Raw genomic sequence first — 72,089 nt, forward strand, 5'->3', positions numbered from 1 at the left:
AGTTTTAATTTGCAACCTGATGGAGGTCAGTATAGATGGACTAATAGAGAAAGTCCGACACACTACTAGAAGGCAAAATATTTTTTCAGAGCTAGATGCAGAAAAAAATTATATTCAGTTTGCAACCTGATGGAGGTCAGTATAGATGGATTAATAGAACAAGACCCACACACAGCTAGAAGCCCAATATTTTTTCAGAGGTAGATGCAGGAAAAAAATATATTCAGTTTGCAACTTGATGGAGGTCAGTATAGATGGACTAATACAACAAGTCCCACACACAGCTAGAAGCCCAAATATTTTTTCAGAGGTACTGTAGATGCAGATAAAAATTAGTTTTAATTTGCAACCTGATGGAGGTCGGTATAGATGGACTAATAGAGAAAGTCCGACACACTACTAGAAGGCCAAATATTTTTTCAGAGCTAGATGCAGAAAAAAATTATATTCAGTTTGCAACCTGATGGAGCTCAGTATAGATGGATTAATAGAACAAAACCCACACACAGCTAGAAGCCCAATATTTTTTCAGAGGTAGATGCAGGAAAAAAATATATTCAGTTTGCAACCTGATGGAGGTCAGTATAGATGGACTAATACAACAAGTCCCACACACAGCTAGAAGCCCAAATATTTTTTCAGAGGTACTGTAGATGCAGATAAAAATTAGTTTTAATTTGCAACCTGATGGAGGTCAATATAGATGGACTAATAGAGAAAGTCCGACACACTACTAGAAGGCCAAATATTTTTTCAGAGCTAGATGCAGAAAAAAATGATATTCAGTTTGCAACCTGATGGAGGTCAGTATAGATGGATTAATAGAACAAGACCCACACACAGCTAGAAGCCCAATATTTTTTCAGAGGTAGATGCAGGAAAAAAATATATTCAGTTTGCAACCTGATGGAGGTCAGTATAGATGGACTAATACAACAAGTCCCACACACAGCTAGAAGACCAAATATTTTTTCAGAGGTACTGTAGATGCAGATAAAAATTAGTTTTAATTTGCAACCTGATGGAGGTCAGTATAGATGGACTAATAGAGAAAGTCCGACACACTACTAGAAGGCCAAATATTTTTTCAGAGCTAGATGCAGAAAAAAATTATATTCAGTTTGCAACCTGATGGAGGTCAGTATAGATGGATTAATAGAACAAGACCCACACACAGCTAGAAGCCCAATATTTTTTCAGAGGTAGATGCAGAAAAAAATATATTCAGTTTGCAACCTGATGGAGGTCAGTATAGATGGACTAATACAACAAGTCCCACACACAGCTAGAAGCCCAATATTTTTTCAGAGGTAGATGCAGAAAAAAATATATTCAGTTTGCAACCTGATGGAGGTCAGTATAGATGGACTAATACAACAAGTCCCACACACAGCTAGAAGCCCAAATATTTTTTCAGAGGTACTGTAGATGCAGATAAAAATTAGTTTTAATTTGCAACCTGATGGAGGTCAGTATAGATGGACTAATAGAGAAAGTCCGACACACTACTAGAAGGCCAAATATTTTTTCAGAGCTAGATGCAGAAAAAAATTATATTCAGTTTGCAACCTGATGGAGGTCAGTATAGATGGATTAATAGAACAAGACCCACACACAGCTAGAAGCCCAATATTTTTTCAGAGGTAGATGCAGGAAAAAAATATATTCAGTTTGCAACCTGATGGAGGTCAGTATAGATGGACTAATACAACAAGTCCCACACACAGGTAGAAGCCCAAATATTTTTTCAGAGGTACTGTAGATGCAGATAAAAATTAGTTTTAATTTGCAACCTGATGGAGGTCAGTATAGATGGACTAATAGAATGATGCTATGCCCAAAAGATTTTACTTCACTAGGTGCAGTAAAAAAATTGGTATTCTATACACAGGTGGTATATCTTGCAACACAGATAGGCTACTCCACTGACTAAACCTACAAAAGACAAAAGACAAAAGACCGGTCCTATTTGTCTACCCTTTTATATGCATTACTTCAACTTTGATATACAGTAAGGTTTTTAATATAGGCAGTATAGGTACCGTCCCAATTTAGGGTCACCTTGCCGCTGGTGGGACGGCTTGTATACTTTTTTTGATCAAAAATAGTTCACTAAGTACCCTATATTTATTATGCAACTTTGCTTTACATTTATATATAATGATGGTAGGGTATGAGATATATTTTTGTCTTTTGTCTTTTGTAGGTTTTGTTTCTTTTTTGCTAGTGTGAACATGCTCCTATTTCTTGCATGTCTACCATCTTAGACCTCAGTTCACATTGCCTGGTTTTTTGTCTTGTTTGCATTCTGTGCAATTTAAGGGTGTGGCATCCCCTTTGTTGAGCTGACTGGTATATATGTAGCTTACCACGGGCCTGGGTGGTCTGGAGTTGGGACCCGGTCCTATTTGTCTACCCTTTTATATGCATTACTTCAACTTTGATATACAGTAAGGTTTTTAATATAGGCAGTATAGGTACCGTCCCAATTTAGGGTCACCTTGCCGCTGGTGGGACGGCTTGTATACTTTTTTTGATCAAAAATAGTTCACTAAGTACCCTATATTTATTATGCAACTTTGCTTTACACTTATATATAATGATGGTAGGGTATGAGATATATATTTTTGTCTTTTGTCTTTTGTAGGTTTTGTTTCTTTTTTGCTAGTGTGAACATGCTCCTATTTCTTGCATGTCTACCATCTTAGACCTCAGTTCACATTGCCTGGTTTTTTGTCTTGTTTGCATTCTGTGCAATTTAAGGGTGTGGCATCCCCTTTGTTGAGCTGACTGGTATATATGTAGCTTACCACGGGCCTGGGTGGTCTGGAGTTGGGACCCGGTCCTATTTGTCTACCCTTTTATATGCATTACTTCAACTTTGATATACAGTAAGGTTTTTAATATAGGCAGTATAGGTACCGTCCCAATTTAGGGTCACCTTGCCGCTGTTGGGACGGCTTGTATACTTTTTTTGATCAAAAATAGTTCACTAAGTACCCTATATTTATTATGCAACTTTGCTTTACATTTATATATAATGATGGTAGGGTATGAGATATATTTTTGTCTTTTGTCTTTTGTAGGTTTTGTTTCTTTTTTGCTAGTGTGAACATGCTCCTATTTCTTGCATGTCTACCATCTTAGACCTCAGTTCACATTGCCTGGTTTTTTTACTGCACTGACTAACACACTCTGCAATAGGCCAAAAATTATTAGCTTTGCTAGATTCAGCCAAATGCTGTGAAAAAAACTTGCACAGCACTGGCACAGACCTGCCTGGCAAAAACTGATAGGAACTGATGTAACCTAGTCCTGAAAAGGACTCCAATTACAATTAGTCTTTACTCCCACAACCTATCTATTTAAGAGCACAGACCTCCCTGATAAAAGTCGTAGGAAATGCTGTAACCTAGTCCTTAAAAGGACTGCAATCACAACTATTCCCTACTCCCAAGCTATCTGTATATTTGTGCGAAAATTGGCTTGAAATTAACAAGGTATAGCGCACACAGCAACAGCGGTGCCGTCTAACACGCAGCTGCAGCAGTGAGAAAATGGTGGCGACGGGGAAAATGGCTTGGTCTTATAGGGCAAGGACATGTGACATACACTGCCAATGACACATGCCCTTGCTTGTGTGAAAAAAAGCACTTCGCTCCGTGTGTGCGCTGCTGATAGGCTGACAGATTGCACCTCCCCACTGCAAATGCGGGAAAGTGAAAAAAAAATGGAGATCTTCATTGTTCCTGCAGAGATCCATCCCCTGCCCCTCCCCCCACCCCGCTGTACACTCAAACTGCGTATTAACATTAATTTTCATCATTACTGAGAAAAAATCCAGTTATGATTTTGGTGCACGAACAGTTATCGAACATAACCTCGAACAGCCGAATTTTTCTCAAATTGTTCGTGTTCGCCGAACGGCTCGAACACCGCCCAAAACAGCTCGAATTTGAGATTGGCGAACAGTTCGAGTAGAACAACGCTCATCTCTAGTAATAAACAGCTACAACACTGCTGCAACTGCCGAGATCGGAGAACATTCTGATCCAGGCAGACCCTCTTGTAGACATGTCCACCGGCCTCATCACCCTTACCTGGACTGGCATCAATATACAGGTAGCATGAGACCAAATAAAAAGCTCTGATCTGTTCCTTGAAAAAGCATTTTTAACATTATTTACTCCACAAAAGTGTTTGAAAATACAACAGAAATGTCAGCCAGTCCCTGACTGTAGGACATTTATTGTGGGGGTGGACGTAAGCTGAAAAATGTGCCAAATTCACTTGGAGGCACACGCTGGTTTACACACTGTATTTTGTGTTGTGCCTCATGTACATGTGCATGAGACTGGAGTATGAACCGGTAAAATGTCTACGTAGAGTAGCAGTAGGGTGGGCCCTGTGGAATCCTTGGGGCCAGTGGTGGACACAGACTGTAGTGGGCCCCTGTGCAAGAATTTTTTTGGGGCCCCCCCCCCGCCCTTCATAGGGGGCATGAAGGCCCCCCCCCCCGTGCATCTCTCATCCCCCCATGCATCTCTGATTCCCCCCACTCCTAGTTAATTAATTGTATTTAAAAAAAATAAAACTTGTTATACTTAACCCCAGGGTCGGCTCCAGGTTTTTGTGGGCCCTGGGCGACAGAGTTTCCGTGGGCCCCTTTAACACATACCATGATTCATGATGCACAGATACCACAGAGAAATATATATATATATATATATATATATATATATATATATATATATTAGTACAAGGCCAAGGATTTCACTTCTTACATTACATGAGTGATATCTATTGTAAAATCTACAATAGCTCAGAAACCGGCGAATCCTCACAGCGCACAGTGCAGACCGGACAGTATAGTCCTCTATACAGTATTATGGGCACCATATAATGCTCCATACAGGATACTGACCCCCTTATAATGCTCCATACAGGATACTGGTCCCCATATAATGCTCCATACAGGATACTGGTCCCCATATAACACTGCATACAGAATACTGTCCCCCATATAACGCTCCATACAGAATACTGTCCCCCATATAACGCTCCATACAGAATACTGACCCCCATATAACGCTCCATACAGAATATTGGCCCCCATATAACGCTCCATGCAGGCTGCTCACCCCTTATAATGCCCCATGCAGGATGACACCCCCCTTTTAATGCCCTATGCAGGATGTCACCTCTACCCCCCATAAAATTCCCCATGCAGGATGTCACCTCTCCCCCCATATAATGCCCCTTGCAGGATGTCACTTACCCCCTTTTCAATGCCCCATGCAGCATGTCAGACCACCCCCTTCCTTATAATGCCCCATGCAGGAGGTCACCCCCCCATCCTTATAATGCCCCATGTAGTATGTCACACAACCACCTTCCTTATAATGCCCCATGCAGGATGTCAATTCCCCCCGCCCCCTCTTATAATGCCCCATGCAGGATGTCACACCCCCTCCCTTATAATGCCCCATGCAGGATGTCACTTCCCCCCTTCCCCTCTTATAATGCCCCATGCAGAATGTCACTTCCCCCCTTCCCCTCTTATAATGCCCCATGCAGGATGTCAATTCCCCCCTCCCTCTCTTATAATGCCCCATGCAGGATGTCACACCCCCCTCCCTTATAATGCCCCATGCAGGATGTCACTTCCCCCTTCCCCTCTTATAATGCCCCATGCAGGATGTCACTTCCCTCCTTCCCCTCTTATAATGCGCCATGCAGGATGTCACCCCCCCACCCCCATATAATGCCCTCATGCAGGATGTCAATCCCCCCTCCCCCTCCCCATATAATGCCCCCATGCAGGATGTCAATTCCCCCCTCCCCCTCTTATAATGCCCCATGCAGGATGTCACACCCCCTCCCTTATAATGTCCCATGCAGGACATCACTTCCCCCCTTCCCCTCTTATAATGCCCCAAGCAGTATGTCACAGCCCCCCCCATATAATGCCCCATGCAGTATGTCACCCCCCCATATAATGCCCCATGCAGGATGTCACACCCCCCTCCCTTATGATGCCCCATGCAGGATGTCACCTCTCCCCCTATATAATGTCCCATGCAGGATGTCACCCCCCCATATAATGCCCCATGCAGGATGTCACACCACCCCCCACATATAATGCCCCATGCAGGATGTCACACCCACTCTCCCCCCACCATATAATGCCCCATGCCCCCATACATAAAAAAAAAAAAATCAAATACTCACCTCACTTCTCACCTGATGCTGATCCGGACTCCAGCATCGCCCGCGTCTTCCCGCTCTTTGCTGTGACAGCTCAGGAGAGATCGCGCGCGGTGTAAACATATCACCGCGCCCTCTGACCTGAGACGTCACAGTCAGAGGACGCGGAAGACGCTGTGGAGGCACGGGGAGGGGTAAGTATTGTGCCGGCGCCGTCACATGACCAGAGATGCCCATGTTGAGCGCAGGGACATCTCCGGTCATGTGATGGCGGGGGGTCATGTGACGGCGGGGGGTCCTGCGGGGGGGCCCCATGAGGAGACGCACAAGAGGGGGGTCCCAACGGGGCTACGAGGGGGCCCCGACCGGCCGGGCCCCATGCTGGAGTCAGGGCAGTCATGCCCTGATGGCGGCCCTGCTGGAGGCTAGAGGGGCCCCCTCTCCCTCGGGGGCCCATGTTCAATGAACCGGCTGCACGGGTGGTAGGTCCGCCCCTGCTTGGGGCGCTAGGCACTCCAGTCCAACCCTGCTGGTAGATAAGGTTATAAAAGGGCATATGCAAATATGGCTGGTTGCATACTTTATTAATGTAGTTAAAGTGTAACCATGGTTTTAATTTTCTTTGCAAATAAATCAATAATACTTATAATGAAAAGAAACTTTGTAATATTTCCTACTTCAGAAAAATTATTTTTCCTTAAGTTATCTGGTTCTTCGTGAACTGATCACCCTAAATCCAGTGTTAAACTTCGTCTTCAGAGAGGCAGATGAAGACAGATTGTAAACTCACTTAGTTACAGCTGTTGTCCATTGAAGTAATAAAGTAAATATATTCTGTCAGTATAAAAATTAGTTAGAAAGAGAAACAGCAAGAGAGAATAGGAAGTTTACAAGAGAATTGGATACACTGAATATTGAATGAAAGCCTTTGTATGTATTTTATTGTAGCAAAATGTCCTTTTTCTTTGGGAAAAGGGAAATAAGAAAAGTAATGTAAAATTATTGTACAGTGTATGTAGCGATATACAATATTCATACAATATATATACAGACACAGTGGGGAAAATAAGTATTTGACACACTGCCGATTTTACAAGTTTTCCCACCTACAAAGAATGGAGAGGTCTGTAATTTGTATCGTAGGTACACTTCAACTGTGAGAGACAGAATCTTGAAAAAAATCCAGAAAATCACATTGTATGATTTTTACATAATTTATTTTCATTTTATTGCAGGAAATAAGTATTTGATACAACAGAAAAACAGAACTTCTATTTGGTACAGAAACCTTTGTTTGCAATTAGAGGTCAGACGTCTCCTGTAGTTCTTGACCAAGTTTTCACACACTGTAGCAGGGATTTTGACTCACTCCTCCATACAGATCTTCTCCAGATCTTTCAGGTTTTGGAGCTGTCGCTGGGCAACATTGAGTCTTAGCTCCCTCCAAAGATTTTCTATTGGGTTAAGTTCTGGAGCCTGGCTTGGCCACTACACGACATTGAAATGCTTCTTATGGAGCCACTCCTTAGTAGTGTTGAGCCACCCCCGTAGTGTTCGAGTTCGGTTCGGTTCATCGAACACCCGTGTGTTCGCCGAACTGTTCGTCGAACTGTTCGTCGAACACCTTCGAACACCGTTAAAACCAATGGCAGGCAAACAAAAACACATAGAAACACATAGAAAACACCTTCAAAGGTGTCCAAAAGCTGACAAACTGCTCAGAAGACATAACTAACACATGGAAAAGTGACAAGTACATATAGTCATGCGAAAATAAAAGAGGTGGAGGAGTAAAAGGAGGGGGAGACACAGATATAGGCATGTCATGCCCTTCTAAAATCCAAAAAGTGAGAAGCCGACACGGCCAGTCCGCTCCTGCCCGTGCCACCTCCGTGTCGCTGGGTTTGTGCCAGAGCCGCGGTGAACCCTGATGGCCAGACCCCCTCTCCCAATACTGGTGCCTGTCCGCTGGTGGGTCGAGCGAGCCCCCCTGTGGTGGAGGCAGCTCTAAGCTTTTTAATTTAAATTGTCTCTCTAATTTGAATGAATACACTTTAAATCCATTTACAAGGATCTATTGGAGGGCAAGTCTCATGCCAGCAGCCGCGTAATTCCAGCTCCAGTAGCGTCCACTAAAGCTGCTGCAGTTAAAAAGCTTTTATAAGGATCGAGCTCGGCTGTCCACCGCAAGGCATCCTACTGCCAGTCCCAGCCCCTATGCCTTGGGGTGCCTCCTGATGCTCTTCACTGAGTATCCCATGGTCCCGAAGCATTTCCTTTGAAAAAATTAAGCGTCTAAACTACAGGTGGTGTAGCTTGCTTAACAGCCGGGATAATCCGCTGACTAGCAGACACTGCTACTAGGCACAAAGTATTTCCTGGGCTAGATGCAGTTAAAAATTTGTAATTAGATACTCTCGTTGGATGCTGAGAAAGCATTCCATAGAGTCTCCTGGCACGCCATATATGATTCTCTTAAAAAGCTTGGGGTAGGGGTCTAGGGGACCCTTTTATAGCCAAAATCACGGCCCTGTATCACAATACGTCACCTAGGCTGAAGATAAATGGAACTCTAGCAGCCTGAGGGCTCGGTTGCTACAGAGGTATTGCACCTCACCCAGAGGTGTGATATCTCACTCTCAGGTAAGGATGGAGTGTGGATCAGGACCCGACACCTGCATGCATTACACCACATTGCCGTGGGGCAGGGCGACCAATATGCCTCTGAGATGGGCACGACAGTCCCTGTCCCTGGCTGGAGTGGGGGGAGGGAACACTGAGGAAGGGGAACCCTGTAGTGCAGGAGCAGGGAGGAAGCAGTTCCTGGGTGCATTGAGAAGGGAGTATAAAAGGTGGGCACCATCTTAGTTCAGTGCAGAGAAGTCTGAGCAGAAGTGGCAGGGAGCAGGGGCTCTGCATGAGCTCTGCTCCGGAGGCGGGCCTAGTAACAGAGGCCCAGGCCTGGAAGAGGGAGAAGGAAGGAAGAGGAGCGGAGAAGGCTCCAGGAACGAGGAATGAAGGGATCCCAGGGGTGCGGACGGGCGAGTCGCCACCGCACGCCCGAATCCACCTGCGTGGAGGGGTCAGGCCAAAGGGGGAGACCGGTCCCCGAAACTAGTGGAGGCAGGAAACGACCCTCAGCTAGAAACCGGAGGCTGTGACATTTTATGTGGCGCAGCCCCTCGCTACACCCGCTAGGAAGGCACCACATAGGGTCAGGGAAACTGGCGCCAAGTTTACCAAGAGGAGGCCCGAGGCAGCCGGACAGAAGGGTTGGTAAGAAAGGCCAGACAAAGGACACACAAAGGGGGTCCTGTGAAGCGCTCCAAAGTTATCTGGGAGTTGTCTGAGCCCCTCACCTGGTGAGCACAGTACAACGTGGGCAGCCGTTACCTGCAGACGTGGTCTGGATAATAAGAACTGTGAGTAAAGGCCCTGGACTGCATCACTGACTCCGTGTCGTTACTGCTGCTGCCCTGCACCATCACCCCCATCCTCCGCATACACTGCCCTGAGGCTTTACTCCTCCCGTGGGGAGTTATGCTACGCTCTGCTGCACCCACAACACCAGCCTCAGCGGTCTGCCCTGCAGCTGCGGTTCACTCTGACCGCAATCCACGGGTGGCGTAGTCGGACATTTAAACATCAAAACCACATAAATAGTTCCGCCACTGGTTTGACCACCCTGAGCCACGGAACCGGGTCGCCGCCACGAAGACTACAACCACCAGCATTCACCAAAAAGGGTCCGGCTCCGGGTGTCCCAAGGCCCAGGGGGTGCATCAGAACATTTTCATCACCTTTCACAATCACCAATGGGACAAGGCAGGGATGTCCTCTGTCCCCTCTCTTATACATCCTAGTGACGGAGCACCTGCTCTCATCAATTCGCCATAACCCCAATATTAGGTGGATTGAGGTGGGAGGCACCGAGTACAAGTGCTCTCTATTTGCTGATGATGTCCTAGTATATATCACTCAATCACATATATCCATCCATGCTGTTATGGCTGAAATAGATCACTTTGTTACATGGTCAAATTTTAAAATCAATGCAGCGAAGTCTGAGGCCCTCGATGTCTCCCTCCCCAAATCCATATAGGATTCCATCCAGTCCAACTTTCCCTTTGCCTGGCCCTCACAGGGTATCAAATACTTAGGAATTCCTATTCATAGAGACCTCTCCCATCTATGTTATCTTAATTTTGGGCCCTTTATTGAACAACTCCATACAGACCACGGTTGGCAAGTTAGAACTGTAAGATTCACTACGTGAACCACTGGTGTTTTGTGGAAAAGCACATGTACACTGCGTTCCAAATTATTATGCAAAAAGTGTTTAGGAGTGATAAGGGAAGAATTTGTTTGTTTGTCAGTTAAACTCATTGATGGTGATGTGTGTCAGGGCTCTTTATATCACTGTAAGCAATTGCAGACACCTGTGCTAATTAGTTTGGCAGGTGTGTCCAATGAAAGGCAAGACTACTTAAGAAGGCTGTCTCACATTATTAAGCAGCCTACATTTTCTGCCAAAATGGGAAAGAAAAAGGATGTGTCGGCTGCTGAGAAGCAACAAATTGTGGAGTGTTTAGGTCAAGGCATGACTACAATCAACATTGTGCGATAATCAGGATGAAGTGTCTTGGCAATCAAGAAGTATGTAGCTGATTCACAGTACACACGTGTGCGTGCTGATAAGGGCAAATTGAGGACTCTTTCCTACAGGCAATTACGTCAGGTTGAAAGAGAAGCGGCAAAAAAGTCTTGTCATAGCAGCAGACAAGATTTTGAAGCTGCTTATGCCTCCAACGTCCCCCGAACAACAAGATGCAGGGTCCTTCAGAGGTTTGCAGCTGTGCATACGCCATCCTGTCGACCTCCTCTATCCACTTCACACAAGCAGAAACGGCTCCAGTGGGCCAAACATTACATGAAGACTGATTTCAAAACTGTTTTGTTCACGGATGAGTGCCGTGCAGCGCTCGATGGTCCAGATGGATGGAGTGGAGGATGGCTGGTTGATGGACACCCCACGCAAACACGGCTACAGCGCCAACAAGGAGGAGGTGGAGTAATGTTTTGGGCTGGAATCATGGGGAGAGAGATTGTCGGCCCCTTTAGGATCCCTGAAGGCGCTAAAGATGAACTCCATAATGTATGTGGATTTTCTCAAACAGCACTTCCTGCCATGGTTCAAGAAGAAGAACCGTGTATTTCACAGCAAGATCATTTTTCTGCATGATAATGCACCATCTCATGCTGCACATAAAACATCTGCATCTCTGGCTGATATGGGCATAAAAGGGGACAAACTTATGGTGTGACCCCCATGCTCCCCTGACCTGTACCCCATTCAGAACCTTTGGAGCATCATTAAAAGGAGTGTCTATGATGGCGGGAGGCAGTTCACATCTAAGCAACAGCTCTGGGAGGGTATTCTGTCCTCATGCAAAACAATTGAAGCAGAAACCATCCAAAACCTGACAAATTCAATGGACGAGAGAGTTCAGAAGCTCCTTTCGAACAAGGGGTCCTATGTGAAAATGTAACATCACCTAGAATAAAGTTTTGAGTTGAAAACTGTTTGATTTCAGTTTCTAACAACTTGCTAATGCTTATAATTTCAAAAATGACCATTTTTTTGGTCTTTATTAAAATGAAAAGGTTGATCGAAAAGTTTGGGGGATCTAAGAGTGTGGCAACCCAGTAGTCATGATTACTTCGAATTCTGACAATATGAGGGTCATGCTGCAGGTAGTGCAGCAAGAAGGCACTTATGTGTCTTGCGCATCTCGGAGCCCCAAAATTATTTTCCGGGCTAGATGCAGCTAAAAATTATTATTAATTTTAAATCTGGTGAAGCTTTAGTATAGATGGCCTAATAGGATCAGTGCTGCACACTGCTACAAAGCCCAAATTATTTTCCAGCCAAGATACAGATAAACATGATTAGTAATTTGAAAGCTTAAAACGGTTGGTAGGGTGATTTTAACCAATCATCAAGCTTTTACTCTCCCCAGGATGACACAGGGGTAGAAAAGTCGTTTCGGATCCATGATTTGTTCATCTTTATGAACGTGAGTCTGTCTACATTATCAGTGGAGAGCCGCGTGCGCTTATCTGTCAGCACACCACCAGCAGCGCTGAACACACGTTCAGACAGAACGCTGGCTGCGGGGCATGACAAGATCTCCAAGGCGTAAGTGGCTAGCTCCGGCCATTTATCCAGATTGGAAGCCCAAAAAGAGCAAGGGTCCAGTGACACAGTCGTGGCTTCAATGTTTACTTGGAGATACTCCTGTACCATCGTCTCTAGGCGTTGACTATGTGTCAGACTTCTTGTCTCCTGTGGCCTTGCAAAGGATGGGCTAAAAAAGTGGTGAAATGATTCCGCAAAATTGATGTTACCAGCAGATACTGTGGTTCTGTTACGGTTTGAGTGCTGAACACTTGACGGTCCCACGGTTGGCAAGTTGGAACTGTGAGATTCACTACGTGCACCACTGGTATTTTGTGGAAAAGCACATGTAAGATTCTGCAACAGTCTCTGCTGATACTCCTGCATGCGTGCATCCCTTTCTATGGCAGGAATAATTTCTGCAAATTTACTTTTGTACCGGGGATCTAACAGTGTGGCAACCCAGTAGTCAGGATTATTTCTAATTCTCACAATTCGAGGGTCATGTTGCAGGTAGTGCAGCAAGAAGGCACTCATGTGTGTTGCGCATCCAGGAGCACCAAGTCCCTGTTGTGTTGGTGGCGAGGTAACAATCATGCTTCCTTCCTCTGTCCTCTCCCCCCAACCTCGCACAACAGAAATGTGATCAAGGTCTCCCTCATCTGATGAGTCTTCCATCAGTTCGTCCTCCACTTCTTCCTGGGCTCCTGCACCTTCCTCACTAGTTTGGCTGCTACCATGCGCCCTGGTAAAACCATCTCCCCCACCCTCACATGCCTGCCGCCTTGGTGCTGCCGACCGTCTGGACCTTGCAGATGTTAGCCCTTCCGCATACAACTCCTCCTCCTCTACTTCCTCCACCTCCTCTTGTGCCACCACCTGACTCCGAATTCTGTTTAACATGTGCTCCAGCATGTAAATCACCGGAATAGTCATGCTGATAATGGCATCGTCAGCACTAAACATCTTCGTCGCCATTTCAAAACTGTGCAGAAGGGTGCATAGGTCCCTGATCTGAGACCACTCCTCCAGCGTGATTTGCCCCACCTCTGAATCTCGTTGGCCCAGGCTATACGTCAGAACGTATTGCACCAGGGCTTGTCGGTGCTGCCACAGTCGCTGCAACATGTGCAGAGTTGAATTCCACTGGGTAGGCACATCGCATTTTAGCCGGTGAAGTGGCAGGCCCAACGACTTCTGTAGAGATGTAAGTCGCTGAGCTGCGGGATGCGAATGGCGGAAGTGAGCACACAGCGACCGTGCCCTCTGCAGAAGGCCATCTAGTCTGGGATAGTGGGCTAAAAATTGCTGGACAACCAGGTTCAACACGTGAGCCATACAAGGCACATGTGTGACATTGCCCCGGCGAAGGGCCGCACCCAGGTTTGCAGCATTGTCGCACACGGCCTTCCCTGGTTTCAGGTCCAGTGGAGACAACCATTCATGAAATTGGTTCTCCAGAGCTGACCACAACTCCTCAGCTGTGTGACTCACATTTCCCAGACATTTCAATGTAAAAACCACCTGATGACGTTGAGCCCTACTGCCAGCATAGTAAGGAGGTGTGCAGGATCCCTTCTGCGCAGTTAGAAAGCTTGTGGCATGACCAGACAGGCTTTGGGTGCAGGTGGAAGACCGAGAGGAGGTTGAGGAGGCAGAAGCAGTGGAGGAACTTTGACATAAAGAGGATTGACGCACAACTCGTGGGGACGGCAAGACTTGGACAGCAGCCCCTTGTCCTGCTGTCACCATAGTTACCCAGTGCCCAGTCAGCGACATGTAACGCCCCTGTCCATGCCTACTCGTCCAAGTGTCTGTGGTGAAATGCACCCTGTCACACACAGAGTTTCTCAAAGAAGCGGTGATGTTGTGTGCGACATGCTGGTGGAGCGCAGGCACACCTTTCTTTGAGAAGTAGTGCCGACTGGGCATCTGGTACTGGGGCACTGCGACGGACATAAGGTCTCGAAAATCCTCTGTGTCCACCAGGCGGAAAGGCAGCATTTCTGTAGCCAAGAGCTTGCAGATGGTGAAATTCAACCTCTTAGCTTTCTCATGGCTAGGAGGAAATGGTCTTTTCCTTGTCCACATCTGAGGGACCGAGGGCTGGCTATTGTGCTTAGACGGGGTTGATAAGGGTGTCCCCGGCAAACTGCCGGTCTGTGAGGAAGATGCAGGCGGACATGTTAGGTTGCCTTGATCCAAATGTGGTGCTATCGATGTCGGACAGCGCTCAACACCAGCTGGTGTTACCACCTCCAAAGAAAATGATGACCTGCCAATCACGCTGGCTGTTGCGGGTAAAGAGGTGGCAGGTCTGCGTCCCAAAACAGGTGTGACTGCTGTCCCCCCAGTCACAGAGGATGAAGAGGCCGCGGATGCACAAGATATGGCAGACGGTGGTTGGCCCGGCCGGCTAGGCCGCATTGTAGCACACTGAGCTTCCCACTGCAACTTATGCTTCATGTCCATGTGCCGGTTCATGCATGAAGTACTCAAACTATGTATTTTTTGGCCTCTACTTAGCTTTTGCTGACAAATGTTACAGATAACACGAGTTGGGTCATCTTTATCGATCTGAAAAAATGTCCAGGCTATGCAAGGCTTAGCACCCATGCGACCTAAAGAGCCACCACGACTTGTGGTGAGAGGCAGAGTTGTGTTTGAGGATGCAGTTGTTGACGTGCTTCCAGTACTACGTCTCTGTCCAGGAAGGCGCAACCTGACCTCGTCGTCACTAGCATCTTCCTCCACCTCCTCTGCTGACCTCATCTCTTGGCTGACTGTGGGTTGACAGTAAGTGGGATCTCCAACCTCATCATCATCACCCTGTGTGTTATCACACCCGTCGTCCTCAGAGCCAACCTGTTCCTGCCCTGACAAAAAACTAAAGTTGTCGCTCCAATCAGGTATTTGAGTCTTATCATCGTCTTCCTCATTGTCTCCACCAACAGGAGTTACAGTTTGGGAATGAGGGTCTACATTATGGTCAGAACCTTCTGCGTCTGGTCCTGGATCCGACTCATAAAGATTCTGGGCATCAGTGCAGATCATTTCCTCGTCTGGATTCACAGAAGCGCTGGAGTCGACCTCTGATTCCCAGGCTATAGTATGAGTAAACAGCTCTGCAGACTCAACCATCTGTTCTACCTCATACTCAGACGGGCAGCTGGAGATTTGGGAGCTGTGAGGAAGCAAGTGCGATTTGGGTGACACCTTTGAGGACTGGAGTATTTGTGATGTTGAAGTTGATGTGGAGGAGAGCCCACTTAAAGGAGCACTTGATATCCGTTGAAGCACCTGCTGTTTTTGTGCCTCATCTGGAATTTGTAGCGATTGGCGTGGCCGTAAGAAAGGGATCTTATCACATTGTCCGCTAAAAGAAGTAGACATTTTAGTTTGGCTGGAAGATGGTCTTTCTTCTGCAGATGTTACTGTTGCTTTAACACCTACCCCACAGACACAACCTTTTTTCCCCTTCCCAACACGCCTATTCCCATTTCCACCAGCAGCAGGCCTTTTTCCACTCATTTTGGTGGTTAACTAATTCACAACTCTGGAGTTGTTTGCACAAAAAAACAATGGATGGTAACCGAGCAGAGCTGAGTGGCCAAACTGTGGTATTAGGCCAAAACTATTGGCTGGGTTAGATGCAGAAAAAAATTATATTCAATTTGCAACCTGATGGAGGTCAGTATAGATGGACTAATACAACAAGTCCCACACACAGCTAGAAGCCCAATATTTTTTCAGAGGTAGATGCAGAAAAAAATATATTCAGTTTGCAACCTGATGGAGGTCAGTATAGATGGACTAATACAACAAGTCCCACACACAGCTAGAAGCCCAATATTTTTTCAGAGGTAGATGCAGAAAAAATATATTCAGTTTGCAACCTGATGGAGGTCTGTATAGATGGATTAATAGAACAAGTCCCACACACAGCTAGAAGCCCAATATTTTTTCAGAGGTAGATGCAGAAAAAAATATATTCAGTTTGCAACCTGATGGAGGTCAGTATAGATGGACTAATACAACAAGTCCCACACACAGCTAGAAGCCCAATATTTTTTCAGAGGTAGATGCAGAAAAAAAATATATTCAGTTTGCAACCTGATGGAGGTCTGTATAGATGGATTAATAGAACAAGACCCACACACAGCTAGAAGCCCAAATATTTTTTCAGAGGTACTGTAGATGGAGATAAAAATTATTTTTAATTTGCAACCTGATGGAGGTCAGTATAGATGGACTAATAGAGAAAGTCCACAAAGAAAGCAGTAATGCTATTCATTTTCCATATTTCATATTTCCATGCGCTAAAAAATTTTTCAAAAATTTTTTTCATTTATTTCTATTTTTCTACAGCAGTTATGCTATTCATATTTCATATTTCATATCTATATACTCAGTGTTACAGTGTGCTACTTTATTTGTTCATTATATATGGAGGTAGCTGCTCTTAGTAAGCACCTGTTCACACCTAGTTTTTGTAGTGGAAGTGCCGTCATTTTCTTTGTTACTAGATTCAGCGTTGACTGAGCACTCCACCCCCACCCCCATGCCGCAGGTGGTTTTAAATGCATCAGGATCTGTCTTTCCCACACATAAGCAGACGGAGGTCTCTTAGAGAGGTATTCACATTGATAGGTCCTGACATCGAGAAACGCCTTACCGCGGCTGTCAGGTACACATGAATTGGCCAATTTATGCGCTAAGATTTCTCATTTATTTACAGCAGTAATGCTATTCATTTTCCATATTTCATATTTCCATGCGCTAAAAAATTTTTCAAAAATTTTTTTTCATTTATTTCTATTTTTCTACAGCAGTTATGCTATTCATATTTCATATTTCATATCTATATACTCAGTGTTACAGTGTGCTACTTTATTTGTTCATTATATATGGAGGTAGCTGCTCTTAGTAAGCACCTGTTCACACCTAGTTTTTGTAGTGGAAGTGCCGTCATTTTCTTTGTTACTAGATTCAGCGTTGACTGAGCACTCCACCCCCACCCCCATGCCGCAGGTGGTTTTAAATGCATCAGGATCTGTCTTTCCCACACATAAGCAGACGGAGGTCTCTTAGAGAGGTATTCACATTGATAGGTCCTGACATCGAGAAACGCCTTACCGCGGCTGTCAGGTACACATGAATTGGCCAATTTATGCGCTAAGATTTCTCATTTATTTACAGCAGTAATGCTATTCATTTTCCATATTTCATATTTCCATGCGCTAAAAAATTTTTCAAAAATTTTTTTCATTTATTTCTATTTTTCTACAGCAGTTATGCTATTCATATTTCATATTTCATATCTATATACTCAGTGTTACAGTGTGCTACTTTATTTGTTCATTATATATGGAGGTAGCTGCTCTTAGTAAGCACCTGTTCACACCTAGTTTTTGTAGTGGAAGTGCCGTCATTTTCTTTGTTACTAGATTCAGCGTTGACTGAGCACTCCACCCCCACCCCCATGCCGCAGGTGGTTTTAAATGCATCAGGATCTGTCTTTCCCACACATAAGCAGACGGAGGTCTCTTAGAGAGGTATTCACATTGATAGGTCCTGACATCGAGAAACGCCTTACCGCGGCTGTCAGGTACACATGAATTGGCCAATTTATGCGCTAAGATTTCTCATTTATTTACAGCAGTAATGCTATTCATTTTCCATATTTCATATTTCCATGCGCTAAAAAATTTTTCAAAAATTTTTTTCATTTATTTCTATTTTTCTACAGCAGTTATGCTATTCATATTTCATATTTCATATCTATATACTCAGTGTTACAGTGTGCTACTTTATTTGTTCATTAATAGAGAAAGTCCGACACACTACTAGAAGGCCAAATATTTTTTCAGAGCTAGATGCAGAAAAAAATTATATTCAGTTTGCAACCTGATGGAGGTCAGTATAGATGGATTAATAGAACAAGACCCACACACAGCTAGAAGCCCAATATTTTTTCAGAGGTAGATGCAGAAAAAAATATATTCAGTTTGCAACCTGATGGAGGTCAGTATAGATGGACTAACAGAGAAAGTCCCACACACTACTAGAAGGCCAAATATTTTTTCAGAGCTAGATGCAGAAAAAAATTATATTCAGTTTGCAACCTGATGGAGGTCAGTATAGATGGACTAATACAACAAGTCCCACACACAGCTAGAAGCCCAAATATTTTTTCAGAGGTACTGTAGATGCAGATAAAAATTATTTTTAATTTGCAACCTGATGGAGGTCAGTATAGATGGACTAATAGAGAAAGTCCGACACACTACTAGAAGGCCAAATATTTTTTCAGAGCTAGATGCAGAAAAAAATTATATTCAGTTTGCAACCTTATGGAGGTCAGTATAGATGGACTAATACAACAAGTCCCACACACAGCTAGAAGCCCAATATTTTTTCAGAGGTAGATGCAGAAAAAAATATATTCAGTTTGCAACCTGATGGAGGTCAGTATAGATGGACTAATACAACAAGTCCCACACACAGCTAGAAGCCCAATATTTTTTCAGAGGTAGATGCAGAAAAAAATATATTCAGTTTGCAACCTGATGGAGGTCAGTATAGGTGGACTAATAGAACAAGTCCCACACACTGCTAGAAGGCCAAATATTTTTTCAGAGCTAGATGCAGAAAAAAATTAGATTCAGTTTGCAACCTGATGGAGGTCAGTATAGATGGACTAATAGAATGATGCTATGCCCAAAAGATTTTACTTCACTAGGTGCAGTAAAAAAATTGGTATTCTATACACAGGTGGTATATCTTGCAACACAGATAGGCTACTCCACTGACTAACACACTCTGCAATAGGCCAAAAAGGATTAGCTTTGCTAGATTCAGCCAAATGCTGTGAAAAAAACTTGCACATCACTGGCACAGACCTGCCTGGCAAAAACTGATAGGAACTGATGTAACCTAGTCCTGAAAAGGACTCCAATTACAATTAGTCTTTACTCCCACAACCTATCTATTTAAGAGCACAGACCTGCCTGATAAAAGTCGTAGGAAATGCTGTAACCTAGTCCTTAAAAGGACTGCAATCACAACTATTCCCTACTCCCAAGCTATCTGTATATTTGTGCGAAAATTGGCTTGAAATTAACAAGGTGTAGCGCACACAGCAACAGCGGTGCCGTCTAACACGCAGCTGCAGCAGTGAGAAAATGGTGGCGACGGGGAAAATGGCTTGGTCTTATAGGGCAAGGACATGTGACATACACTGCCAATGACACATGCCCTTGCTTGTGTGAAAAAAAGCACTTCGCTCCGTGTGTGCGCTGCTGATAGGCTGACAGATTGCACCTCCCCACTGCAAATGCGGGAAAGAGAAAAAAAAATGGAGATCTTCATTGTTCCTGCAGAGATCCATCCCCTGCCCCTCCCCCCACCCCGCTGTACACTCAAACTGCGTATTAACATTAATTTTCATCATTACTGAGAAAAAATCCAGTTATGATTTTGGTGCACGAACAGTTATCGAACATAACCTCGAACAGCCGAATTTTTCTCAAATTGTTCGTGTTCGCCGAACGGCTCGAACACCGCCCAAAACAGCTCGAATTTGAGATTGGCGAACAGTTCGAGTAGAACAACGCTCATCTCTACTGTTGAACTGTGCCCACTCTGTTCATGAGATCTTAATGGGACCTTCGCTATTAGGTGTTTTTTTATTTTTTGCAGGGACAGCAAACATCGGGGACAAGGTGTAGGTGAGTGCAATGTGTTTTATTTTAACATTTTTTTTTTTACTTTCAGCAGAGCACAGGCGCCGGCGGATGGGAGACTACTGCTCCCATCCAGCGGTGCCTGCACTCGCTGTTCCCTATGGCAGGAGGCTCCGGCTGATGGTGGTAGTTGTACCATCAGCCGGCGCCTATGACCCGTGGTAAGCTTTTCACCACGGGTCACTGTCACAGCCGTGGCAGCATGCTGACACCTGTGTTTCCTGCGCTGTCACGCAAGTGACAGCATGGGAAACACCCGAACCTGAGCCCGAGCCCAAACATTAGGTTCGTGCCCAAACAGTATGTGTTTGGTACGGACCCCGAACTTTACTGTTCGGGTTCGCCCATCTCTATTCGCGGCTGATCCATTTTCTAATCAAATTTCATATATGGACACTTTCCTTGAAGTAGATTGCATTGCCGATCGTGTACATACATCTTTGTACAAGAAAAGTATATCAGGCAATACTATTCTCCAATAGACAAGCTGTCACCCTGAACATTCTACTAGGGCTATCCCCTATGGAGAAATGTTACATGCTATGTGCACTTATTCAGACGACAACCGCTTTCTTGCGGAGAGTAATATTGTACATTACAGATTGCGAGAAAGGGGATATGGAAGTCAGTTGATTCATGGTGCATTCACCACGTAAAAAAAAATAAAAAAAAAAATCAACTCCTATCTAATAAGAAAAATATTCCACCATATATGAATAATGACACATCTGTTAAAAAAAATTAATCATACTCTGGTGCTGTCAAACATTTTGTTGCTATGCATAATGGTGATTTAACGCACTTAAGATTCTTTGGTATCGAAAGAGTGCCCTATCCCCCTAGAGGAGGTAGTTGGCAAAAACTCCTTATGCTGCAATAAGTGTTCTGGATATTAAAGGGAATCTGTCACCCCATGGCACTTATCTGACCTCTAATATTGGCATACAGGTGATGGAAATGTGAATCTATACTTACCTGTATGCCTCATATTAGAGGTCTTGTTGCGGTGATATGGCTTTTTATTCTTTACAGTTTGACGCTTGCGGGCCAGGGGATGGGAAGAAACCCCCGCCTCCTGTTTGAATTATAAGTTTTCCCCCCTCCTCTGCATGTCACAGTGCCCTGTGATGTGCAGTTTCATAGGCCATATCCCGCGCCTGCACAATTTACCTTGCACTCAAGACGCACTTTATCCTCAGTCTATGTTCAGGTATGTTGTTCGCAAGCGCCGGCAAGTGTGTGCGCAACACTAAGGTTTGCTCCACACTTCCTCGTCATAGTTAGGAACCATATTGTATATATGTATACACATGTATTATATGTATGTGTGTATATATATATGTGTGTGTAATATATATATATATATATATATATATATATATTCATACACACATACATACACACAGGTGCTTCTCACAAAATTAGAATATCCTCAAAAATTTAACTTATTTCAGTTCTTCAATACAAAAAGTGAAACTCATATATTATATAGAGTTATTACAAACAGAGTGATCTATTTCAAGTGTTTATTTCTGTTAATGTTGATGATTATGGCTTACACCAATGAAAACACAAAAGTCATTATCTTAGTAAATTATAATACTTTAACACCAGCTTCAAAAATGTTTTTAAAATAAAAAATGTTGGCCCACTGAAATGTATGTTCAGTAGTGATGCTCGAGCATGCTCGTTGCTCGAGATTTACAAGCATGCTCGGGCGAGCACCAATTATCTTCAGCGTGCTTGGGGGTTAAGTTTTCGTCGCTCCGTGACCATGATTTGCGACTGTTTGACAGCTTATATACATGTGAGGAATGCCCGTTTTTCCAGCATTCCTCACATGTATTAAAGCTGTCGAACAGATGCAAATCATGTTTGTCAGAATCAACAGAATAAACCTTTCCCATTTTAGGTCAATTAGGATTACCATAATTTTAATATTTGCCAAATGCCATAATAATGAGAGAGACTGTTTTAAGGCATTTTTATTACTGACTACAAAGTCAAAAGTTTACATACACTAAGATTACTATGCTTTTAAACAATTCTGGACTGCCCATATGATGATGTCATGTGTTTGGAAGCTTCTGATAGATTTTTGGCAACATATGAGTTAATTCAAGACACACCTGTGAATGTATTTTAACGTACACCTGAAACACACTGCTTCTTTGTGTAGCATCATGGGAAAGTCTAAAGAAATCAGCCAAGATATCAGGAAGAGAATTGTGTACTTGCACAAGTCTGGCTCATCCTTGGGTACAATTTCAAGATACATGAAGGTGCCTCGTTCATCTGTACAAACAATTATATGCAAGTACAAACAAGATGGGAATGTCCAGCCATCCTACTGCTTAGAAAGCCTCTTATCCTGGCTAGGGCAGCACCCTGGTGCATATAAGCCCCCTCAGGTGGGAGAGGTGTAGTGTTGGATGGATGGCTGAGTCCTGAGAGGTGATCCTTCCTTACCTCAGAGAGGGGATACCACACCTCAGTCTGAGGTGCAGTACCCCTGTGGCGACTAAACCCTCAGGGGCGCCACACTTGGCACCCCTCCATCCTGGTATGCAAGGCACCCCCTGATCCCCATCACGCTGCACACAAAAAAATAAACAATTATACTCACCTCCTCTCTGCTCCAGCACTGCGTCCCGTTCTGCTGCTGACTCTGATCTCACTGTGTGAGCCGCGCATGGCGTCACTGCCATGCGCCCTCACACTGTGAGATGCTCCGCCAGAATAGTCACTGCTCCCCATGCCGGGACTGTGTGCGTGGGGAGCAGTGACCATTCACTCTCCTTAATAGCGAGCACACTGTACCTGCAGCGTGGCTCCTGCTGCACCGGCGGTCATGTGTGCCCGCTATTAAAGAGCATGAATATTCACTACAACACATGGGAGTCGGTTGTAGTGAATATTTATGGCCTTTAATAGCGGGCACATATGTACCTGCGCTGCAGGTACAGTGTGCGCGCTATTAAGGAAAATTTAATATTCACTGCTCTCCACGCCCATGGGCGTGAGGATGAGTGAATATTAATTTTTTTTAGTAGCGGGCACAGTGTAGGCTCCAGCAGGCGGCTGCTGCCTCCTGTGCCCCGCTCATCTCCCCCCCCCCGCTGCCTCTCCCCCCACACCCCCCTCCATTCACAGCCATAGTATACATATACACTGCTCAAAAAAATAAAAGGAACACTTAAACAGAATATAACTCCAAGTAAATCAAACTTCTGTGAAATCAAACTGTCCACTTAGGAAGCAACACTGATTGACAAACAATTTCACATGCAGTTGTGCAAATGGAATAGACAATAGATGGAAATTATTGGCAAATATCAAGACACACTCAATAAAGGAGTGGTTCTGCAGGTGGAGACCACAGACCACATCTCAGTACCAATGCTTTCTAGCTGATATTTTGGTCACTTTTCAATGTTGGTTGTGCTTTCACACTCGTGGTAGCATGAGACAGACTCTACAACCCACAGAAGCTGCTCAGGTAGTGCTGCTCATCCAGGATGGCACATCAGTGCAAGCTGTGGCAAGAAGGTTTGCTGTGTATGTCAGCATAGTGTCCAGAGGCTGGAGGCGCTACCAGGAGACGTGGAGGGGGCCGTAGGAGGGCAACAACCCAGCAGCAGGACCGCTACCTCCGCCTTTGTGCAAGGAGGAACAGGAGGAGCACTGCCAGAGCCCTGCAAAATGACCTCCAGCAGGCCACAAATGTGCATGTGTCTGCACAAACGGTTAGAAACAGACTCCATGTGGGTGGTATGAGGGACCGATGTCCACAGATCGGAGTTGTGCTCACAGCCCAACACCATGCTGGATGCTTTGCATTTGCCACAGAACACCAGGATTGGCAAAGTTGCCACTGGCGCACTGTGCTCTTCACAGATGAAAGCAGGTTCACACTGAGCACATGTGACAGACGTGACAGAGTCTGGAGATGCTGTGGAGATCTGCTGCCTGCACCATCCTTCAGCATGACCGGTTTGGCAGTGGGTCAGTAATGGTGTGGGGTGGCATTTCTTTGGAGGGCCGCACAGCCCTGCATGTTCTCGCCATAGGTAGCCTGACTGCCATTAGGTACCGAGATGATATCCCCAGACCCCTTGTGAGACCATATGCTGGAGCGGTTGGCCCAGGGTTCCTCCTAATGCAGGACAATGCCAGACCTCATGTGGCTGGAGTGTGTCAGCAGTTCCTGCAAGATGAAGGCATTGAAGCTATGGACTGGCCCGCCCGTGCCCCAGACCTGAATCCGATTGAGCACATCTGGGACATCATGTCTCGCTCCATCCACCAACGTCACGTTGCACCACAGACTGTCCAGGAGTCGGCGGATGCTTGTGTCCAGGTCTGGGAGGAGATCTCACAGGAGACCATCTGCAACCTCATCAGGAGCATGCCCAGGCGTTGTAGGGCCACACACAATACTGAGCCTCATTTTGACTTGTTTTAAGGACATTACATCAAAGTTGGATCAGCCTGTAGTGTGTTTTTCCACTTTAATTTTGGGGGTGACTCCAAATCCAGGCCTCCATTGGTTAATAAATTTGATTTCCATTGATGATTTTTGTGTGATTTTGTTGTCAGCACATTCAACTTTGTACAGAACAAAGTATTCAATGAGAATATTTCATTCATTCAGATCTAGGATGTGTTATTTGAGTGCTCCCTTTATTTTTTTAAGCAGTGTATATTCGGACTATAAGACGCACCCCCCACTTTCCTCCAAAATTTTGGAGGAAAAAAGTGCGTCTTCTAGTCCGAAAAATACGGTATATACACATATATACAGTATGTACATATACACATATACAAGTGTATACATATATACAAGCTGTTATCTTTGTGGGATGCTTAATACATGCTGTTCTTAGGTGGGTTAGATGATAGGTGGACTGATAAAAGTCCATCTAGTTCAACTTATTTCAAAACATGTATGGAACTGTCCACAGACACCTATGAAATCGACAAAATTCTTTAATGTTTTCAACATAATATACAGTTACCCTGTTGGAAATCTGCTTTTATAGGCTATAAATTGCCTTTCTTGGTACAACTACTGCAAAATCACAGAATGATGGCATGTTTTTTTTCCAGGATTGGAGCAAAAACATGGCATTTTGATTTTGTAGCAACTGAAGAAAACCTATCATCTAACCCACCTAAGGACAGTATGTGTTAAGCAGTCCCACAAAGAAAACAAGATTTTTTTTTATAGTTTACGGGTTTATCAGTTGAATTTGCACTTCTGCAAAGTGACCTTTGCTCTCCCCTCCCCTTAACGTTTTTATTGGCTGATGTGCAGATTTCAACAGCTGTGAGCACTGGTTTTCCTCAGCAAAGTTGAGTTTTGTCCAACTTTGCATTCAATAGAAATACGGTATGATCTCACCTGCAGGTCCATATATTCTGACAGTTTATCTGTCTGTGTCTGATTACAGTGGGGATATTGACCGCACATAGCCCACTTAGAACAGAACATGGCTACCTAGTTCACTTTCATCACTCTTAAAGAAAAGAAAAAAACATTTTTATTTATGCTTCTTTATTTTGCTTATACATTCCAAAGCTATACAGAGATCACCATCACTCACATTAAAGGAAATCTGTCAGCAGGTTTTTGCTACATAATCTGAAGACAGCATAAGGTAGGGGATAAAACACAGATTTGAGTGATGCCTCTCTTATCAAGCTCCGTCTTGTTGTTTATTTTCCATTATTTTTTAGCACCAGTAGCTTATCTGTACTGGGACACAGCAGTGTCTGCCTCTTTATCCAACTTCACCCCCTTCTGTGATAGGCACCTCACTGTCTATAGTCATTGTATATACAGAGTCTGGTGTGAGTGGACTTAGGTTTCTCAGCGCTGCTTCATGCTAAATCTAAAATCTCTGTGTCAGAATGGCTGCACCCAGTGTGATACATAATTGGATTCAGGGTCTCTGTCCCGACATCGTGCTGCTCTCAGATGAGATAGCAAAAACCTGCTGACAGATTCCCTTTAAGGCTATGTGCCCACGTAGCATTCTTGTAGCGTTTTTACGGCCGCGAAAACGCTTGTAAAACCATCTGCCATGCAAAGCAATGTGAATTCGGATGTGCTGTGCACATGATGCGCTAATTAGCGCGCCGAATTCGCATTGCGTTGCAAAACGCAGCATGACCATTTCTACCACGATTACGCTGCAAATTCGCGGCCATTGAGGAACATTGAAACGCAGCAAACCTGCAGGTATATGTGGATTTGCTGTGTTTTAATTAAATTTCAATGGCCGCGAATTTGCGGCGTAATCGCGGTGCGTGTGGTACCCAGGATGAAGAGGAGACTACAACTCCTCTTCATCCCGGCTACCACGCGGTGAAAAAAAGAAATAAAAAAGTTAAAATTTAAAAAAAACTGTATACTCACCTCTCCGGTCTCCTCCCAGCCGCGTCCTCTCTCCTCAGCGTCCTGCGGTGTACTGGCAGGACCTGCGGTGATGTCATTTAGTCAGCTGATGGTCGCGTGATCATCAGCTGACTAAATGACGTCACTACAGGTCCTTCCAGTACACCGCGGACCCCGAAAAGAGAGGATCGCCGCCGGGAGGAGACCGGAGAGATGAGTATACAGGTTTTTTTTATTTTTAACTTTTTAATTCTTTTTTTTTTTACTATAGATGCAGCATTTAAAGCATCTAAGTTGGTCACACAATATAAATCCATGGCATTTGCATGGATTTATATTGTGTGACCAACTTGTCAAGCACTTTCCAAGTGATGCTCAAAATCGCTTAGAAAAGTGCTTGAAAAAACGCATGCGTAATCGCATGTAAAAACGCTGAAAAAACCCATGTAAATCTGCATGCGTTTTTTTCTGCCAGAGAGAGGCAAAAACGCTCTGCATCAAATCTGCTACGTAGGCACATAGCCTAAAACTTAACATCATTGTAGCTCACAATCTAAATTCCAAATTAACCTAATAAAATGGTCAGGGACCTAGAAAGCTGTACAAGTGAGAGGTATTACTGCCAACACCTTTTCTTAGTCATGCACATATAAATTTTAGAAATAACAATTACACTTAACTTGCATTATTCTCAAGCGAAAATGTATAGTAGCCTTTTTGAACATGAGTAGCCAGACTGTTATGGTAGCTATACATATAAATGAGCTCAACCCTCATTTAGCCAACAACTTTTTATTCCACACCCCATTCTCCATACACTTGCATGCATACCTCATCTGAACAAGCATGTGTTCTTAATAAAGCATGGAGCAAGCAGAGATAAGACACCTCTGGCCATGACTTATCTCTCCTTAGAACAAAAGAATTGGGCATATTACATTCTAAATTCTTCTATTTTCTCCCCCAACATCTGCCATTGTAAAGTCAGGAAGTCAGAATGTTATGGTAAAATCATCAGATTCAGGCAAATATAACTTAATATTTATGGCATTTGATAGGAGGAAATGTTCAGAACCCAGAGTTTACCCATAGTTTGCTTTGTACCAAGGATCACAGCACTATAAGGCTGCTGTGGTTAAGCTGTAAGCCACAGTAGTCTGTATTTGAATATGTTTGAAGATTGCTATAGGAGGACCGTATTTTTTCAATTATTCATTTTCTAAACTAACTATATAAGTTAATAACTTTGAATTAGTCATTTACGTATCACTGACATATTTCATATTGAAAACAAAAAAATGTGTCTTAGGTAAAAAGGCTATAAGATGTGTGGGGTTTGGTACTCACTCGGCTGCGGTAGGCACAGGAAGCGATTTCAAGGGAATAGCCAGGCTGGTTTATTTAGACAGCATAAACCACTCAGGAAGCAAAACAAAAAGACAGCCTTTTCCTGCACAAAGTGGAAACACAAAGTAAAATTTCCATACAATGTTGCGGGTTCGCCCACTCAGGACAGTGTCCAGTTCTCAAGGCCTTAGCACTAGTGTTGAGCCACCCCCGTAGTGTTCGAGTTCGGTTCGGTTCGTCGAACACCCGTGTGTTCGCCGAACTGTTCGTCGAACTGTTCGTCGAACACCTTCGAACACCGTTAAAACCAATGGCAGGCAAACAAAAACACATAGAAACACATAGAAAACACCTTCAAAGGTGTCCAAAAGCTGACAAACTGCTCAGAAGACACAACTAACACATGGAAAAGTGACAAGTACATATAGCCATGCGAAAAGAAAAGAGGTGGAGGAGTAAAAGGAGGGGGAGACACAGATATAGGCATGTCATGCCCTTCTAAAATCCAAAAAGTGAGAAGCCGACACGTTCAGTCCGCTCCTGCCAGTGCCACCTCCGCGTCGCCGGGTTTGTGCCAGAGCCGCGGTGAACCCTGACGGCCAGCCCCCCTCTCCCAATACTGGTGCCTGTCCGCTGGTGGGTTGAGCGAGCCCCCCTGTGGTGGAGGCAGCTCTAAGCTTTTTAATTTAAATTGTCTCTCTAATTTGAATGAATACACTTTAAATCCTTTTACAAGGATCTATTGGAGGGCAAGTCTCATGCCAGCAGCCGCGTAATTCCAGCTCCAGTAGCGTTCACTAAAGCTGCTGCAGTTAAAAAGCTTTTATAAGGATCGAGCTCGGCTGTCCACCGCAAGGCATCCTACTGCCAGTCCCAGCCCCTATGCCTTGGGGTGCCTCCTGATGCTCTTCACTGAGTATCCCGTGGTCCCGAAGCATTTCCTTTGAAAAAATTAAGTGTCCAAACTACAGGTGGTGTAGCTTGCTTAACAGCCGGGATAATCCGCTGACTAGCAGACACTGCTACTAGGCACAAAGTATTTCCTGGGCTAGATGCAGTTAAAAATTTGTAATTAGATACTCTCGTTGGATGCTGAGAAAGCATTCCATAGAGTCTCCTGGCACGCCATATATGATTCTCTTAAAAAGCTTGGGGTAGGGGTCTAGGGGACCCTTTTATAGCCAAAATCACGGCCCTGTATCGCAATACGTCACCTAGGCTGAAGATAAATGGAACTGTAGCACCCTGAGGGCTCGGTTGCTACAGAGGTATTGCAGCTCACCCAGAGGTGTGATATCTCACTCTCAGGTAAGGATGTAGTGTGGATCAGGACCCGACACCTGCATGCATTACACCACATTGCCGTGGGGCAGGGCGACCAATATGCCCCTGAGATGGGCACGACAGTCCCTGTCCCTGGCTGGAGTGGGGGGAGGGAACACTGAGGAAGGGGAACCCTGTAGTGCAGGAGCAGGGAGGAAGCAGTTCCTGGGTGCATTGAGAAGGGAGTATAAAAGGTGGGCACCATCTTAGTTCAGTGCAGAGAAGTCTGAGCAGAAGTGGCAGGGAGCAGGGGCTCTGCATGAGCTCTGCTCCGGAGGCGGGCCTAGTAACAGAGGCCCAGGCCTGGAAGAGGGAGAAGGAAGGAAGAGGAGCGGAGAAGGCTCCAGGAACGAGGAACGAAGGGATCCCAGGGGTGCGGACGGGCGAGTCGCCACCGCACGCCGGAATCCACCTGCGTGGAGGGGTCAGGCCAAAGGGGGAGACCGGTCCCCGAAACTAGTGGAGGCAGGAAACGACCCTCAGCTAGAAACAGGAGGCTGTGACATTTTATGTGGCGCAGCCCCTCGCTACACCCGCTAGGAAGGCACCACATAGGGTCAGGGAAACTGGCGCCAAGTTTACCAAGAGGAGGCCCGAGGCAGCCGGACAGAAGGGTTGGTAAGAAAGGCCAGACAAAGGACACACAAAGGGGGTCCTGTGAAGCGCTCCAAAGTTATCTGGGAGTTGTCTGAGCCCCTCACCTGGTGAGCACAGTACGACGTGGGCAGCCGTTACCTGCAGACGTGGTCTGGATAATAAGAACTGTGAGTAAAGGCCCTGGACTGCATCACTGACTCCGTGTCGTTACTGCTGCTGCCCTGCACCATCACCCCCATCCTCCGCATACACTGCCCTGAGGCTATACTCCTCCCGTGGGGAGTTATGCTACACTCTGCTGCACCCACAACACCAGCCTCAGCGGTCTGCCCTGGAGCGGCGGTTCACTCTGACCGCAATCCACGGGTGGCGTAGTCGGACATTTAAACATCAAAACCACATAAATAGTTCCGCCACTGGTTTGACCGCCCTGAGCCACGGAACCGGGTCGCCGCCACGGAGACTACAACCACCAGAATCCACCAAAAAGGGTCCGGCTCCGGGTGTCCCAAGGCCCAGGGGGCGCGTCAGAACATTTTCATCACCTTTCACAATCACCAATGGGACAAGGCAGGGATGTTCTCTGTCCCCTCTCTTATACATCCTAGTGACGGAGCACCTGCTCTCATCAACTTGCCATAACCCCAATATTAGGTGGATTGAGGTGGGAGGCACCGAGTACAAGTGCTCTCTATTTGCTGATGATGTCCTAGTATATATCACTCAATCACATATATCCATCCATGCTGTTATGGCTGAAATAGATCACTTTGTTACATGGTCAAATTTTAAAATCAATGCAGCGAAGTCTGAGGTCCTCGATGTCTTCCTCCCCAAATCCATATAGGATTCCATCCAGTCCAACTTTCCCTTTGCCTGGCCCTCACAGGGTATCAAATACTTAGGAATTCCTATTCATAGAGACCTCTCCCATCTATGTTATCTTAATTTTGGGCCCTTTATTGAACAACTCCATACAGACCACGGTTGGCAAGTTAGAACTGTAAGATTCACTACGTGAACCACTGGTGTTTTGTGGAAAAGCACATGTACACTGTGTTCCAAATTATTATGCAAAAAGTGTTTAGGAGTGATAAGGGAAGAATTTGTTTGTTTGTCAGTTAAACTCATTGATGGTGATGTGTGTCAGGGCTCTTTATATCACTGTAAGCAATTGCAGACACCTGTGCTAATTAGTTTGGCAGGTGTGTCCATTAAAAGGCAAGACTACTTAAGAAGGCTGTCTCACATTATTAAGCAGCCTACATTTTCTGCCAAAATGGGAAAGAAAAAGGATGTGTCGGCTGCTGAGAAGCAACAAATTGTGGAGTGTTTAGGTCAAGGCATGACTACAATCAACATTGTGCGATGATCAGGATGAAGTGTCTTGGCAATCAAGAAGTATGTAGCTGATTCACAGTACACACGTGTGCGTGCTGATAAGGGCAAATTGAGGACTCTTTCCTACAGGCAATTACGTCAGGTTGAAAGAGCAGCGGCAAAAAAGCCTTGTCATAGCAGCAGACAAGTTTTTGAAGCTGCTGGTGCCTCCAACGTCCCCCGAACAACAAGATGCAGGGTCCTTCAGAGGTTTGCAGCTGTGCATATGCCATCCTGTCGACCTCCTCTATCCACTTCACACAAGCAGAAACGGCTCCAGTGGGCCAAACATTACATGAAGACTGATTTCAAAACTGTTTTGTTCACGGATGAGTGCCGTGCAGCGCTCGATGGTCCAGATGGATGGAGTGGAGGATGGCTGGTTGATGGACACCCCACGCAAACACGGCTACAGCGCCAACAAGGAGGAGGTGGAGTAATGTTTTGGGCTGGAATCATGGGGAGAGAGATTGTCGGCCCCCTTAGGATCCCTGAAGGCGCTAAAGATGAACTCCATAATGTATGTGGATTTTCTCAAACAGCACTTCCTGCCATGGTTCAAGAAGAAGAAACGTGTATCTCACAGCAAGATCATTTTTTTGCATGATAATGCACCATCTCATGCTGCACATAAAACATCTGCATCTCTGGCTGATATGGGCATAAAAGGGGACAAACTTATGGTGTGACCCCCATGCTCCCCTGACCTGTACCCCATTCAGAACCTTTGAAGCATCATTAAAAGGAGTGTCTATGATGGCGGGAGGCAGTTCACATCTAAGCAACAGCTCTGGGAGGGTATTCTGTCCTCATGCAAAACAATTGAAGCAGAAACCATCCAAAACCTGACAAATTCAATGGACGAGAGAGTTCAGAAGCTCCTTTCGAACAAGGGGTCCTATGTGAAAATGTAACATCACCTAGAATAAAGTTTTGAGTTGAAAACTGTTTGATTTCAGTTTCTAACAACCTGCTAATGCTTATAATTTCAAAAATGACCATTTTTTTGGTCTTTATTAAAATGAAAAGGTTGATCGAAAAGTTTGGGGGATCTAAGAGTGTGGCAACCCAGTAGTCATGATTACTTCGAATTCTGACAATATGAGGGTCATGCTGCAGGTAGTGCAGCAAGAAGGCACTTATGTGTCTTGCGCATCTCGGAGCCCCAAAATTATTTTCCGGGCTAGATACAGCTAAAAATTATTATTAATTTTAAATCTGGTGAAGCTTTAGCATAGATGGCCTAATAGGATCAGTGCTGCACACTGCTACAAAGCCCAAATTATTTTCCAGTCAAGATACAGATAAACATGATTAGTAATTTGAAAGCTTAAAACGGTTGGTAGGGTGATTTTAACCAATCATCAAGCTTTTACTCTCCCCAGGATGACACAGGGGTAGAAAAGTTGTTTCGGATCCATGATTTGTTCATCTTTATGAACGTGAGTCTGTCTACATTATCAGTGGAGAGCCGCGTGCGCTTATCTGTCAGCACACCACCAGCAGCGCTGAACACACGTTCAGACAGAACGCTGGCTGCGGGGCATGACAAGATCTCCAAGGCGTAAGTGGCTAGCTCCGGCCATTTATCCAGATTGGAAGCCCCAAAAGAGCAAGGGTCCAGTGACACAGTCATGGCTTCAATGTTTACTTGGAGATACTCCTGTACCATCGTCTCTAGGCGTTGACTATGTGTCAGACTTCTTGTCTCCTGTGGCCTTGCAAAGGATGGGCTAAAAAAGTGGTGAAATGATTCCGCAAAATTGATGTTACCAGCAGATACTGTGGTTCTGTTACGGTTTGATGGCTGAACACTTGACGGTCCCACGGTTGGCAAGTTGGAACTGTGAGATTCACTACGTGCACCACTGGTATTTTGTGGAAAAGCACATGTAAGATTCTGCAACAGTCTCTGCTGATACTCCTGCATGCGTGCATCCCTTTCTATGGCAGGAATAATTTCTGCAAATTTACTTTTGTACCGGGGATCTAACAGTGCGGCAACCCAGTAGTCAGGATTTTTTCTAATTCTCACAATTCGAGGGTCATGTTGCAGGTAGTGCAGCAAGAAGGCACTCATGTGTGCTGCGCATCCAGGAGCACCAAGTCCCTGTTGTGTTGGTGGCGAGGTAACAATCATGCTTCCTTTCTCTGTTCTCTCCCCCCAACCTCGCACAACAGAAATGTGATCAAGGTCTCCCTCATCTGATGAGTCTTCCATCAGTTCGTCCTCCACTTCTTCCTGGGCTCCTGCACGTTCCTCACTAGTTTGGCTGCTACCATGCGCCCTGGTAAAACCATCTCCCCCACCCTCACATGCCTGCCGCCTTGGTGCTGCCGACCGTCTGGACCTTGCAGATGTTAGCCCTTCCGCATACAACTCCTCCTCCTCTACTTCCTCCACCTCCTCTTGTGCCACCACCTGACTCCGAATTCTGTTTAACATGTGCTCCAGTATGTAAATCACCGGAATAGTCATGCTGATAATGGCATCGTCAGCACTAAACATCTTCGTCGCCATTTCAAAACTGTGCAGAAGGGTGCATAGGTCCCTGATCTGAGACCACTCCTCCAGCGTGATTTGCCCCACCTCTGGATCTCGTTGGCCCAGGCTATACGTCAGAACGTATTGCACCAGGGCTTGTCGGTGCTGCCACAGTCGCTGCAACATGTGCAGAGTTGAATTCCACCGGGTAGGCACATCGCATTTTAGCCGGTGAAGTGGCAGGCCCAACGACTTCTGTAGAGATGTAAGTCGCTGAGCTGCGGGATGCGAACGGCGGAAGTGAGCACACAGCGACCGTGCCCTCTGCAGAAGGCCATCTAGTCTGGGATAGTGGGCTAAAAATTGCTGGACAACCAGGTTCAACACGTGAGCCATACAAGGCACGTGTGTGACATTGCCCCGGCGAAGGGCCGCACCCAGGTTTGCAGCATTGTCGCACACGGCCTTCCCTGGTTTCAGGTCCAGTGGAGACAACCATTCATGAAATTGGTTCTCCAGAGCTGACCACAACTCCTCAGCTGTGTGACTCACATTTCCCAGACATTTCAATGTAAAAACCGCCTGATGACGTTGAGCCCTACTGCCAGCATAGTAAGGAGGTGTGCAGGATCCCTTCTGCGCAGTTAGAAAGCTTGTGGCATGACCAGACAGGCTTTGGGTGCAGGTGGAAGACCGAGAGGAGGTTGAGGAGGCAGAAGCAGTGGAGGAACTTTGACATAAAGAGGATTGACGCACAACTCGTGGGGACGGCAAGACTTGGACAGCAGCCCCTTGTCCTGCTGTCACCATAGTTACCCAGTGCCCAGTCAGCAACATGTAACGCCCCTGTCCATGCCTACTCATCCAAGTGTCTGTGGTGAAATGCACCCTGTCACACAAAGAGTTTCTCAAAGAAGCGGTGATGTTGTGTGCGACATGCTGGTGGAGCGCAGGCACACCTTTCTTTGAGAAGTAGTGCCGACTGGGCATCTGGTACTGGGGCACTGCGACGGACATAAGGTCTCGAAAATCCTCTGTGTCCACCAGGCGGAAAGGCAGCATTTCTGTAGCCAAGAGCTTGCAGATGGTGAAATTCAACCTCTTAGCTTTCTCATGGCTAGGAGGAAATGGTCTTTTACTTGTCCACATCTGAGGGACCGAGGGCTGGCTATTGTGCTCAGACGGGGTTGATAAGGGTGTCCCCGGCAAACTGCCGGTCTGTGAGGAAGATGCAGGCGGACATGTTAGGTTGCCTTGATCCAAAGGTGGTGCTATCGATGTCGGACAGCGCTCAACACCAGCTGGTGTTACCACCTCCAAAGAAAATGATGACCTGCCAATCACGCTGGCTGTTGCGGGTAAAGAGGTGGCAGGTCTGCGCCCCAAAACAGGTGTGACTGCTGTCCCCCCAGTCACAGAGGATGAAGAGGCCGCGGATGCACAAGATATGGCAGACGGTGGTTGGCCCGGCCGGCTAGGCCGCATTGTAGCACACTGAGCTTCCCACTGCAACTTATGCTTCATGTCCATGTGCCGGTTCATGCATGAAGTACTCAAACTATGTATTTTTTGGCCTCTACTTAGCTTTTGCTGACAAATGTTACAGATAACACGAGTTGGGTCATCTTTATCGATCTGAAAAAATGCCCAGGCTACGCAAGGCTTAGCACCCATGCGACCTGAAGAGCCACCACGACTTGTGGTGAGAGGCAGAGTTGTGTTTGAGGATGCAGTTGTTGACGTGCTTCCAGTACTACGTCTCTGTCCAGGAAGGCGCAACCTGACCTCATCGTCACTAGCATCTTCCTCCACCTCCTCTGCTGACCTCATCTCTTGGCTGACTGTGGGTTGACAGTAAGTGGGATCTCCAACCTCATCATCATCACCCTGTGTGTTATCACACCCGTCGTCCTCAGAGCCAACCTGTTCCTGCCCTGACAAAAAACTAAAGTTGTCGCTCCAATCAGGTATTTGAGTCTCATCATCGTCTTCCTCATTGTCTCCACCAACAGGAGTTACAGTTTGGGAATGAGGGTCTACATTATGGTCAGAACCTTCTGCGTCTGGTCCTGGATCCGACTCATAAAGATTCTGGGCATCAGTGCAGATCATTTCCTCGTCTGGATTCACAGAAGCGCTGGAGTCGACCTCTGATTCCCAGGTTATAGTATGAGTAAACAGCTCTGCAGACTCAACCATCTGTTCTACCTCATACTCAGACGGGCAGCTGGAGATTTGGGAGCTGTGAGGAAGCAAGTGCGATTGGGGTGACACCTTTGAGGACTGGAGTATTTGTGATGTTGAAGTTGATGTGGAGGAGAGCCCACTTAAAGGAGCACTTGATATCCGTTGAAGCACCTGCTGTTTTTGTGCCTCATCTGGAATTTGTAGCGATTGGCGTGGCCGTAAGAAAGGGATCTTATCACATTGTCCGCTAAAAGAAGTAGACATTTTAGTTTGGCTGGAAGATGGTCTTTCTTCTGCAGATGTTACTGTTGCTTTAACACCTACCCCACGGACACAACCTTTATTCCCCTTCCCAACACGCCTATTCCCCTTTCCACCAGCAGCAGGCCTTTTTCCACTCATTTTGGTGGTTAACTAATTCACAACTCTGGAGTTGTTTGCACAAAAAAACAATGGATGGGAACCGAGTAGAGCTGAGTGGCCAAACTGTGATATTAGGCCAAAACTATTGGCTGGGTTAGATGCAGAAAAAAATTATATTCAATTTGCAACCTGATGGAGGTCAGTATAGATGGACTAATAGAACAAGTCCCACACACAGCTAGAAGCTCAAATATTTTTTCAGAGGTAGATGCAGAAAAAATTTTTATTCAGTTTGCAACCTGATGGAGGTCTGTATAGATGGATTAAGAGAACAAGTCCCACACACAGCTACAAGCCCAATATTTTTTTCAGAGGTAGATGCAGAAAAAAAATATATTCAGTTTGCAACCTGATGGAGGTCAGTATAGATGGACTAATAGAGAAAGTCCCACACACTGCTAGAAGGCCAAATATTTTTTCAGAGCTAGATGCAGAAAAAAATTATATTCAGTTTGCAACCTGATGGAGGTCTGTATAGATGGATTAATAGAACAAGTCCCACACATAGCTAGAAGCCCAAATATTTTTTCAGAGGTAGATGCAGATAAAAATTATTTTTAATTTGCAACCTGATGGAGGTCAGTATAGATGGACTAATAGAGAAAGTCCCACACACTGCTAGAAGGCCAAATATTTTTTCAGAGCTAGATGCAGAAAAAAATTATATTCAGTTTGCAACCTGATGGAGGTCAGCATAGATGGACTAATAGAGAAAGTCCCACACACTGCTAGAAGGCCACATATTTTTTCAGAGGTAGATGCAGAAAAAAATATATTCAGTTTGCAACCTGATGGAGGTCTGTATAGATGGATTTATAGAACAAGTCCCACACACAGCTAGAAGCCCAATATTTTTTCAGAGGTAGATGCAGAAAAAAATATATTCAGTTTGCAACCTGATGGAGGTCAGTATAGATGGACTAATACAACAAGTCCCACACACAGCTAGAAGCCCAATATTTTTTCAGAGGTAGATGCAGAAAAAAATATATTCAGTTTGCAACCTGATGGAGGTCTGTATAGATGGATTAATAGAACAAGTCCCACACACAGCTAGAAGCCCAATATTTTTTCAGAGGTAGATGCAGAAAAAAATATATTCAGTTTGCAACCTGATGAAGGTCAGTATAGATGGACTAATACAACAAGTCCCACACACATCTAGAAGCCCAATATTTTTTCAGAGGTAGATGCAGAAAAAAATATATTCAGTTTGCAACCTGATGGAGGTCTGTATAGATGGACTAATAGAACAAGTCCCACACACAGCTAGAAGCCCAATATTTTTTCAGAGGTAGATGCAAAAAAATATATATTCAGTTTGCAACCTGATGGAGGTCAGTATAGATGGACTAATACAACAAGTCCCACACACAGCTAGAAGCTCAATATTTTTTCAGAGCTAGATGCAGAAAAAAATGATATTCAATTTGCAACCTGATGGAGGTCAGTATAGATGGACTAATAGAATGATGCTATGCCCAAAAGATTTTACTTCACTAGGTGCAGTAAAAAAATTATTATTCTATACACAGGTGGTATATCTTGCAACACAGATAGGCTACTCCACTGACTAACACACTCTGCAATAGGCCAAAAAGGATTAGCTTTGCTAGATTCAGCCAAATGCTGTGAAAAAAACTTACACAGCACTGGCACAGACCTGCCTGGCAAAAACTGATAGGAACTGATGTAACCTAGTCCTGAAAAGGACTCCAATTACAATTAGTCTTTACTCCCACAATCTATCTATTTAAGAGCACAGACCTGCCTGATAAAAGTCGTAGGAAATGCTGTAACCTAGTCCTTAAAAGGACTTCAATCACAACTATTCCCTACTCCCAAGCTATCTGTAGATTTGTGCGAAAATTGGCTTGAAATTAACAAGGTATAGCGCACACAGCAACAGCGGTGCCGTCTAACACGCAGCTGCAGCAGTGAGAAAATGGTGGCGACGGGGAAAATGGCTTGGTCTTATAGGGCAAGGACATGTGACATACACTGCCAATGACACATGCCCTTGCTTGCGTGAAAAAAAGCACTTCGCTCCGTGTGTGCGCTGCTGATAGGCTGACAGATTGCACCTCCCCACTGCAAATGCGGGAAAGAGAAAAAAAAATGGAGATCTTCATTGTTCCTGCAGAGATCCATCCCCTGCCCCTCCCCCCACCCCGCTGTACACTCAAACTGCGTATTAACATTAATTTTCATCATTACTGAGAAAAAATCCAGTTATGATTTTGGTGCACGAACAGTTATCAAACATAACCTCGAACAGCCGAATTTTTCTCAAATTGTTCGTGTTCGCCGAACGGCTCGAACACCGCCCAAAACAGCTTGAATTTGAGATTGGCGAACAGTTCGAGTAGAACAACGCTCATCTCTACTTAGCACAGACCAACACACTGGAGATCTTCATGTCTCCAGACACAGACTCGGAATGAGACACCTGGTCTCCATTTTAACTGCCAAACCACACCCCTCAGGGTGGGTATATGTGAGCAGCCATTCCCACCCATCTCTTATGACTGCTCGTAAAACCTGGCCATGATACACCCTATTAACCCTCTCAGCACTATTTGTGCTGGAGCATGCTTTTCCAGGCTTACATCACCAAAGCTATCAACCTCGATGACACATATCTCCCCTCAAGGACCTGTCCGGCGGCAATCTTACAGATGCTATAATACAGTGATATGGATACACAGTTGACCATATAGCAATTTATATGTCTCGAACCTTTATCTTTAAAGTAGATCTGTCACCAGATATCACAATACAAGCTGTTTTCATGAATATATAAATCTCTTAAACCTGATGAGGCATGTGAAAACTTTAAACTTTATCCACTTTCAAGCATTAATTTTGTTTTATGTTTTCTTTGTAAGAAACATTGCGTTTTTGCGGCATTTTTTATGCAAATATAAAGCTGCTTTTTACAGTACCAGCAAAAGCTATGAGATTTCAGAAATCTCATGCATACGCTTGTTTCTTTTTGCTGACTGAACTGGAAAACTGCTACTTTTTTTAAAACTACAGCATGTCAATTCTTTCAGTGTTTTTGCAGCATTTTTTCACCCATTGGAAGCAATAAGTAAGTGCAAAAAAGCAGCAAAAATGCAGTAAAAAACATTGCTATCAGTTTTTGCAACATTTTTAGTGAAATACACAGATACAGCAGGATGTGAAACCCATATATTTTTGTGATTTTCCTAAAATAAACCAAAATGTCTTGGTATTCTAACATGAGCAGGGATGTTAGTATTAGTACTGTTTAATTAAATTAGTGATATGTGTTAAGGTAAATAAAGCCTGAGCATCTCAATGCCCTACCAATGTGTAAAAGTAAACAATGGCTTACCAGTGTGTGAAATAGAACAATGCTGGACCAACTCAATGCACTGTAAATGTCTTAGGTAAACTATGCCTGACCAATTCTATAGCATGGTGGCTCTGTGATTAGCACTGTTCCTTTGCAGTGCTGTTGTCCTGGATTCAAATCCCACCAAGGATAACATCTGCAAGGAGTTTGTATTTTGTCCCCGTGTTTGCATGTTTTTCCTCTGGGTTCTCCAGTTTCCTCCCACACTCCAAAGACATACTGATAAGGGATTTAGATTGTGAGCCCCAATGGGAACAGCGATTATGATGTCTGTTGAATTAACTGCGCTGTATAAGTGAGTAAAATAAATAAATAAAAATGGATTTATTATTGAGCTCAGTGTGTGCTGTTCAAATACATGTTCCTCAAATGAGTAATCTCAAGTTTAGTCACTGAGGGTCCAACTGCCATGACACATAGTGATCACGAGAACCAGGGCTTTGAAATCCTGTGTGAATGGAGCGGTGATGGATCACGTGCACTGCCTCTTCATTAGTTTTTAACAAGACCACTAGAGATTGCTAAACGCTGTGCTCAGCTAATCTATTTCACTCCCATTTGAATGAATAAAACGGTGGTGCACATGATCATCCTTCGCTATGTAAGGGTGGTGGACAATGACTATCGCATTCTAACCAATCGTGTCAATGTTGTATATTGTGAACAGTGTCCTGAGTCTTTGTGAATATCATGATGGAATGTGCCATGTGAAATGTAATATGTTCCTGTGTAGTGTATAGTAACATAGTAATGTGAAGTATAATATGCATAGTGTTATAAGATAGGTAATGTAGGATGTGATAATGTAATGCATAGTGTAATATTTAATACAAAAACAGAGACCCGCATAATGTAGAGAAAATGGGATAGGTATCCAGTGATCAATGCCGAATCCTAACCACCAAAAAAGCCTACTCAAAACTATGTAATTGAAAAAGGAGAAAGAGAGTAGCATGGCATAAATCAAATTTTATTAAGTGATATTTAAAATTACAATATCATATAAATACTAGAGATGAGCGTTGTTCGACTCGAACTGTTCGCCAATCTCAAATTCGAGCTGTTTTGGGCGGTGTTCGAGCCGTTCGGCGAACCTCAACGATTTGAAAAAAATTCGGCTGTTCGAGGTTATGTTCGATAACTGTTCGTGCACCAAAATCATAACTGGATTTTTTCTCAGTACTGATGAAAATTAATGTTAATACGCAGTTTGAGTGTACAGCGGGGTGGGGGGAGGGGCAGGGGATGGATCTCTGCAGGAACAATGAAGATCTCCATTTTATTTTCTCTTTCCTGAATTTACAGTGGGGAGGTGCAATCTGTCAGCCTATCAGCAGCGCACACACGGAGCGAAGTGCTTTTTTTCACACAAGCAAGGGCATGTGTCATTGGCAGTGTATGTCACATGTCCTTGCCCTATAAGACCCAGCCATTTTCCACGTCGCCACCATTTTCTCACTGCTGCAGCTGCGTGTTAGACGGCACCGCTGTTGCTGTGTGCGCTATACCTTGTTAATTTCAAGCCAATTTTCGCACAAATCTACAGATAGCTTGGGAGTAGGGAATAGTTGTGATTGCAGTCCTTTTAAGGACTAGGTTACAGCATTTCCTACGACTTTTATCAGGCAGGTCTGTGCTCTTAAATAGATAGGTTGGGAGTAAAGACTAATTGTAATTGCAGTCCTTTTCAGGACTAAGTTACATCGTTCCAATCTGTTTTTGCCAGGCAGGTCTGTGCCAGTGCTGTGCAAGTTTTTTTCACAGCATTTGGCTAAATCTAGCAAAGCTAATCCTTTTTGGCCTATTGCAGAGTGTGTTAGTCAGTGGAGTAGCCTATCTGTGTTGCAAGATATACCACCTGTGTATAGAATACCAATTTTTTTACTGCAGCTAGTGAAGTAAAACCTTTTGGGCATAGCATCATTCTATTAGTCCATCTATACTGACCTCCATCACGTTGCAAATTGAATCTAATTTTTTTCTGCATCTAGCTCTGAAAAAATATTTGGCCTTCTAGCAGTGTGTGGGACTTGTTCTATTAGTCCATCTATACTGACCTCCATCAGGTTGCAAATTGAATATAAATTTTTTCTGCATCTAGCTCTGAAAAAATATTTGGCCTTCTAGCAGTGTGTGGGACTTGTTCTATTAGTCCATCTATACTGACCTCCATCAGGTTGCAAATTGAATATAATTTTTTTCTGCATCTAGCTCTGAAAAAATATTTGGCCTTCTAGCAGTGTGTGGGACTTGTTCTATTAGTCCATCTATACTGACCTCCATCAGGTTGCAAATTGAATATAATATTTTTCTGCATCTAGCTCTGAAAAAATATTTGGCTTTCTAGCAGTGTGTGGGACTTGTTCTATTAGTCCATCTATACTGACCTCTATCAGGTTGCAAATTGAATATAATTTTTTTCTGCATCTAGCTCTGAAAAAATATTTGGCCTTCTAGCAGTGTGTGGGACTTGTTCTATTAGTCCATCTATACTGACCTCCATCAGGTTGCAAATTGAATATAATTTTTTTCTGCATCTAGCTCTGAAAAAATATTTGGCCTTCTAGCAGTGTGTGGGACTTATTCTATTAGTCCATCTATACTGACTTCCATCAGGTTGCAAATTGAATATAATATTTTTCTGCATCTAGCTCTGAAAAAATATTTGGCCTTCTAGCAGTGTGTGGGACTTGTTCTATTAGTCCATCTATGCTGACCTCCATCAGGTTGCAAATTGAATATATTTTTTTTCTGCATCTAGCTCTGAAAAAATATTTGGCCTTCTAGCAGTGTGTGGGACTTGTTCTATAAGGCCATCTATACTGACCTCCATCAGGTTGCAAATTGAATATAATTTTTTTCTGCATCTAGCTCTGAAAAATATTTGGCCTTCTAGCAGTGTGTGGGACTTGTTGTATTAGTCCATCTATACTGACCTCCATCAGGTTGCAAATTGAATATAATTTTTTTGTGCATCTAGCTCTGAAAAAATATTTGGCCTTCTAGCAGTGTGTGGGACTTGTTCTATTAGTCCATCTATACTGACCTCCATCAGGTTGCAAATTGAATATAATTTTTTTCTGCATCTAGCTCTGAAAAAATATTTGGCCTTCTAGCAGTGTGTGGGACTTGTTCTATTAGTCAATCTATACTGACCTCCATCAGGTTGCAAATAGAATAAAATTTTTTTCTGCATCTAGCTCTGAAAAAATATTTGGCCTTCTAGCAGTGTGTGGGACTTGTTCTATTAGTCCATCTATGCTGACCTCCATCAGGTTGCAAATTGAATATATTTTTTTTCTGCATCTAGCTCTGAAAAAATATTTGGCCTTCTAGCAGTGTGTGGGACTTGTTCTATTAGTCCATCTATACTGACCTCCATCAGGTTGCAAATTGAATATAATTTTTTTCTGCATCTAACTCTGAAAAATATTTGGCCTTCTAGCAGTGTGTGGGAATTGTTGTATTAGTCCATCTATACTGACCTCCATCAGGTTGCAAATTGAATATAATTTTTTTGTGCATCTAGCTCTGAAAAAATATTTGGCCTTCTAGCAGTGTGTGGGACTTATTCTATTAGTCCATCTATACTGACCTCCATCAGGTTGCAAATTGAATATAATTTTTTTCTGCATCTAGCTCTGAAAAAATATTTGGCCTTCTAGCAGTGTGTGGGACTTGTTCTATTAGTCAATCTATACTGACCTCCATCAGGTTGCAAATAGAATATAATTTTTTTCTGCATCTAGCTCTGAAAAAATATTTGGCCTTCTAGCAGTGTGTGGGACTTGTTCTATTAGTCCATCTATACTGACCTCCATCAGGTTGCAAATTGAATATCATTTTTTTCTGCATCTAGCTCTGAAAAAATATTTGGGCTTCTAGCAGTGTGTGGGACTTGTTCTATTAGTCCATCTATACTGACCTCCATCAGGTTGCAAACTGAATATCATTTTTTTCTGCATCTAACCCAGCCAATAGTTTTGGCCTAATACCACAGTTTGGCCACTCAGCTCTGCTCGGTTCCCATCCATTGTTTTTTTGTGCAAACAACTCCAGAGTTGTGAATTAGTTAACCACCAAAATTAGTGGAAAAAGGCCTGCTGCTGGTGGAAAGGGGAATAGGCGTGTTGGGAAGGGGAAAAAAGGTTGTGTCCGTGGAGTAGGTGTTAAAGCAACAGTAACATCTGCAGAAGAAAGACCATCTTCCAGCCAAACTAAAATGTCTACTTCTTTTAGCGGACAATGTGATAAGTAGAGATGAGCGTTGTTCTACTCGAACTGTTCGCCAATCTCAAATTCGAGCTGTTTTGGGCGGTGTTTGAGCCGTTCGGCGAACACGAACAATTTGAGAAAAATTCGGCTGTTCGAGGTTATGTTCGATAACTGTTCGTGCACCAAACTCATAACTGGATTTTTTCTCAGTAATGATGAAAATTAATGTTAATACGCCGTTTGAGTGTACAGCGGGGTGGGGGGAGGGGCAGGGGATGGATCTCTGCAGGAACAATGAAGATCTCCATTTTTTTTCTCTTTCCCGCATTTACAGTGGGGAGGTGCAATCTGTCAGCCTATCAGCAGCGCACACACGGAGCGAAGTGCTTTTTTTCACGCAAGCAAGGGCATGTGTCATTGGCAGTGTATGTCACATGTCCTTGCCCTATAAGACCAAGCCATTTTCCCCGTCGCCACCATTTTCTCACTACTGCAGCTGCGTGTTAGACGGCACCGCTGTTGCTGTGTGCGCTATACCTTGTTAATTTCAAGCCAATTTTCGCACAAATATACAGATAGCTTGGGAGTAGGGAATAGTTGTGATTGCAGTCCTTTTAAGGACTAGGTTACAGCATTTCCTACGACTTTTATCAGGCAGGTCTGTGCTCTTAAATAGATAGGTTGTGGGAGTAAAGACTAATTGTAATTGGAGTCCTTTTCAGGACTAGGTTACATCAGTTCCTATCAGTTTTTGCCAGGCAGGTCTGTGCCAGTGCTGTGTAAGTTTTTTTCACAGCATTTGGCTGAATCTAGCAAAGCTAATCCTTTTGGCCTATTGCAGAGTGTGTTAGTCAGTGGAGTAGCCTATCTGTGTTGCAAGATATACCACCTGTGTATAGAATACCAATTTTTTTACTGCACCTAGTGAAGTAAAATCTTTTGGGCATAGCATCATTCTATTAGTCCATCTATACTGACCTCCATCAGGTTGCAAACTGAATCTAATTTTTTTCTGCATCTAGCTCTGAAAAAATATTTGGCCTTCTAGCAGTGTGTGGGACTTGTTCTATTAGTCCACCTATACTGACCTCCATCAGGTTGCAAACTGAATATATTTTTTTCTGCATCAACCTCTGAAAAAATATTGGGCTTCTAGCTGTGTGTGGGACTTGTTGTATTAGTCCATCTATACTGACCTCCATCAGGTTGCAAACTGAATATATTTTTTTCTGCATCTACCTCTGAAAAAATATTGGGCTTCTAGCTGTGTGTGGGTCTTGTTCTATTAATCCATCCATACAGACCTCCATCAGGTTGCAAACTGAATATAATTTTTTTCTGCATCTAGCTCTGAAAAAATATTTGGCCTTCTAGTAGTGTGTGGGACTTTCTCTGTTAGTCCATCTATACTGACCTCCATCAGGTTGCAAACTGAATATATTTTTTTCTGCATCTACCTCTGAAAAAATATTGGGCTTCTAGCTGTGTGTGGGTCTTGTTCTATTAATCCATCTATACTGACCTCCATCAGGTTGCAAACTGAATATAATTTTTTTCTGCATCTAGCTCTGAAAAAATATTTGGCCTTCTAGTAGTGTGTGGGACTTTCTCTGTTAGTCCATCTATACTGACCTCCATCAGGTTGCAAACTGAATATATTTTTTTCTGCATCTACCTCTGAAAAAATATTGGGCTTCTAGCTGTGTGTGGTTCTTGTTCTATTAATCCATCTATACTGACCTCCATCAGGTTGCAAACTGAATATAATTTTTTTCTGCATCTAGCTCTGAAAAAATATTTGGCCTTCTAGTAGAGTGTCGGACTTTCTCTATTAGTCCATCTATACTGACCTCCATCAGGTTGCAAATTAAAAATAATTTTTATCTGCATCTACAGTACCTCTGAAAAAATATTTGGGCTTCTAGCTGTGTGCGGGACTTGTTGTATTAGTCCATCTATACTGACCTCCATCAGGTTGCAAACTGAGTATATTTTTTTCTGCATCTACCTCTGAAAAAATATTGGGCTTCTAGCTGTGCGTGGGTCTTGTTCTATTAATCCATCTATACAGACCTCCATCAGGTTGCAAACTGAATATAATTTTTTTTTGCATCTAGCTCTGAAAAAATATTTGGCCTTCTAGCAGTGTGTGGGACTTGTTCTATTAGTCCACCTATACTGACCTCCATCAGGTTGCAAATTCAAAATAATGTTTTGTATGCATCTAGCTCTGAAAAAATATTTGGCCTTCTAGCAGTGTGTGGGACTTTCTCTGTTAGTCCATCTATACTGACCTCCATCAGGTTGCAAACTGAATCTAATTTTTTTCTGCATCTAGCTCTGAAAAAATATTTGGCCTTCTAGCAGTGTGTCGGACTTTCTCTATTAGTCCATCTATACTGACCTCCATCAGGTTGCAAATTAAAAATAATTTTTATCTGCATTTTGAGTACCTCTGAAAAAATATTTGGGCTTCTAGCTGTGTGTGGGACTTGTTGTATTAGTCCATCTATACTGACCTCCATCAGGTTGCAAACTGAATATATTTTTTTCTGCATCTACCTCTGAAAAAATATTGGGCTTCTAGCTGTGTGTGGGTCTTGTTCTATTAATCCATCTATACATACCTCCATCAGGTTGCAAACTGAATATAATTTTTTTCTGCATCTACCTCTGAAAAAATATTGGGCTTCTAGCTGTGTGTGGGACTTGTTGTATTAGTCCATCTATACTGACCTCCATCAGGTTGCAAACTGAATATATTTTTTTCTGCATCTACCTCTGAAAAAATATTGGGCTTCTAGCTGTGTGTGGGACTTGTTCTATTAATCCATCTATACAGACCTCCATCAGGTTGCAAACTGAATATATTTTTTTCTGCATCTACCTCTGAAAAAATATTGGGCTTCTAGCTGTGTGTGGGACTTGTTGTATTAGTCCATCTATACTGACCTCCATCAGGTTGCAAACTAAAATGTCTACTTCTTTTAGCGGACAATGTGATAAGATCCCTTTCTTACGGCCACGCCAATCGCTACAAATTCCAGATGAGGCACAAAAACAGCAGGTGCTTCAACGGATATCAAGTGCTCCTTTAAGTGGGCTCTCCTCCACATCAACTTCAACATCACAAATACTCCAGTCCTCAAAGGTGTCACCCAAATCGCACTTGCTTCCTCACAGCTCCCAAATCTCCAGCTGCCCGTCTGAGTATGAGGTAGAACAGATGATTGAGTCTGCAGAGCTGTTTACTCATACTATAGCCTGGGAATCAGAGGTCGACTCCAGCGCTTCTGTGAATCCAGACGAGGAAATGATCTGCACTGATGCCCAGAATCTTTATGAGTCGTATCCAGGACCAGACGCAGAAGGTTCTGACCATAATGTAGACCCTCATTCCCAAACTGTAACTCCTGTTGGTGGAGACAATGAGGAAGACGATGATGAGACTCAAATACCTGATTGGAGCGACAACTTTAGTTTTTTGTCAGGGCAGGAACAGGTTGGCTCTGAGGACGACGGGTGTGATAACACACAGGGTGATGATGATGAGGTTGGAGATCCCACTTACTGTCAACCCACAGTCAGCCAAGAGATGAGGTCAGCAGAGGAGGTGGAGGAGGATGCTAGTGACGATGAGGTCAGGTTGTGCCTTCCTGGACAGAGACGTAGTACTGGAAGCACGTCAACAACTGCATCCTCCAACACAACTCTGCCTCTGACCACAAGTCGTGGTGGCTCTTCAGGTCGCATGGGTGCTAAGCCTTGCATAGCCTGGGCATTTTTTCAGATCGATAAAGATGACCCAACTCGTGTTATCTGTAACATTTGTCAGCAAAAGCTAAGTAGAGGCCAAAAAATGCATATTTTGAGTACTTCATGCATGAACCGGCACATGGACATGAAGCATAAGTTGCAGTGGGAAGCTCACTGTGCTACAATGCGGCCTAGCCGGCCGGGCCAACCACCGTCTGCCACATCTTGTGCATCTGCCGCCTCTTCATCCTCTGTGACTGGGGGGACAGCAGTCACACCTGTTTTGGGACGCAGACCTGCCACTTCTTTACCCGCAACAGCCAGCGTGATTGGCAGGTCATCATTTTCTTTGGAGGTGGTAACACCAGCTGGTGTTCAGCGCTGTCCGACATCGATAGCACCACCTTTGGATCAAGGCAACCTAACATGTCCGCCTGCATCTTCCTCACAGACCGGCAGTTTGCCGGGGACACCCTTATCAACCCCGTCAAAGCACAACAGCCAGCCCTCAGTCCCTCAGATGTGGACAAGTAAAAGACCATTTCCTCCTAGCCATGAGAAAGCTAAGAGGTTGAATTTCACCATCTGCAAGCTCTTGGCTACAGAAATGCTGCGTTTCCGCCTGGTGGACACAGAGGATTTTCGAGACCTTATGTCCGTTGCAGTCCCCAGTACCAGATGCCCAGTCGGCACTACTTTTCAAAGAAAGGTGTGACTGCGCTCCACCAGCATGTCGCACACAACATCACCGCTTCTTTGAGAAACTCTGTGTGTGACAGGGTGCATTTCACCACAGACACTTGGACGAGTAGGCATGGACAGGGGCGTTACATGTCGCTGACTGGGCACTAGGTAACTATGGTGACAGCAGGACAAGGGGCTGCTGTCCAAGTCTTGCCGTCCCCACGAGTTGTGCGTCAATCCTCTTTATGTCAAAGTTCCTCCACTGCTTCTGCCTCCTCAACCTCTTCTCGGTCCTCCACCTGCACCCAAAGCCTGTCTGGTCATGCCACAAGCTTTCTAACTGCGCAGAAGGGATCCTGCACACCTCCTTACTATGCTGGCAGTAGGGCTCAAAGTCATCAGGCGGTTTTTACTTTGAAATGTCTGGGAAATGTGAGTCACACAGCTGAGGAGTTGTGGTCAGCTCTGGAGAACCAATTTCATGAATGGTTGTCTCCACTGGACCTGAAACCAGGGAAGGCCTGTGCGACAATGCTGCAAACCTGGGTGCGGCCCTTCGCCGGGGCAATGTCACACACGTGCCTTGTATGGCTCACGTGTTGAACCTGGTTGTCCAGCAATTTTTAGCCCACTATCCCGGACTAGATGGCCTTCTGCAGAGGGCACGGTCGCTGTGTGCTCACTTCCGCCGTTCGCATCCCGCAGCTCAGCGACTTACATCTCTACAGAAGTCGTTGGGCTTGCCACTTCACCGGCTAAAATGTGATGTGCCTACCCGGTGGAATTCAACTCTGCACATGTTGCAGCGACTGTGGCAGCACCGACAAGCCCTGGTGCAATACGTTCTGACGTATAGCCTGGGCCAACGGGATCCAGAGGTGGGGCAAATCACGCTGGAGGAGTGGTCTCAGATCAGGGACCTATGCACCCTTCTGCACTGTTTTGAAATGGCGACGAAGATGTTTAGTGCTGACGATGCCATTATCAGCATGACTATTCCGGTGATTTACATGTTAAACAGAATTCGGAGTCAGGTGGTGGCACAAGAGGAGGTGGAGGAAGTAGAAGAGGAGGAGTTGTATGCGGAAGGGCTAACATCTGCAAGGTCCAGACGGTCGGCAGCACCAAGGCGGCAGGCATGTGAGGGTGGGGGAGATGGTTTTACCAGGGCGCATGGTAGCAGCCAAACTAGTGAGGAAGGTGCAGGAGCTCAGGAAGAAGTGGAGGACGAACTGATGGAAGACTCATCAGATGAGGGAGACCTTGATCACATTTCTGTTGTGCGAGGTTGGGGGGAGAGGACAGAGGAAGGAAGCATGATTGTTACCTCGTCACCAACACAACAGGGACTTGGTGCTCCTGGATGCGCAAGACACATGAGTGCCTTCTTGCTGCACTACCTGCAACATGGCCCTCGAATTGGGAGAATTAGAAATAATCCTGACTACTGGGTTGCCACACTGTTAGATCCCCGGTACAAAAGTAAATTTGCAGAAATAATTCCTGCCATAGAAAGGGATGCACGCATGCAGTAGTATCAGCAGAGACTGTTGCAGAATCTTACATGTGCTTTTCCACAAAACACCAGTGGTGCACGTGGTGAATCTCACAGTTCCAGCTTGCCATCCGTGGGACCGTCGAGTGTTCAGCACTCAAACCGTAACAGAAACACAGTATCTACTGGTAACATCAATTTTGCGGAATCATTTCACCACTTTTTTAGCTCATCCTTTGCAAGGCCACAGGAGACAAGAAGTCTGACACATAGTCAACGTCTAGAGACGATGGTACAGGAGTATCTCCAAGTAAACATTAAAGCCATGACTGTGTCACTGGACCCTTGCTCTTTTTGGGCTTCCAATCTGGATAAATGGCCGGAGCTCGCCACTTACGCCTTGGAGATCTTGTCATGCCCCGCAGCCAGCGTTCTGTCTGAACGTGTGTTCAGCGCTGCTGCTGGTGTGCTGACAGATAAGCGCACGCGGCACTCCACTGATAATGTAGACAGACTCACGTTCATAAAGATGAACAAATCATGGATCCGAAACGACTTTTCTACCCCTGTGTCATCCTGGGGAGAGTAGAAGCTTGATGATTGGTTAAAATCACCTCACCAACCGTTTTAAGCTTTCAAATTACTAATCATGTTTATCTGTATCTTGGCTGGAAAATAATTTGGGCTTTGTAGCCGTGTGCAGTACTGATTCTATTAGGCCATCTATACTAAGCTCCACCAGATTTAAAATTAATAATAATTTTTAGCTGCATCTAGCCCGGAAAATAATTTTGGGGCTCCGAGATGCGCAAGACACATAAGTGCCTTCTTGCTGCACTACCTGCAACATGACCCTCAGATTGTCAGAATTCGAAGTAATCCTGACTACTGGGTTGCCACACTCTTAGATCCCCCACACTCTTCGATCAACCTTTTCATTTTAATAAAGACCAAAAAAAAGGTCATTTTTGAAATTATAAGCATTAGCAGGTTATTAGAAACTGAAATCAAACAGTTTTCAACTCAAAACTTTATTCTAGGTGATGTTACATTTGCACATAGGACCCCTTGTTCGAAAGGAGCTTCTGAACTCTCTTGAATTTGTCAGGTTTTGGATGGTTTCTGCTTCAATTGTTTTGCATGAGGACAGAATACCCTCCCAGAGCTGTTGCTTAGATGTGAACTGCCTCCTGCCATCATAGACACTCCTTTTGATGATGCTCCAGAGGTTCTCAATGGGGTAGAGGTCAGGGGAGCATGGGGGTCACACCATAAGTTTGTCCCCTTTTATGCCCATATCAGCCATAGATGCAGATGTGTTATGTGCAGCATGAGACGGTGCATTATCATGCATGAAAATTATTTTGCTGTGGAATACATGGTTCTTCTTCTTGAACCATGGCAGGAAGTGCTGTTTGAGAAACTCCACATACATTATGGAGTTCATCTTTACCCCTTCAGGGATCCTAAAGGGGCTGACAATCTCTCTCCCCATGATTCCAGCCCAAAACATTACTCCACCTCCTCCTTGTTGGCGCTGTAGCCGTGTTTGCGTGGGGTGTCCATCAACCAGCCATCCTCCACTCCATTCATCTGGACCATTGAGCATTGCACGGCACTCATCCGTGAACAAAACAGTTTTGAAATCAGTCTTCATGTAATGTTTGGCCCACTGGAGCCGTTTCTGCTTGTGTGCAGTGGATAGAGGAGGTCGACAGGATGACGTACACACAGCTGCAAACCTCTGAAGGACTCTGCATCTTGTTGTTCGGGGGATGTTGGAGGCACCAGCAGCTCCAAAAACTTGTCTGCTGTTATGACAAGGCTTTTTTGCCGCTGCTCTTTTAACCTGACGTAATTGCCTGTAGGAAAGAGTCCTCAATTTGCCCTTATCAGCACGCACACGTGTGTACTGTGAATCAGCTACATACTTCTTGATTGCCCAGACACTTCATCCTGATCATCGCACAATGTTGATTGTAGTCATGCCTTGACCTAAACGCTCCACAATTTGTTGCTTTTCAGCAGCCGACACATCCTTTTTCTTTCCCATTTTGGCAGAAAATGTAGGCTGCTTAATAATGTGGGACAGCCTTGTTAAGTAGTCTTGCCGTTCATTGGACACACCTGCCAAACTAATTAGCACAGTTGTCTGCAATTGCTTACAGTGATATAAAGAGCCCTGACACACATCACCATCAATAAGTTTAACTGACAAACAAACAAATTCTTCCCTTATCACTCCTAATCACTTTTTGCATAATAATTTGGAACACAGTGTACATGTGCTTTTCCACAAAACACCAGTGGTTCACGTAGTGAATCTTACAGTTCTAATTAGCCAACCGTGGTCTGTATGGAGTTGTTCAATAAAGGGCCCAAAATTAAGATAACATAGACAGGAGAGGTCTCTATCAATAGGAATTCCTAGGAATTTGATACCCTGTGAGGGCCAGGCAAAGGGAAAGTTGGACAGGATGGAATCCTGTATGGATTTGGGGAGGGAGACATCGAGGGCCTCAGACTTCGCTGTATTGATTTTAAAATTTGACCATGTAACAAAGTGATCTATTTCAGCCATAACAGCCTGCTGATGGATATATGTGATTGACATCATCAGCAAATGCAGAGCATTTGTACTCGGTGCCTTCCACCTCAATCCACCTAATATTGGGGTTATGGCGAATTGATGAGAGCAGGTGCTCCATCACTAGGATGTATAAGAGAGGGGAGAGAGGACATCCCTTCCTTGTCCCATTGGTGATTATGAAAGGTGATGAAAATGTTCTGACGCGCCCCCTGGGCCTTGGGACATCCGGAGCCGGACCCTTTTTGGTGGATGCTGGTGGTTGTAGTCTCCGTGGCGGCGACCCGGTTCCGTGGCTCAGGGCGGTCAAACCAGTGGCGGAACTATTTATGTGGTTTTGATGTTTAAATGTCCGACTACGCCACCCGTGGATTGCGGTCAGAGTGAACCGCAGCTGCAGGGCAGACCGCTGAGGCTGGTGTTGTGGGTGCAGCAGAGCGTAGCATAACTCCCCATGGGAGGAGTATAGCCTCAGGGCAGTGTATGCGGAGGATGGGGGTGATGGTGCAGGGCAGCAGCAGTAACGACACGGAGTCAGTGATGCAGTCCAGGGCCTTTACTCACAGTTCTTATTATCCAGACCACTTCTGCAGGTAACGGCTGCCCACGTCGTACTGTGCTCACCAGGTGAGGGGCTCAGACAACTCCCAGATAACTTTGGAGCGCTTCACAGGACCCCCTTTGTGTGTCCTTTGTCTGGCCTTTCTTACCAACCCTTCTGTCCGGCTACCTCGGGCCTCCTCTTGGTAAACTTGGCGCCAGTTTCCCTGACCCTATGTGCTGCCCTCCTAGCGGGTGTAGCGAGGGGCTGCGCCACATAAAATGTCACAGCCTCCGGTTTCTAGCTGAGGGTCGTTTCCCGCCTCCACTAGTTTCGGGGACCGGTCTCCCCCTTTGGCCTGACCCCTCTACGCAGGTGGATTCGGGCGTGCGGTGGCGACTCGCCCATCCACACCCCTGGGATCCCTTCGTTCCTCGTTCCTGGAGCCTTCTCCGCTCCTCTTCCTTCCTTCTCCCTCTTCCAGGCCTGGGCCTCTGTTACTAGGCCCGCCTCTGGAGCAGAGCTCATGCAGAGCCCCTGCTCCCTGTCACTTCTGCTCAGACTTCTCTGCACTGAACTAAGATGGTGCCCACCTTTTATACTCCCTTCTCAATGCACCCAGGAACTGCTTCCTCCCTGCTCCTGCACTACAGGGTTCCCCTTCCTCAGTGTTCCCTCCCCCCACTCCAGCCAGGGACAGGCACTGTCGTGCCCATCTCAGGGGCATATTGGTCGCCCTGCCCCACCGCAATGTGGTGTAATGCATGCAGGTGTCGGGGTCCTGATCCACACTCCATCCTTACCTGAGAGTGAGATATCACACCTCTGGGTGAGGTGCAATACCTCTGCCACAACCGAGCCCTCGGGGTGCTACAGTTCCATTTATCTTCAGTCTAGGTGACGCATTGCTATGCAGGGCCGTGATTTTGGCTATAAAAGGGTCCCCTAGACCCCTACCCCAAGCTTTTTAAGAGAATAATATATGGCGTGCCAGAAGACTCTATGGAATGCTTTCTCAGCATCCAACGAGAGTATCTAATTACAAATTTTTAACTGCATCTAGCCCAGGAAATACTTTGTGCCTAGTAGCAGTGTCTGCTAGTCAGCGGATTATCCCGGCTGTTAAGCAAGCTACACCACCTGTAGTTTGGACACTTAATTTTTTCAAAGGAAATGCTTAGGGACCACGGGATACTCAGTGAAGAGCATCAGGAGGCACCCCAAGGCATAGGGGCTGGGACTGGCGGTAGGACGCCTTGCGGTGGACAGCCGAGCTCGATCCTTATAAAAGCTTTTTAACTGCAGCAGCTTTAGTGGACGCTACTGGAGCTGGAATTACGCGGCTGCTGGCATGAGACTTGCCCTTCAATAGATCCTTGTAAAAGGATTTAAAGTGTATTCATTCAAATTAGAGAGACAATTTAAATTAAAAAGCTTAGAGCTGCCTCCACCACAGGGGGGGCTCGCTCGACCCACCAGCAGACAGGCACCAGTATTGGGAGAGGGGGGCTGGCTGTCAGGGTTCACCGCGGCTCTGGCACAAACCCGGCGACACGGAGGTGGCACGGGCAGGAACGGACTGGCCGTGTCGGCTTCTCACTTTTTGGATTTTAGAAGGGCATGACATGCCTATATCTGTGTCTCCCCCTCCTTTTACTCCTCCACCTCTTTTCTTTTCGCATGACTATATGTACATGTCACTTTTCCATGTGTTAGTTATGTCTTCTGAGCAGTTTGTCAGCTTTTGGACACCTTTGAAGGTGTTTTCTATGTGTTTTTGTTTGCCTGCCATTGGTTTTAACGGTGTTCGAAGGTGTTCGACGAACAGTTCGGCGAACACAAGGGTGTTCGACGAACCGAACCGAACTCGAACACTACGGGGGTGGCTCAACACTAATAAATACATAATACACAAATGTGACATGGGAACAAAGTAGGTCGGGTGATATGACATCCTGCCTCGTCAGAATAGGCCTGTTAAGGGGACGGTTGCAAACAACTTTATTAAATAATGGAAAGCAACCGAACCCGGGGTCCGCGATGCAGCCTGGTGGACTGCGGCCGAACACCTTCCGGGTGAGAAGGTAAAACAACCAACTTAAATAACAATCCCATCCATGTTACAGCACACCGTAGCGGAAATAGGATTACGCACTATCTCCGTTAACTGCACGAAAGATGTGCGGTAAATAATGTATCTATAGTCCTGTTGCAGCACAGGGACTACACAGTTGGCGCGCTACCGGACGGAGGAGAATCGCTCCACGTGGCTTACAGGTGGTACCGGGAATAGGGTGTCTGCAGACTGCTCGGGGTGTAAGGCGACCCCTTTGTCGGAGCCAGACTGTCAGATGAAGCTACCTGCCTATTTCTACTAAGCCTGCCTATTTCCACTAAACCTGCCTGCCAGAAACTAAAGCACACGTGGAGCCCAAGAGACCAAGCGTCCACACAACACCATCACAGCTCAATCATCAGAGGGCGCCGCCATGTTTGTGGGCGGGCTTTTTAAAGATTAAGCCCTGCCCACCGTTGCACCATTGGTGACGTCACCCGCGACCAATCAGGTCACCGGATCAGCTAACTCCCAAACCACCAATCACGGTCCGCCATGTCACGGGAATGCTCAGTACAGAGAATCCTGGAGTTAGGCTTTAACAGCCCTGTCTCCCTCCGCAACCTATCCTTCATGTTGCTAGGAACAAAGACCCGAGAGAAAATCTGTACGTCTCGTGGACCAGCTAGGCGTTGGGACTGACGATGATGCTGAGCAGCATCAGCCCTGGCTGGACAGGAATAGGAGACCACAGAAGGTTCTGGACCCATTTCGAGTCCAGCACACGCCCGACGCTTAACAAGGACTCAGTATATACCATGGGAGTAACGGGAGGTGATATCCATCTATAGAATAGCCAAACGGCTTATACTAAGGTCTAGGAGTAAATATATTCAAGTGAAGAAAGAAGCGGCAACCTTCAAGAGGCTTACCACATTGATATAGTGCCCATGAGCTGAAGCAGGGTGTCACACATAGCTGTGAAAGGAACGCACCCCAATGCACGTTTTGCCTGTAACCAGGAAGGCTTTCTCAAGAGGTGCTGTTTAGTGACTCACAAGGACCTTTTTAAATACACCCCTAGATGGTCGCCTGACCGGTCAGGACTGTAGCGTTAAAGCTGGGTTGTGGTGAAATAGGGAGAAACAGTGTGCTTTGAAAGCCCCGGAGTATACTACAGAGGAAAGATACTGTGTGGAAAAATGCTTCATACTGTAAATGTGATGTCCATAAGACTTTGTACACGCTATCTCTTGTATATAACCCTTACCAAGTTACTGTTATTTTTGAATGGTTGTCTCCCTGATTAAACTGTGGAACATTTGATCCGGGCAAGCCTATAACACCAGCTACATGCGGCCTGCATTTGCGTAAGGCCCTCACAGCACAAGTCCACACACCCAGCAAGGACCCAGGTTTTCATGAAACATGTCAGGGCACGGAAGACTAGCGTCTCGCCCGTGGCTACCACCTTGGGTCTCGTTAAAGCTCCATTTAGTCAGGGCTCTTCAGAGCCCAAGTTCTCGGGATCACTGGGGCCATGGCGGTAGGACCACCAGCGATTGATAGGAAATAACTTTTCAAACTTGAGAATATCCATTTAAGCTACCCATAAGACTTTATGAAGGAATGCAGGGAATGTGTAGTTCTGTATCAGAAACTGCATTCTATCACCTAGGAGAAAATCACTCATCCATAATTTTGGTGTGATTTACATCTCAAATAATGTATTTCATCTACGCTCAGCAAAGAAATTTTAGCATATACAGCAAATCAAGGCAAAGACACTGACTCAGAAAATCCTAGACTTAATATGGGAATGGTTTTGTGTTGTGAGTCATTGTCTTGCAGCAGAAATCTGAAGTTCCCTGGATGTTCTTTTAAAACTTTTTACGATTATCTGGATGAGCAGAAGTCATTTTGGACTTTTTCCTTTGTCAAATCCTTCTGTCATACAGTTCATTGGTGATTTAGAGGCCAAAAGGTTTCTTTATAACACTTTCCAGACTGATATATTTGTTCAATTCCGCTTGAGAAAGGCATTAAGTTGTTGTAAAAACATTATGATGCGTATTTAACTTTCATTGTAAGTTTGGAAATTTAGTGAGTGATAGATTCAGATTTTCAGCATTGCTATGTTTAACTGTATCAACTACATTTAGTTAGTTGCAAATTAGTTTTCCAGAAGGAAGAAATGTGTCTCTCCATTGTCGCCTTGAGATACCTTGTAAGTCACACCTGGGTAAACTACAGCCAACGGGCCACATTGGCTTTTCATGGCTGGCCGCGTGTACCGTGATAGCCAAGGGGCGTACCACTCATGAGTTAAGGGAGACCAGTGCCAAATGGCACATTCCCCCACCGGTGACTCAACATTAGTAATGGTGAAATCGAGAGCCATCTGCTCCCTATACAAACATCTAAGTTTCAGTGTTGTAGGTGTAATGACCTTTAGTTTCTTTGATGCTGCCTATCTCACTCTTACTTTTTCACTAATGTATAGAGTAGCCAGTAGCTCATTATTCAAACCTTATTTACTTCTGTTATGAGAAAGTTAATTAAATATTTATAATCACATACTATATTCTTATTTTGGCTAGTTCAAAAAGTAGATGGCTCAGATAGTATGTCAAAGTGTATCTGATAACCACTTGTCACCTTAGTTCATGTAGGCAGAGTGTGTTTCACAGACCTACACCCAGTTGAAAACAGGTGTTTGAGTGGTGCAATTTATACAAACATCACTGTGCCACCATATAAATGCCATCCATCTGACTGGTATCAAGAATACCTTAAACCCCCAAGGTTGGTTGCCTCCCTATTGTACTCGGGGTTCTTTTACATTTTCTGCTGATGGAGGTTTATGGCGGCTTTTTTTTTGCAGGACAAGATGATGTTTTCAGCAATACAATTTTTTATTTACATTAGTTGTTTTGATCGCATTTTATTCCACATTTTTTCCAGGGGTATGATGAAAAACTAGTTTGCCAGATTTTTTTACGTCGTTCACTGAAGGGGTTAACAGTTTTATAGATCGGGTCGTTTTGGACGTGGCGATACCAAATATGTGTACTTGTTTTATTATTTTGCAATGCATTGTACCTGTGCAGCATCTTTCCATAGCTTGGTGATCCGGGGGTCATCATGATGACTCCGAGTCACCTTGGGAACGATTAGGCCCCCGCGATGATGTCTCAGGGGTGCCAATCTTAGGGCAAAGGGAGCTCCCTCCCTCTACCTGCCTCCTAAATGTTGCAATCGCTCTGACTGACTGCCCCATCACAGCGCCCTGAGTGCGGGGACCGCCGGAATGGGTCCCCGCACCTCTTCCCGTGCCACTCAGCTGTCAGTGACAGCTGTTGCCATGAAACTGTCACCGAGTGTTTACACGTAGTGACAGTTTAAAGTCATGATGGACATAGCACTTCATGATGTGGGAACTGACACCCGCTCATGACGTGCTATGTCTGTCATTCGGTGTTAAGAGGTTAATATTGCACCTTCCTTGAAAGTTTGTTTAAATTTTGGGGAGGGGATCGCCCATTATCACATGACGCACAGTGATCACCTGATCATGTATGTGTCATGTGCTCTGATGTGTGACTTCTTTTTTCAGCGTGGCCAGTGATATGGTGTACAACTATTGTTGAGTAATTACACTATTTACTTTAACCTAGCAGAGCATCTTTGCTACTATTTAAGACACCTACTTCCCTTCACCTCTGATCCCCAGATGAAGTAAGATTGAAATATGTCAGGGTCTGAGGTGGAGGCCGATGTGATGACACAGTCTATTATTATTTTTTTGGAGTATGTCTGATTATGTTTCTTTATTTTTTCACTACTTATTTATTTTTTGTGCATTACTTTCCACCAAATCTCTATGCAGTGTGTGAATTAAGTATTGAACACCAATTTGCTAAATAAATGTATTTCTAGAGGTACTATTGACATCAAATTCTCACCAGATGTCAGTAACAACCCATCTAAGCCACACAGGCAAAGACATCAAACTATAGATATCCATAAATTAAGTTATGTGTAATAATGAGAAATGACACAGGGAAAAAGTATTGAACACTAGTGATGGGCGAGCGTGCTCTGCACCACTCGGTACTCGATTGAGAATCCTGGTGCTTGAGACACTCGGTACTTGATTGAGAATCTAGGTACTTGTGTGCCATGCTCAATTCCCCACCCCGCATGTTTCACGGCTGATTTTCAGCAACTAAACATGCGGGGATTGCCTACTAATGACTGTAATACCGTAGTCATTTTGGCTTCTGGCATTAATCTGATTGTCCGGCCTCATAGTGTCATCGGGTCTATGTAAGACCTGGTGCCGCCATGTTGGGTGCTTTATACCTGGAAATAGTGTAGGGAGAGTCGCTGCTGCAGAAATGACAGTGTGCTATATAGCGTTCTAGTATCTGCTGGTGCAACATTAAGCCAACAGCACTTTCAGGGCAAATTCAAATAAATTCTATTCTATAATACTGCTCTTAACTGCAATTAGGGTAGGATTAGCTGCTGGAGTAGGAATAGTGTATTAGAGATACTTAGGCTGGGTTGATTGTGTTACAGTCCTTGGTGCTGCTACATTAAACCTACTGTCCTTTTCAGGGCTAATTCAAATAGATCCTATTCTCTAATAATACTGCTCTTATCTGCATTTCATGTAGGGATAGCTGGCGGAGTAGGGATAGCGTATTAGAAGCATCTAGTCAGGGATTATTGCCTTACAGTCCTTGCTGCTGCAACTTAAAACCAACAGTCTTTATCAGGGTTTGCCTAATAATACCACTGTTAGTTGCATTTAGTTTAGGGATAGGTGCTGGAGGAGAGATAGTTTTGGATTAGAGGAAGAGGACAAGAAAAAGAAGAAATCATGCATCTTATACTCTTTTTTTTTTTTTTTTTTTGGACAGGGGTGCACGGGAATACACCAGAAAAAAAGTAACATCTGAACTTTATGTTCCACTGCTGTCATCCGGTTGGATAGAGAAGTCTAGGCCAATCAGGCTTTGTTCAATTTGATGAGTCAGCTTGTCAGCATTTTCAGTTGACAGGTGGATGCACCTATCAGTTATTATGCCCACGGTGGAACTAAAAACCTGCTCTGACAAAATGCTAGCATCAGAGCAGGCCAGCAACTCCAAGGCATAGAGTGACAGTTCATCCAATGTGTTCAGCTTGGATATCCAATACTTGTACAGCACGGAGGAATCACTGAGGATGCTGGTAAGGTGGGCTAGGTACTCATTCGCCGTCTTCAAAAACGTTTCCCTCCTTGTCAGACTACCCCGGGCATCAGGGCCTGGGCGCTGGGAGGGTTTAATGAAATTGTCCCAGACCTTTGATATTGTTCACCTGCCTCTGTTTGATACCCAAGGATCTATGACCTCTGCCGCCAGCATTGTCAGATGGGAATTTTTGTAGTAATTGTTCGATTAGGACCTTTTGGTATTGCACCATTTAACTAGCCTTCTCAGCCGCAGGAAGGAGAGATGGAAATTTCTCTTTGTAACATGGGTCGAGAAGGGTAAATTGCCAGTAATTATTGTTGGCCTAAATGTGTATAATGTGAGAGTCATGGGAAAGGCAGAGGGACATAAAGTCAGCCATTTGTGCCAGATTCCCAACAGGCAAGATTTCTCTGTACCCACAAGGAGGACACTCTCCATCTCCTCCTCCTTCTCCTCCTCCTCTTCAGCCCATCCATGCTGAACAGACGGGACAAATGGGACAGCTCTTATCCTTACAATTGGGACATCCCCTGGTACTATCAGAAGGTGTTCAAGTTTGTCAGGGAACACCAACTGTAGGGACTAAATGCCGACTAATGTAAAGAAACTAATGACCATCCATAAGCTTATCCAAGCCCAGGACTCAAAGGAATTTATTCCAGGGCTCCCTTTGGCCACAGCTAAGACTGTGTTGAAAACCGTGGCTTCTAGCAGGTAAACCAATGGGCTCAAAGACCTGGCATGGAAGGATATTCAGGGGAGTCTGCCCCTGAGAACTTTCATGCATGCCCTTGGACTGTGTAACACTAGGTACTGCCCAAGATGTCCCTTCGCTGAGGAAACAACCTTGCATCTCTTCTGGCAGTGCTTGTTCACACAGGCCCTGCTGGATGCCCTGGAAAATGACCTCAGAGTCTCTGTCCCCAGGAACAACCTAAAGCACACTTCGGTCTATTTCCTGGGACGGAACATACCATATGGGCTATACAGGAGGCTTGGCACCTTATGAACTGCGATAAGGACACTTTATGGTTAGCCAGAACATGCCTGGTCATGAACTGGGAGAAGATGTCCATTCAGGACTGCCACAGGTGGTCCACAGTCTGCTCAGGGACTATAACATCATGGACAGACCGGATGTCGATGAAGAAGTGGAGTGGACTGATATCCCTCTCCTTCCCCTTCTTCTCTCAATGTCCAGTATGTGTACTTTCTTCCTCCATCTCCACCTGGTCCACATGCGAAGTTTCATCTTTAATTGTGAGCTGCGAGCATTTGAGTAGACACAGAAGCAGAATGGTTATGCTTATTATGGCGCCATCACCGCTCACCATGTTGGATGATTCCTCAAAGTTTTGTCGAATCTCACAGATGTCAGACATCCATGCCCACTCATCGGTTGTTATGTGCCGAGGCTGACCGGAACACCGATGGCATGTTTTAGCTGGTATTTAACTACTGCCCTCTGCTGCTCACAAAGCCAACCAACATGTGTAATGTGAAGTTCCAGCACGTGGTCACGTCGCACACCAGTCTGTGAGTTGGCACTTGCAAGCACTGCTGCAGCATTACCAGACCGGCGGCAGCTGTAGCTGACTTGTGGAAATGACTGCGCACTCGGCGTATTTTCACAAGTAGCTCAAGCAAATCTGGGTATGTATTCAGAAATCACTAAGATAAGCACGTGGGCCAGGCATGGTAAGTCTGCCAGGTTGTCAAGCTTCAGAGCCGTCACCGGGTTACGGCCATTATCGCATACGACCATGCCTGGTTGTAGGTTTAGCAGTGAGAGCCACAGATCTGTTTAGTCTGTTATACAGTACAGACCAAAAGTTTGGACACACCTTCTCATTTAGAGATTTTTCTGTATTTTCATGACTTTGAAAATTGTACATTCACACTGACGGCATCAAAACTATGAATTAACACATGTGGAATTATATACTTAACAAAAAAAGTGTGAAACAACTGAAAATATGTCTTATATTCTAGGTTCTTCAAAGTAGCCACCTTTTGCTTTGATGACTGCTTTGCACACTCTTGGCATTCTCTTTATGAGTTTCAAGAGGTAGTCACCAGAAGTGGTCTTCCAACAATCTTGAAGGAGTTCCCAGAGATGCTTAGCACTTGTTGGCCCTTTTGCCTTCACTCTGCGGTTCAGCTCACCCCAAACCATCTCGATTGGGTTCAGGTCTGGTGACTGTGGAGGCCAGGTCATCTGGCGTAGCACCCCATCACTCTCCTTCTTGGTCAAATAGCCCTTACACAGCCTAGAGGTGTGTTTGGGGTCATTGTCCTGTTGAAAAATAAATAATGGTCCAACTAAACGCAAACCGGATGGAATAGCATGCCACTGCAAGATGCTGTGGTGGCCATGTTGGTTCAATATGCCTTCAATTTTGAATAAATCCCCAACAGTTTCAGCAGCAAAGCACCCCCACACCATCACACCTCCTCCGCCATGCTTCACGGTGGGAACCAGGCATGTAGAGTCCATCCGTTCACCTTTTCTGCGTCGCACAAAGACACGGTGGTTGGAACCAAAGATCTCAAATTTGGACTCATCAGACCAAAGCACAGATTTTCACTGGTCTAAAGTCCATTCCTTGTGTTCTTTAGCCCAAACAAGTGTCTTCTGCTTGATGCCTGCCCTTAGCAGTGGTTTCCTAGCAGCTATTTTACCATGAAGGCCTGCTGCACAAAGTCTCCTCCTAATATTTGTTGTAGAGATGTCTCTGCTGCTAGAACTCTGTATGGCATTGACCTGGTCTCTAATCTGAGCTGCTGTTAACCTGTGATTTCTGAGGCTGGTGACTCGGATAAACTTATCCTCAGAAGCAGAGGTGACTCTTGGTCTTCCTTTCCTGGGGCGGTCCTCATGTGAGCCAGTTTCTTTGTAGCACTTGATGGTTTTTGCAACTGAACTTGGGGACACTTTCAAAGTTTGCCCAACTTTTCGGACTGACTGACCTTCATTTCTTAAAGTAATGATGGCCACTGTTTTTTCTTTACTTTGCTCCTTTTTTCTTGCCATAATACAAATTCTAACAGTCTATTCAGTAGGACTATATAGCACGAAAAAGGCTATGCGCAACTTCCTTTAGGTGGTGCCTATACGATGCAAAACCAATATACGAAAAAAATTAGCACCAAGGCACACTATAAAGTTCGTGACGACAATTGAATATTTCAATAAGTGTTTATTGCCAACAACGTAGGACAGATTTTCAACCAACATCAACGTTTCGGCTCGCAGAGCCTTTCTCAAGGTTTATCTGTATATAATAAATCAACAAATAGAGTCATCATAGAGGCTACAAGCAAAATTGCTCATACATAATAGAGTTTTTTTATACAATTCTATATGTCCATGGCATGGAACAAACACCAACACAAATAGAATAGAAGTGAACATAATTTACAGCAATAAAGGTGATAATAGTGACATAATGAAGGCCATCAGCTCCACATAGACTCCATTATGTGAGCACATCAGGTGTGTAACTCTGTATACAGACATAAACGTACTATTAATAATAAAATGTATAGAAGAACATCAATTGAAAAAGCTCCTCATGCAGGCCAGATGGAAGGAAGAGGGGAAAAAGGGAAAAGGAGGCATAGGAAAAGAAAAATTAGTGGAGAAAAAAAGGGAAAAGCTGGAGAGGAAAGAAAAGGGAGGACAGAAATAAAAGAAAGAGAAGAGAAACAATAAAAAGAAAAGAATGAAAAAATAAGAAAAAATGGAAGAATACAAGAATCTATGGACAGAAAGCAATAGGAAATGGAAGGACAATAGAAATAAACCGTATAATTACCTATCCACTGGTGCTGGAGAAAATGAATTTCTATAGGAAGTGTAGAAATGACAAGTATATTAATGAAGAAAGGAATAGAAATGGGTAAGAGATGATCCAAAAGGGCATAAGAAAATACCTGGCAAATCCTGCGTGATCCACGTGAGTTTGTAGCCTGGAATGGGCGGTGTGTTAACTATCGAATTTTTACAGAAGGAATTGATGGAAGTCGATACCCAAATTTCCAGTATTCAGACTTAGATGAATAATACACTGACGTCAGAAGAATTTAATGAGATTAAGAATAAAACAGAGAAGAACATTAGTGAATTCCGTACCCTTCTACAGGAACATAAAAGACAAAAGTTTTTAAGAGATACGGAGGATTATCAACGTAACCAAGTCTACAGATGGCGGGATACTAGCCCGTTTAGAGGATTTAGGACACCGAGATATGGTGCTTCATCCTTTTCTTCCAGTTCCAACAGTGATGGTTCTAAACGTACCCCTTATTTTTTAGAACGCAGACGTGGAAGAGGTCCAAGAAACCGACCAGGAGGGGCAGTAGACACCCAGCAGACAACTATACCTCGAATGCAGACTCGATCACAGGTACTATGGAACAGATAGTTTACAACATTTCATCATACAATTTAACTCCTGTAGAACTTTCTATCCTACAGAAAGGTCTCTCTTTCTGCCCCACTCCTAATTTCAACGAATTTCGATTGAACCAAGAGCTACATCGCTTCTTTAGGACATTACGTTTAAAAGTCCATTTTCAAGAAAATCCTATCATTGCTGGTCAAACGCGTCCTTCCTTTCGGACTGAGGTGGATCCACCTCCCCCTAATCAGAGTTTCACACTTAAGAGCCTGAAACTATATACGGCTAGTAACTTTAGCCCACCTAGATCTTACCACCCGGTTGAGACCTACATATCCTTGGTCAAGAGAGATGTCACTGCTAAATTACAATCCATTCAACATGGACATTTACGGATCCAACGCAATTTCTCGCAGTTGGAAATGTGGGCACTTAATGACCTTAAAACCAATAAACTAATTGTGATTAAACCTGCCGATAAAGGCGGTTCCATTGTGGTTATGGATAGAAGATATTATACTTCTGAAATTTATTCGCAATTGAATGATAGGGATGTGTACTTACCACTGCCACATGATCCAACTTATGATATAGCCCGAGACATACGACAATTGGTCGATAGTTTTAAATCCCAAGGGGTCATCGATGATAAATTGAGTGATTTTCTTATCAACCAACACCCAGTTACTCTGGTTTTCTATACCCTTCCAAAAATTCATAAAAACCTGTCTCCCCCCCCAGGGCGACCAATTGTAGCATCTACGTGTTCTCTACTTTCACCCCTTGCCATTACCTTAGAGAAGATCTTTACACCATTATTGTGCCACATACCCTCATACCTTAGGGACACTTCCCACTTTTTGTCGTCCATCAAAGATTTAACCTCCATCCCATTGGATAGCATACTTGTGACACTTGATGTAAACAGTTTATATACAAATATTGAGCATGGAAAAGGGATTCAGGCAGTTGGGTTATTCCTTGACGAGTTTACCGATTTTGACGTTTTACAAAAAGAATTTTGCATTTCAACACTTAGGCTGGTTCTGTCCAAAAATTTCTTCATGTTTGAGGACCAATTTTTTTATGCAAATGACTGGTACAGCGATGGGCTCAAACGTGGCGCCTCCGTACGTCAATATTTATATGGCTCAATTTGAACTCACCCATATTTACTCCAATGTCCTCTTCCAGAGACATGCTTTAATCTAGAAGAGGTACATTGATGATATTTTCCTTATTTGGCATGGGGATCAAATTTATCTTAATACGTTTTTTGAAACTATTAATCGTGCAGTCCCACGGCTTACTTTCACTCTACATTCCCACCCTCACAAGATTAGTTTTCTAGATACGTTCGTTATCTTGAACAAGGAGGGAACACTGTCTACAGATCTTTTCATTAAACCTACAGACAAGAACAGTCTTTTGCATTTCTCGAGTTGTCACCCTAAACACATGAAGAGGGCATTACCATACTCACAGTTTCAGAGGGTCAACCGTATTGTCTCTGACAGTCACATCCGTGATATCCGACTAAAAGAAATGCAGAACAAATTTCGGAAACGGGGTTATCCCGACACCTGTCTTTCTATTGTACCCAAGACTCCGGGCCAAGAACAGTAGGCCCTAGAGTGGCATTTGTGAATACTTACCATCCTTTTATGCATGCCATTCATACAGTTATTCATACCCACTGGGCTCTCTTAAGGAACTCTTACCCTAACATATCCGAGTTTCAAAATCCACCTTTAGTTTGTCATAAGAAATCTCAGAACCTTCGGGATATACTCGTTAGAGCCGATCTTGGCTCTAAAACGGTTAAAGATATACAGACTTTTCTATCTACACCTAAAAGGGGAACATTCCCCTGTCTTCACTGTCCATAATGTTCGAATGCATCTAAGGGTGATTCATTCACACATCCCCGATCGGGTAAGAAATTCCCGATCCGTGGATTTTTTAAATGTGACTTGTCATTTTTCATATATCTCATCAAGTGCCCCTGCGGCCTCGGATATGTTGGAGGGACTACCCAACATATCCGAGACCGCATCTCTCAACATAAGTCAACAATACGGTGTAAGAGAACGTTGCTACCCATACCGGCACATTTTGCCTTGAGGGGAAATGATATTTCTCATCTTCGCTTTCAGGTATTGGAGCACGTCCCTTCCTTCAGACGTGGAGGCAATAGAATCCTTAGGTTGAGAGAAAGAGAGGCTTATTGGATCTATAGGCTGAATACATTGGAACCATACGGACTGAATAGGGAATACGAGGTTGTTTATTGACAGAATATATTTTTCTTTTTGTCTTTAACCCTCTTCAAGAGGATGCCGCTTTATAGGTTTCCCCCGACTATGGGCTTGTTATTGGAAATTTATTGAAACCTATTGAGATTTTACTAAGATTCCATTCTTTCTATATAGCCATCTCCTTTCATTTTTATTCTGTTTCTGTTATATATGCCTTGTAGCATGACTATTTGTATTTGTATTTTTATTTTTAGTTCATGTTTGATATGTCTGTATACTCATAACAAATTATTTGGTTTTCTTTTGATTATTATGTTTCATAGGTCAATTAGGGGCTCCTCAGGTATGGCTTTCCTTATAGATATTATTATTTCCCTCTGTGTTTCTCATATTTTTCCTTCCTCTTTGCTAACATTCTCCTCTCTTTTATCTGTTATGCATCTCCTCTATTTGTTATGTACTTAATCTTTCTGTCTGTGGTTTGCCCTGCGATGCGTGCACTTCACTTCCTCCCGTTCCCCTATCTGCCTTATTTGTTCTCTGCCTTCGGCTCTTTCCAGCTTTCCCCGGCCCCGACGCTTCTGCGCATGCGCAGTCTGTTCGTCATCGCACAGCTGATTTCTGCCGGGCACGCACTTCCTCCCCGGCCCCATTTAAACGAGCGCTCACTGAGAGAGCACACACACCGCCCATTCCAGGCTACAAACTCACGTGGATCACGCAGGATTTGCCAGGTATTTTCTTATGCCCTTTTGGATCATCTCTTACCCATTTCTATTCCTTTCTTCATTAATATATTTGTCATTTCTACACTTCCTATAGATATTCATTTTCTCCAGCACCAGTGGATAGGTAATTATACGGTTTATTTCTATTGTCCTTCCATTTCCTATTGCTTTCTGTCCATAGATTCTTGTATTCTTCCATTCTTTCTTATTTTTTCATTCTTTTCTTTTTCTTGTTTCTCTTCTCTTTCTTTTATTTCTTTCCTCCCTTTTCTTTCCTCTCCGGCTTTTCCCTTTTTTTCTCCACTAATATTTCTTTTCCTATGCCTCCTTTTCCCTTTTTCCCCTCTTCCTTCCATCTGGCCTGCATGAGGAGCTTTTTGAATTGATGTTCTTCTATACGTTTTATTATTAATAGTACGTTTATGTCTGTATACAGAGTTACACACCCGATGTGCTCACAGAATGGAGTCTATGTGGAGCTGATGGCCTTCATTATGTCACTATTATCACCTTTATTGCTGTAAATTATGTTCACTTCTATTCTATTTGTGTTGGTGTTTGTTCCATGCCATGGACATATAGAATTGTATAAAAAAAGCTCTATTATGTATGAGCAATTTTGCTTGTAGCCTCTATGATGACTCTATTTGTTGATTTATTATATACAGATAAACCTTGAGAAAGGCTCTGCGAGCCGAAACGTTGACGTTGGTTGAAAATCTGTCCTTTGTTGTTGGCAATAAACACTTATTGAAATATTCAATTGTCGTCACGAACTTTATAGTGTGCCTTGGTGCTAATTTTTTTTGTATTCAGTAGGACTATCAGCTGTGTATCCACCAGACTTCTGCACAACACAACTGATGGTCCCAACCCCATTTATAAGGCAAGAAATCCCACTTATTAAACCTGACAGCGCACACCTGTGAAGTGAAAACCATTTCCGGTGACTACCTCTTGAAGCTCATCAAGAGAATGCCAAGAGTGTGCAAAGCAGTCATCAAAGCAAAAGGTGGCTACTTTGAAGAACCTACAATATAAGACATATTTTCAGTCGTTTCACACTTTTTTTTTACGTATATAATTCCACATGTGTTAATTCATAGTTTTGATGCCTTCAGTGTGAATGTACAATTTTCAAAGTCATGAAAATACAGAAAAATCTTTAAATGAGAAGGTGTGTCCAAACTTTTGGTCTGTACTGTACCTTTCCACAAATCTCTGGTGGTGTGCAGTATGTCACTATACAAATTAGTTTCAGCAGAGCCCGTTGCTCTTTCATCAAGGCAGTGCTTCCAGCTTGTGACTGATGTGGACAACGTGCTCCGAAATCACAATTCGGAGATGGAGGATGTGGAGGAGGATAGGGTGCAGGAACTGGTGTAGGAAGTGGAGGAAACCCTGATATAACCAGCGCCCGCAATCCTCGGCGTCGGTAGCACGTGTGCCATCCCAGGGTCCGACTCGGTCCCAGCCTCCACAAGGTTCAGTCAGTGAGCCGTCAGGGAAATGTAGTGTCCCTGGCTACCAGCACTTGTCCACTTGTCACTAATTAAGTGCACATTCCTAGTAACTACATTGGTTGGGGCACTGGTGATGTTATGGGACACGTGCTGGTGTAAGGCAGGGATGGCACACTGGGAGAAAAAGTGGCAGGTAACGGCTACAACCATGAGGTTGCGGAAAGCCTCAGTGTCCATAAGCCTAAATGGCAACGTTTCCCGGGCAAGCAGTCTGGCATTGTGCCAGTTTAGTGTTTGGGCCTGTGGGTGGATGGCTGGGTATTTTCTTTTGCGTTCCAAGGCCGGGGTTAGGGACAGCTTAATGCAGCGCTGTGCCAAGGAATTGGATGTGGTTGCTGATGGTGCTTGCGACAGTGAAACGACAGGTGCAGGACCAGAGGCATCCATGCTAGCATCCTGGAGAGGCGATTGGCAAAGACTTATCACGGGGAAGATGCAGTTTTGTCACTTGCAAACACTGATTGTGCACCCAGGTGTTCGGCCCACATAGTTGGGTGCTTTCATGACATGATTCTGAGCATGCTGGTGGTGCTCAGGCTGATAATAGTCTGGCCCTTGCTCATTTGGTATGGTACAGGTTGAAATATGACTATTTTTTTATAGTCCATATTTTCTTTAAAATGCACAAAACTGGAGAAAACCTAACCCTTGGCTTGGGAAATTTACGTGTGTGTGTGTGTGGTCTGGGGAATAATTTCTTTCTCTGGCCACCGCACTACCTCTGTCTGCTTGTTGTGATGCTGCAGATACCTCCCCCTTTAAGCTGCGGTGCTCGCTCTGCAAGGCCCCTTCCCAGGTTGGGTCAGTGACTTTATCGTCCACCACCTCGTCTTCCACTTCCGCACTCTGGTCATTTTGACTTGTTGTCCTAACTTCATCACTTTTTGGCAACTGTGTTTCATCATCATCATCATCATCATCATCATCATCATCATCATCTACTTCTTGAAACACTAATTGCCATTCCCCCACCGTCATCTTCTAACCGTGGCTGCTCAAATATTTGGGCATCACTACACACAATCTCCTAATGTCCCTGTTGAAACGTGAAGGGCGAGAGACCAGAATCAATAAATGGAAATGGAAAGAGCTTCTCGGAGTGTCCAAGTGTGGCATCACTTGTCTCTTGGGACTCACCATTGTGAGAGCAAAGTGGATGAGAGTGAGGATTATGTGGTTCAGACTCTTGGCTAGTGAGACTGGACCATGTGGCAGACAGGGTGGTGCTGGTAAACAGACTGTAAACATTATCTGTCATTCAACCGACCACCTGTTTGCACTGTTCTGGCTTTAAGAGTGATGTCCTGTGCCTCTATACAAAGGGGGACAGGAATATAGGTCTTGTGGAAGAGACCTGCTCCCACCTGCAAACTGTATGGTGTTATTTTTTTAAATAAAATATGTAGCACTGAATTTAGCGTGAGGGCCGTCTGCTGGCCCTCCAAAATTTTTGCATGTGAGCTGCCTGCTGGCCCTTAAAAAGTGATGAATGAGGGCCGGTGGATGGTCCTCCAAAATTTATGACAGAGAGCCACCTGATGGCCCTCCAAAATGTATTAGTGAGGGTCGCTTGATGGCCCTCCAAAATTTATGCCTGAGGGTTGCCTGATGGCCCTCCAAAATGTATTAGTGAAGGTCGCTTGATGACCCTCCAAAATTTATGTGTGAGGGTCACCTGATGGCCCTCCAAAATGTATGAATGAGGGCCGCCTAATGGACCTCAAAAAATTTGGAGCAAGGGCCACATGATGACCCTGTTAATATGGTGTAGAAGGAGGAGGACAAGAAAAATACTAAACCATGAACTGTATACCCTTTTTTGAGTGGGAAGGGGTGCATGGGAATACACCAGAAATTTTTTTTGGAATTGCCTTTATGTTAAGCTGCTGTCATCCGGTGGGGTTGAGAAGTGTGGGCCAATCCAAGCCTTGTTCATTTTGGGAACAGTCAGCCTGTCAGCATTTTTAATTGACAGGCGGATGCGCTTATCAGTTATTATGCACCCTGCGGCAATTAAAACCCACGGAATCAACTTGTGCAGGGAGGGAGCAGTGACTTCAGCCTGCGAGCCTTAGATTTGCCTCAGCTCAAACCCCTGCTTCAATCTATTTAAATCCTTGAGGATGCCTGATGCTCAGAGCCAGCACAGGAGGAACTGCTGCCCACCTTAGCTGGAGAAAAATCAGAGTCGGGTGCCTGAAGCTCCTTGTTGTGCCAGTTGTACCCTGAGCAGTGGCCTTGAATCCTGGACTCCTTGTTCTTGGCCACTGAAGTCCCACTCCTTCTAAATGTAAATGTTTTCTGAGGTCCTACGCTACGTGTATTCCAAGGTGTATAGCAATCCCTCCTTTCAATTTTTGATAGGCCTTACACTTGATGCATAGAATTCACCAGTCTAGGAGTCCCACTCCTTATGAATTGGAAAAAAAAACAGGAATCTCATGCACACGATTCCTTATTCCTTTTTTCCTTACTGAAATGGAAAACTGCTGCATTTTTTAAATAAGAAGCATGTGAATTCTATCAGTGTTTTTGCAGCATTTTTCAAACATTGAAAGCAATAACAAAGTGCAAAAATGCAGCATAAATGCTTTGTGAACAAGGCCTAGGGGGTAGAGGAGGCATTTTTTTCTCCTTTTTTTAGTTGCCTTATATACAAATCATTATACTGGAAAGAATGTTTCCTAACCTATTTTCCTATAAAATCCATTTTATCTTTGGTTTAGTATGTTTTATTGTCAGTCCGTAAAAGTGGTATAATACTCTGAAAACATTGTTCCCAGCCGCGACCTGCGATTCAGAGATGCATCCAGGCATCTTCCCCATGCTTTTCCCATTCCATTTGAGCACTGTTTCCATCCATTTTAGCGATTATAATGCTCTCCAGACCTGCTGGGAGGGTCTGCCAGAAAAATGCTCGAGTTTTCCATTGACTTCCATTAT

The sequence above is a fragment of the Phyllobates terribilis genome, unplaced genomic scaffold (genome assembly GCF_046119375.1).
Source record: "Phyllobates terribilis strain yellow unplaced genomic scaffold, ASM4611937v1 Scaffold_2__4_contigs__length_985480577, whole genome shotgun sequence".
Lineage (NCBI taxonomy): Eukaryota > Metazoa > Chordata > Amphibia > Anura > Dendrobatidae > Phyllobates > Phyllobates terribilis.